This window comes from Podarcis bocagei, assembly GCF_964188305.1.
Source record: "Podarcis bocagei genome assembly, chromosome: 14".
NCBI lineage: Eukaryota > Metazoa > Chordata > Lepidosauria > Squamata > Lacertidae > Podarcis > Podarcis bocagei.
The window spans coordinates 19573519-19645607 of NC_138139.1; the positions used below are offsets into that span (position 1 = coordinate 19573519).

The 72089-nt window shown below is 44.3% G+C and overlaps 1 protein-coding gene across 3 annotated transcripts; it reads right to left on the bottom strand.

Moving 5' to 3' along the window:
* Positions 1–593: 593 nt before the first annotated feature.
* ABHD2 (abhydrolase domain containing 2, acylglycerol lipase) lies at positions 594–38134 on the bottom strand. Of its 3 annotated transcripts, none has more exons than XM_081171231.1 (11): positions 37782–38133; positions 25438–25519; positions 23074–23275; positions 15031–15206; positions 13682–13849; positions 11100–11283; positions 7678–7770; positions 4214–4324; positions 2570–2639; positions 1655–1739; positions 594–801 (listed from the first exon to the last, which is right to left on the bottom strand). In XM_081171231.1, exons 2-11 carry the CDS (start codon positions 25484–25486, stop codon positions 608–610), a joined length of 1332 nt encoding a protein of 443 aa, XP_081027357.1. In that variant the 5' UTR covers positions 25487–25519; positions 37782–38133; the 3' UTR covers positions 594–607. The 3 variants fall into 3 exon arrangements, with proteins under 3 accessions (XP_081027357.1, XP_081027358.1, XP_081027359.1); XM_081171232.1 differs by lacking the exon at positions 37782–38133 and adding an exon at positions 27563–27625; XM_081171233.1 differs by lacking the exon at positions 25438–25519 and having other exon boundaries at positions 37782–38134.
* Positions 38135–72089: the final 33955 nt, after the last annotated feature.

The following is a 72089-nucleotide window of genomic DNA, read 5'->3' on the forward strand; positions in this document are numbered from 1 at the left end:
ACCCCCCTTCTCAAAGGGATGCAATTCCGGAAACTCAAAATTCTTTCAGCTTTCCCCTTGTTTTGTGGACAGCCTTTCCGATGACTTGCAGAGCGAACTACGACTGATTTCCTCTACAGATAGATATAGATGTCTCCCCCCAGGTGGGGAGGGAAAAAATGCAACCACAAACAGACTGTAACTCCTAACGCACATCACTGACTGCTAGACAAGTTTTGCAAAAACCAGAAATGGGTTTTTTTGTTTCAGTTTCTATCAGTGAAAGTGTGAACAGATGGTCAAGAGCATCAAAACTTCTTGCTAATTTCAAAAATGTTCTTTTGTTGCACTTGTTTCAGAACCTTGAAGCAAGCTATAGATGGCAACCCACCAATACAGTGCATCAGTTCTTCCAATACACAACTGTACTGCAAATGATCAAATATACTCCCAACTTGCTCAGTGCCAGTCATTAGCCTCTCTGGCCGTAGCTCTACTTTGGCATGAAACACTATGGTCAATGCCCAAGTTCAACGTGTTCAGAAGTTAGGTCTGGAAAAGCAGAAGAGATTAAGAGTTCCAGAAGATGGGGATTAAAGGTGAAACAACCTGAAGTCTTTGGAACTGTTTATTCTTGGCCAGATGATTGTTCCGTATCGGAGCATTGTGATTTATTCTTCTCCCACTGACAGATGGCATTGGCATATTGGACCACAAGCTTATCCATCCAGGTGAGGGGTTCAGGAAAGAGTACTGCACCCTCAAAAAAACCCAGGTGACCTCCATGCAATGGCAAAACAAACATGACATTCTCCCGCTTTTCTGCAAGAGTGAAAAAACAAAGTTTAGAACTCAACAGGTTCTGCATCTTAACAAAGTACAGTACTCTGCCCAGTAAAACCTCAGGTTTAAGGTATAAAAGGTAAAGGGACCCCTGACCATTAGGTCCAGTCACAGACGACTCTGGGGTTGTTGCGCTCATCTCGCTTTACTGGCCGAGGGAGCCGGCGTACAGCTTCCGGGTCATGTGGCCAGCATAGCCGCTTCTGGTGAACCAGAGCAGCACACGGTAAAGCCGTTTACCTTCCCACCAGAGCGGTACCTATTTATCTACTTGCACTTTGACGTGCTTTCGAACTGCTAGGTTGGCAGGAGCAGGGGCTGGGCAACGGGAGATCACCCCATTGCGGGGATTCAAACCACCGACCTTCTGACTGGCAAGCCCAATGCTCTGTGGTTTAGACCACAGCGCCACCAGCGTCCCTTCTACTCTACTGTATTATTTTGGCTGGAAAATGTATATACAGCCACCTGTGTTCCAGGTAGGCATGATACTCCAGTTATAAGGCAGTTGCATTAGTCAAGATGCAAGCTACATGAAATCAAGTCTGTGCTGGGTATTTCCCACTGATCCTTCTAGAAAGTAAGATATCCCATTACCCTCATCTACGGCTCCTTTAGTGTCAAATTTTAGGTTGCAAACTCCTTGGGGAAGGGGCCTATCCTTTTGGACTCTGTAAAGAATATGCACATTATGGTGCTATATGAGACACATGCATAGGTTACAAGTTTGTATGGAAAAACAAACATGCCTTCTGCCCTCCAAGGCTATCTTTAGGTTATCACAACGCTACACTGCCTTGCAGAAATCTATTTACTGAAGCTTTCAGCTCACCTGAGAGGGCTTTTGGTATTGATAAGAGACTATCGTGCACCAGAGGGTCATCAGCAGCATTAACCAGCAAGAGGGGAACAAAGATCTGCAGATTTAAAAAAAAGAATTCTGTGTTGGAACACAATCTTGTTTGTAGTCTAGTTATGAAGTCACAATTGAGTACATCAAGTGCTGTAGGTGCCCTGAACCTGCAGAAACACCACTGTTCAGATAATACACATTTAAAATTGATGGGGGGGCTCCTTAGCACCAGTGTAAGTGATTTCTGTCACAGAAAGCTTTTATTACTACAAGCAGCAGTCAATAGCATATCTTCTGCAGTGCTGGGTTTGAGGCAAAACCAATTCATTGTTTTGCTATAGGTGGAAAAAAAATTTGAACTAGTATAAAACTCAAGAGTGTAGAATTGGCTACGGTGACTTAAATTTAATATTTCCAGTGACAGACATCTGCTGCTTTCTAAATTTAGGGAAAACGGCAACAGAATTGGGGGGGGGGAGCACTAATGACAGCATATGTAGCCTATTCCATAGAAGTTAATCAGAAATTGCCCTACAGAAAAACAATAGGTAAATAGATTCTATAAGAAATGTTGGTCTCCAAGTACCTGACCATAAGATAGAGGAGCTTTAGTTTCTTCAAAAGATAATAAACTGGTTGTAAAAATTTCACAGATATGCATATTTCCACTTGCTGACCATACCACAAATAAGCATACTTTCCAAGGCAAGAAAAATTATTGCTCATTTATGATGACCCCACATAAAGCCTTTTGATTAGAACTACTATTCAGCAACATGTGCTATAAATTTGGCTAGAAGCACATGGGGACGTTCTCCATCTCACCTCAAATCTCACATACTGACATAAGTGGTGCATGTCAAAAACTAGAATAACAATATCATATCAACTTACTTTCTGCAAGTAATGCAGGCAGCTCTCCTGTTCATAGTATTCCTTTAAGGTGCTGTAGCCATGGAACTTCCTGAGACACAGTAAAAAGAAAGCTTAAGCATTTAGAGATTTTCTTGTTATTGAATCACACATATTTTCTTCTAATTCTTATACAAAGGATTACAATAGTTCTCCAAATAAGACACTTGAAATGATTACTTCTATACAAGTTAAAGCCAACATTCTGCTTCGGCTTTCAAAAGAACTAACTAGTGAAACATCCAAAGAATATGGAACTATTTATATGTTCCTCTTGTTCTTAGATTTAATATCTAAATTCCATTCCCCAAGACTGACTGTCCTGCAGGAAAAAGCATCAAAAGAAGAATGTGGCTACTTGGTAAACAATTAGCTAGGGAACAAAATACCAGGCAAGGAAGCAGTAAGACAAATATGTGGAAAGGAGTGTACACACACCGTAGCCATATAAAATACACTGGAAACATCCTTTCCAATTTAACTGCAGAACCCCTAAGTTAAGGAAGTTAAAACTAATTATATTACTAGCCCCTCTTTAGATGCAACATCAGGCTCCTAAGTTCTTCTAAGAACAAAAGTCAATCCCCTACCTAACTAGTAGAACGTAATGCTGATGTTCATATAACTCCCAGCCACCCTAAATATTATTTGTAGTGGTCATGAGTCATAAACAGGGCATCCTACGAATTATTTGTGTACAATACATTCCAGGACTCCTTGGATGAAGTAACAGAAGCAAGCAAAAACAAGCAAGGAAACACACATAGGAGGTATAGCAACTCCTAGTCCACCTATTTGGGAATGCAAGTTTTACTGAGGAACAAGTGTGCAGCCAAAAAAAGGAGGGTGTCCTCTGAGGACAGGGTTGATTTCTTGCCATATCATTATAGGGTGTAAGGGAAACTAAGGCTAACCAACAAAGGCTTTATCTAGTTTCTACTGGAAAACCTACCCTTGAAACTCCATGACAGAAGTTCAGCTATGTAACACAATATGTAGAAAGTGTTAAGCACTGATCATAAGGAATCACAACTTTTTGTTATGCCAATGGCTACTGGCAAATCAGTATATGAAGAATTTGATACAACTACAAATCTAAAATACACATTTCATTCAGACCGGCTTCATTTTCCATCTATACCATAACTGAAAGTGATTCAGCAGTGGTGCTAGCATTTGGGAGCATTGGTGCTTCTAACAAAATAGCTCTATTCTGATGAACTTTTACCAGCACCCCTCAGGTGTTTCTGTAGCACCACCGAGTAACTCAAATTATTGGAATTTACCAAAGGAATTAGATGACACGGATCACTGTTTTCTAACCATTCAGAAAAGATTTCTAGTACTGGCTGAAGATATGTTTCACAGAAACACTGTAGAACCTCAGCTGCATAGTCTGATTCGTCACCCTGCACCCTAATTTTACTCACTCAACAGCTTTGCTATTTACAGCATGGTAAATTCATTTTTAAAAGTCTAACGAACAAGAGGCAAGACAAACCTGTAAACAATAAGATCTAGAAAGAATTGGGAGTTATATGCACAAAGATGATAACAGCAGCTTGCATTTCAGGAAGGTCTAAATGACAGGGGAGAGTTACCAAATGTGCTTCTTGATGTCCATACCTCATGATACTGTCATCAATCTGCATAAGGGATGTTGCTGTGTGAAGTCTGCTCAAGTCTGACTCTAATAAACTATGAGGCTTTTTAGGGCTCTCAGCAAACAAGGTGTGTCTGAAACGTAGAGAATGAAGTGAGTGACTATGAAACACAGACATACTGTAACTATTAGAGAACCTACTCTATTGGGTTTACTGCTGATCTGAAGGTTACTCCATAAATTGCTTTATGTTGACACAGATCTTAAGATCCATGTTACTGTCATCTCCAATACAATTCTGAATCTGTCCCGTGTGAAGAAAATACAAAAGGCAGTTTTGTTCAGCCCTGAAGACTTGATACTGGCACAGATTTTGAAACTGGTGCAGAAACTGGTGCAGATACAAACAGTATACAGTGGTGCCTCGCAAGACGAAATTAATTCGTTCCGCAAGTTTTTTCTTCTTGCGAGTTTTTCGTCTTGCGATGCACGGTTTCCCATAGGAATGCATTGAAAATCAATTAATGCGTTCCTAGGGAAACCGCCTTCAGACCAGGTCCGGGGACAGTCTGTCCCCCGACCTCTTCTGAAGGCTGGGGGGGGGGGGACAAGGGCTTTTCTTCCCACTGCCATCCTTCAGAAGGCTGTTCTGAAGTCTGGCGGTGGGAAAAAAAGCCCTTCTTCCCATCTCCCGCCCCGCAAGCTCCGGGGACAGGAGGGCTTTGCTGCCGACCGCCAGCATTTTAAAAGCCCCTGCTGTCCGGGGCGATTTTAAAATGCTGGTGGGCGGGAGCGAAGTCTCTGCTGTCCCGGGGAGATTTTAAAATTCTGCCAGCATTTTAAGATCGCCCGGGGCAGCAGAGACTTCTCGCCCAAAGCAAGGGGAGCTCTCCGAAGGGCTCCCCGTGCTTGGGGCGACAGGCTGCCGCCCCAAGCCTCGCGCACCCGGCAGGACCTCCTGCTGGGCGCGCGAGGCTTGCAGACACTCGCCCAAAGCAAGGGGAGCCCTCCAAAGGGCTCCCCGTGCTTCGGGCGATAGGCTGCCGCCCCAAGCCTCGCGCACCCGGCGGGACCTCCTGCCGGGCGCGCGAGGCTTGCAGACACTCGCCCAAAGCAAGGGGAGCTCTCCGAAGGGCTCCCCGTGCTTCGGGCGATAGGCTGCCGCCCCAAGCCTCGCGCACCCGGCGGGACCTCCTGCCGGGCGCGCGAGGCTTGCAGACACTCGCCCAAAGCAAGGGGAGCTCTCTGAAGGGCTCCCTGTGCTTCGGGCGATAGGCTGCCGCCCCAAGCCTCGCGCACCCGGCGGGACCTCCTGCCGGGCGCGCCAGGCTTGCAGACACTTGCCCAAAGCAAGGGGAGCTCTCCGAAGGGCTCCCCGTGCTTCGGGTGACAGGCTGCCGCCCCAAGCCTCGCGCACCCGGCGGGACCTCCTGCCGGGCGCGCGAGGCTTGCAGACACTCGCCCAAAGCAAGGGGAGCTCTCCGAAGGGCTCCCCGTGCTTCGGGTGACAGGCTGCCGCCCCAAGCCTCGCGCACCCGGCGGGACCTCCTGCCGGGCACGCGAGGCTTGCAGACACTTGCCCAAAGCAAGGGGAGCTCTCCGAAGGGCTCCCCGTGCTTCGGGTGACAGGCTGCCGCCCCAAGCCTCGCGCACCCGGCGGGACCTCCTGCCGGGCGCGCGAGGCTTGCAGACACTCGCCCAAAGCAAGGGGAGCTCTCCGAAGGGCTCCCCGTGCTTCGGATGACAGGCTGCCGCCCCAAGCCTCGCGCACCCGGCAGGACCTCCTGCCGGGCGCGCGAGGCTTGCAGACACTCGCCCGGGGGCCGGCTGTGGGCGAAAGTCTTTGCTCCTGACCGCCAGCAATTTAAAACAGGTCCCCGGAGATTTCCCTATGGGCTTTCGTCTTGCGAAGCAAGCCCATAGGGAAATTCGTCTTGCGAAGTGCCTCCAAAACAGAAAACCCTTTCGTCTTGCGGGTTTTCCGTCTTGCGAGGCATTCGTCTTGCGGGGTACCACTGTACCTGAAGGAGCGTCCCCCATCGTTCAGCCCAGACACTGAGGTCCACCTCCGAGGGCCTTCTGGAGGTTCCCTCACTGCGAGAAGTGAGGTTACAGGGAACCAGGCAGAGGGCCTTCTCGGTAGTGGCACCCGCCCTGTGGAACACTCTCCCATCAGATGTCAAGGAAATAAACAACTATCTGGCTTTTAGAAGACATCTGAAGGCAGCCCTGTTTAGGGAAGTTTTTAATGTTTTATCGTGTTTTTAACACTCTGTTGGGAGCTGCCCAGAGTGGCTGGGGAAACCCAGCCAGATGGGCAGGGTATTAATAATAATTAATAAATAATAAATTAATAATAATAATAATAATAATAATAATAATAATAATAATAATAATCGTAGTAGTAGTAGTAGTAAAATTGAGCCAAGGTCAGAAGTGTTTAAGAATCAGTGTACTGCAGTAGTCAGGAAGTTGGCCTTAGAGCAGTAGATCCCAGTTCAAAGTCCTGCTCAGCCATGAAGCTTGCTGGTGTTGACTTAACTTGAGCCAGACATCTCAGTCTCATTTTTCTCACAGTGTTGCTGAAAAATAAAATGGCAGTGTGTGTGCGTGCGCGCAACCACGTATGCCACCTTGGTATCCTTGAAAGAAGGAATCTCTCTGCCCATCCCAATGCTGGAATTTATTTCCACCTTTATGTTGCTGCAAAAAGCAGTGGGGTCTTCAGGGGCTGAAAAATCTGCTTGGGGGACTGAATGAGGCCCCTGGGCCAGAGGTTAGCACTCCCTGCACTAGGTCCTGTGGGCAATTACATTACTAAGCAATAGCCCTGTCAGCATTGGTGAGAACAATGCAAGAGGGTGTGTGCTGTAGACTATGGATCAGATGCATGATCATGTTCTCCGAAAAGCAGAGGTGGAACAGAAAATGTGCAAAAGGAAGTTTGGTTTGAGGGTTGGCCTTAGAGCACAAAAGATCCATTATGGAGAAAAACAAGCCGTCCTTCAAACCTGCTAAAGGTTGCTCATGCTTACAACTAAGAGCTCTTTTAACAGGAAGATTAATATATTTAGTTAAGTTGTCATAATATTTAGTTATCTGGGATGAATTAAGGGGGTTCTATATCCTATACATAATTAGAGTCTCTTAAAGCTGTTTTTCCATACTGGCTTAAACAGGAAGCAATACAGCAACTACAGTTATAAGCTTTGACTACTGCTAACCTAGAACTGTTCAAATAACCAGTTATTGTAATTTCACACCCTTTCCCCAAGCACAGCCAAAGTGTCACAGGCTTTCTTAAGTAAGATATTTCTGAAAGTAAGGTTACTAATGCACATGGTTCTTCAGTAGCTACTGATCCAGAGGAGAATTAATTTTGTTGGTACCCTGCTCAACTTGGTGACACATAAGAACAATTTATGGTACTGCACATTATCAGCTGACACAGAGGCCCATTTAGAATATAAAGAGCATCATTTTGTACCTGTGAGACAATATGATTTTCTTCAAGTTGTCTGCCATGAGGAAGTTGTAAAATCTCCGACACTGATCCCATTGCATGAAGGTTTCCTGTGCCCTAAAGATATGACATGGGGGGAAATCAATTGAAAGCTGGAAAAAGCAAGCTTCCAGGGTCATAGCAACAAAAAGTACTCTGCAAATAGATGGCAGCATTTCCACATAACTAATTTGATTCACTTAAAGGGGCCACCTATAAGCTATTACAACTTAAAAAGTACACAGTAATGCACAGTAAAACGCACAGTAATGCATAAGAGAAATGTGTCATTAAAGGATTCAGCCAGCAGGGGGAACAAAAGCATTAGAAACTGGAGCACAAAACAGCCAACAGCTTGCAAAACAGAACTTTCTAGGAAGAGATGGGTTCAGTTCTAAGTTGTCTCAACAGGTAATTTCAAACATGCGTTACAAAAATTGACAGAGCATGGACAGATGAACTCAAAACTGTATTTGAAACTGCTTATTTTTTAAAAAACAGGGTTAACTAGGTAAGGAAAACACAGACAGAGCAACTAGTACTTATAAGAATGAGAGGTTTTTGCACAATACCCATCTCCCTTTTAATATTGCAGTCTCTGAATGTGTACACATGCCAAAGGTGGCACAGTCTTGTGAAGCAATTTGTAAAAGTCTAAAATCTATCTTGCAGTTACATGCAGTATCTTCACATTTTTCCCAGGTTCAAACAAAGTTTGACAAATATTTTAGAGATGGGGAGGAGAGAAGGCACGGTGTATTAAGCTTATGTTGTTCCAATTTCTAATCCTCTTGCTTAAAAAAATTAATCCTGCCACAAGATTTCTGCAGCTGCACAGTCTTAAATATAAAGGGAGCCTTTGTTGTCCAGTTTGGAACCAGAGCTGAATTGCTATGTGTTCTATTAATATGGAGGTTGCCATTTCCTTAGCTTGCTTGACACTTTCTCCAACCAGAAGGGCCTCCTGTGTAGTATTTACATTCAGATACAACATCCTTTAGTTAAAGTGCAGTTGCAGCTATAGTACTGCAACTAATGGATTTCAATGGCATTTATTTCCTAATAAGCAGAACTTTGCATACTAAATGTCATTCTAGGGAAGGCTTCCAACTCTAAATCCATTTGTGCAAGTGGGTGACGAAATAAATTATTGGTTGTTGTTTTTTTAGAACAGTACCCTCCCCTTGGGTTTTGACCTTAAAATACACCAGAGCTCGTCAAGGTTAGGTCAAACGATTTTTAACCTTTCTTTCAGAGTACACTGCCCTCAGCGCACAGGACTATAAAAAGCATGGTTGCTACATACTCTGCCTGAAATAACATTACTGTAAATGTACAAATATCTAATCAGATCTGAAAGAACACCAAGAAATTCCCTTCCTAAACCTCTACCCATCATTTGGAGACTGGCAAGAATATAAGACTCTATCTTTCAATATTCCAGTGTAATCTGGCTTTATAATACTTTCGATACCATTGACCATGGTGTTCTTCTGAAGCAACTGTCCGAAAAAGGGGTTGGGTGGCACCACTTTGCGGTGGCTCCAGTCCTACTTGGATGGCCATTCCCAGAGGGTGTTGCTTGAGGAATGCTTTTCAGCCCCATGGAACCTTCACATCTACATAAAACCGCTGGGTGGGGTTATCCAGAGGTTTGGAGTACATTGTCAGCAGTATGCTGATGACACTCTGCTTTATTTCTGCTTTACATCTGCAGGTGAGGCAGTGGAAGTGCTGGACCAGTGTCTTGCCTTGGTAATGGACTGGATGAGAGCCAAAAAACTGAAACTCAATCCATATAAGACTGAGGCACTGTTAGTGGGTGGTTCCCTAGACCAGATGGGTGGAGATCGCCTGTTCTTGATGGGGTTACACTTCCTCTGAAGGAGCAGGTTCATTGCTTTGGGGTACTCCTGGATCCTTTGCTGTTGCTCGAGGCTCAGGTGGCCTCAGTGGCCCAGAGTGCTGTCCATCAGCTTCAGCTGGTGGCCCAGCTACACTCCTATCTGGACAGGGATAGCCTAACTACTGTTGTCTATGCTGTGGTAACCTCAAGGTTGAATTACTGCAATGCGTTATACGTAGGGCTACATCTGAAGACGTTTCAGAAACTTCAGCTAGTGTGGAATTCAGCTGCCAGGTTGCTCAACAGAGCAAGATGGCTTGAGCATACTACACCAATCCTGGTCTGACTTCACTGGCTACCAATTGTTTCCGGGCCCAATTCAAAGTGCTGGTTTTGACCTGTAAAGCCTTGAATGGCTCAGGACCGCAATACCTCAAGGACCATCTCTTCCCATATGAACCTACCCGGACCTTGAGATCATCCCCTGACGCCCTTCTTTGTGTGTCTCCTCCTTGAGAGGTCCAGAGGGTGGCAACATGAGAACGGGCCTTCTCTACCGTGGCTCCCCATCTGTAGAATGCGCTCCCCAGGGACGTTCACCTGGTGCCTTCATTATATAACTTTAGGTGCCAGGCAAAAACTTTCCTTTTTAACCAGGCCTTTGGTTCATTTGACTGACATCCTATGTCCTTTTAAAATGTGGGGGTTTGGGGGGGGGAGGGAGGGGGTTATTGGGTTGTTGTTTTCATTTTGATTATGTATTTTGTGGTTTTATATTTTGATTTTGTTCTGTGAACCACCCTGAGACCTCCGGGTATAGGGCAGAATATAATATAATATAATATAATATAATATAATATAATATAATATAATATAATATAATATAATATAATATAATATAATATAATATAATATAATATATAATATATAATATAATATAATATAATATAATATGTGTTGTGCTTCTACGTAGCACAAAGCAAACATCTTTAAGGTCCTTTTTTAAATGTCACTTTTGATCTCTTGGGATATATGTAGCTTCTGTGTGCACACATGGACACTACTATACATCCTGTTTGGAGCCTCAGTTCAACACTGGAAATACACAGAGCCAAAGTAGTTTTGGGAGACTGTGACTCTGAACAAAAGAACAGCAGGAGGGAAGGGTGTGCCTAATATTCTTCCCACTGGCACTAGATCTCAAAAAATTTGGCCATGACAAAGCTTCAAAAGAGACTGCTAATAATGAATAAAAGAGTACAAAATCAATAGGCTGGGTATATGTGGAAATGGTTTGCACCCTTTGCTCTCAACTAAATGCGTACAGCAACTGAATATGCCAACAGCAATTTTAATGATGAAATTTGCTGCAAGTTCCCAGTTCCCTTTTTTGTGCAAAAAGTTCAAAACAGTTTAGTAACAAAACTTCACACAACTAAAGTTTTTATGCCCCTGAACCCCAAAGAAAGCTTTTGGTATCTGTATCATATCTCCATGACCAGCAGATTATTTCCTTAGGCATGTACCATAAGTTTCTCCTGTTCTACAAGACCAAGCTTACCTCAGTGCACTGTACCCTTGACATACGCTGACACAGCACAATACACCCTCTTGGTTAGTCTGGTTCTCCCCCAGATATTTGCACACTATGTTTCCACCAAGGCTGAAGCCCACAACAACCAGCTTGGACTGAGGATAAGTTTTCCTGATGTAGTTCACCATGGCTCCAAATTCCCATGTGCAACCTGTAGAACAGCAAAGAAAATTAAACATGACATATCACAGACGCATCTAAAGTCCCAATCTTCCCCTAGAGCTCACATATGCACTTCACAAGAGACAACATTTCTAACATCATTGTTCATTATTGAATCACAATGGGCATTTTTGCACATATACAGTGATATTCCAGAAGATCATACAGAGGGAGAATACACCCACATTAATAGTGAAACCCACACCTGCTCTTCTAAAGAAACTTTTTATTCCCTTTTTTTACTGCCATATGAACAGAGCCTCTAACTGCCGGCTACAGCAGAAAACTCCCCCCCCCCTTTAAAGGATCATAGCAAGTTTTTCAAAATATTTCATTCTCTGTTCAGCAGTCATCAGGTTCCAGCCAAAAGCTGTAACTAAAAATACTACACACACTGTCATTTCTTCCAACTGTGAACTGGGAGAGAAATCTATAAAGTATCCCCCTCCCTGCAAAAAAAAACCAAATTGCTGCTCACAGTCCAGATTTCCAGCAGCTATTCAGCGATCAAGTCTAATTTGTGCATTTGACTGTGCAGGGATTTGTACAAACTTTTGGGAACTGAAGACTGTATTCATACACATAGCACTCCTGTGCCAACATGGCCTGGCTATTATTTTCTACTGTCAATGGCCACTCCTTCAAAAAACATTTACAGGAACCAAGGAAGCTGCCTTATACTGATCAGTGGGGTCCATCTAGCTCTGTATGGTCTACAATGACTTACAGTGGCTCTCCATGGTTTAAGATGGAGTCTCTCCTAACCCTTCTTGGAGATTATAAGGACTGAATCCCAGACATTCTGCATGCAAAGTAGATGCTCTACCTCTGAGCTACAGCCCTCAGATACATTATAACCCTGCAGGAATTTTTTAGAGTTAGGGACAGCACCAAGAAGCCTTAATACCAATACCACGCTGATCCCCAGGGCTTGCTTGCAGTGACTGAAACAGGACTATGTTGTGTTCCAGCTAAGCAACGTAACATGGGTTTCTGAGACACTCTGTCAGCCCTTAGGTGGGCACAAACAGTTATTGCCAAGCTTCTCACCTCCATATTCTGGAGGGTCACAGAATATGGGGAGATGGGGATCTTGGCAAAACATTTCAGACATTGGTTGGACAGTGAGCTTCATATTGGACCCTTGGCTACAGATGCAGTTTCTCTTTGGCTCCCTCCCCCTTCTCCCAGGAAAGGGTGCTTAGCTTTGCACTAAAGTAGGGCTGCCACATGTCCAGGAATCAGACTGCAATTTTTTAAAAATCGGACTGCAATTTGGGAATATGGCAACCCTATACTAAGGTTTTGGATGCACTTCCATCTCTTTCCTTTCAGAGGATGTCTTCCCAAAAAGAACAAGAGAATAGGATAGCTAGGGTTGGACCAGATGCAGCTCCGTGGCTGGGCATGCTCAGCCTGTTATATACTGAGTTGATTTCCCAGCCCCTGAGAGGATACATGTGTCCCAGCTTGATATTTAATACTTTGGGGAGGAGAGACATTGCACAGCACTTTTTTGGTAGGGAGGATGCATCTTCATTCTTGAAAATGTTTTTCAAGCCTTGTTTATGAACACCATACCTAAGCCTCAAAGAACATAACTCCCATAGGAAGGAGGGGCGGTGCAGAGCTTTACAACAACATTTTGGGTTGCTCAACAACACTCCAGAATTATCTCCTGAGGGCGGAATAGACTATGGTTATTAAAGAGCAGCCATGCAGTAGACCGCACCCTGGAGGCTTGAAATTCTAATCACAAGCACTGAGATACAAGATGTGACAAGAGCCAACAGGCCTACATCAGCTAAAGAGATCCCCACTCTCCTTTAATAGATATCAGCTTTATGCTCACCTGCTCTCTAAAGCTATCTTGAAAAGTTACACATCAATTACTTTTCTGGCAAAGAGAATCTGAGTAAATAGAGAGCTACTTTTCTCCTAGGTGGATGAATGTACTGGACACACAGACACCGGGAAGCTGGTAATGCTATAGTGGTTGCATCTTCAATTGCTATATCATGGTCATCCCATTTTGAAGCATTATATATGGCAAAACATTGGCATTGTCCCTACTACTTTCCCTTTCCAATGCTTCCCAATATAGTCTACTGTAAAGAGAGGGGTTTTCAGGAATCAACCTTTGGAAACAAAATTAATGCAGACTTAGCACAAGTAATGGCTGCTACTTCGAATCCTTCCCCCCCCCTTTTTTTTTGGAAATTGAGCAAATAAGTCATCCTGCTTGGGAATTAGCAAAAAGGAGGAGGTTTTATCACAGACAACACTTTCAAGCTTCAGAAGGCACCATCTAGTTGCTTTGACATTAGAGGACTTTGTCCAGTTGCAAAGTAACTCTGAAAGGTTAAGATGAAAGAGCCAATATTTACCATAAGTGAACATGCGTGGTGAAGTCAACTCAATAGTTGGCAGAGCTCCAAGGTGGTTTAGCACAGCACATCGATAGCCATTCTTCTGGGAATAGTCAACAAAGGTGCGGATGTACTGCTTCTCACTGTGATTGGCTATTCCTGGACAAATTACCATTGTGATATCTTCTGCAAAATGAAAAAGGTCGGGAGAGGTAAGTTTTAAAGCAAAAGCAAAAGAATACATGCTAGTTACACCAGTTTCATATTCCACAAAGACAAAACACATTTATTTCACAACAAAGCTATTTTTGCTCCTCATGCATACAGTTTGTTCAATCTGTAGTGATGTTTTATATGCTATGTTTATAACATCAAGGGAAATACACAATATGCCCTGCACAATTTCAGAGTTTGTTCATCTAAGTTCTTTCATCTAACTGAGAGGAGTTTATTTTAACACGTTACGATGTCACTGAGAGAAAGGATTTCTGTCAGTTTTGGTACATTATTTTGAAACGCTTCATGAAGAACCTTGAGGTAATGTATCTGATTAAAACTGAAGGTCTTTGAGCCTAACTAGAAAGAACTTTTTAAGAGAAGGAATGGTTTGCTTTTGCCACGTCTGTTGACTAAATAAAGGGTCCAGATTTGTACATCTAGCTGAAAAATATCAATTTGGTCAGCAATGCTTCCTTCTTTTGAAGATCAAATCAAAGTTGCCGAGAAAGCAATTGCTGAGAACAGCTCTACAGCTCATTGCATTGCTATCTACATTGGGAAACAATGCTTGGTAGTAAGAATCAACCCTCCAGCATCTGGTACAATTCCACATTTGAGAGTGAAATTCTTGGAATATTTAGCAGCAGCTTCCTATGCACTAGAGCAACATTTCAAAACAAGCAGAATCAACAACCCCTTGTACCTCACCTTCAGAAAGACATGTCATTACTCACTAAATTTTGATATATTGTTTTTAAACACACACGCACGGACACACACACGTTCCAGATGTGATTAAGCCCATATACACAAGAGAAAAGTCCTACAGGCCAAACAGCCTGTTTAGAGACCTTAATCCTAAGCTTTATGTTATTTATGGGTCAGAGGAATAGCATTTCATGCCCATTAACTCAACGGGAAATCTAGGCCATAAACCTTGTATCTTATCACTTGGTTGTAAAAACTGTTTTTTTGGTACATGATTCATAACAGCACTAGCTGCAGAAGCTTACAACCACCTAAACATGTCCCGGAGTTGTGAAAGCAGTGGCTCCCTAGCCTGCCAATGGTAGCCAAAAATAGTAGTGCATTTCCCCCACATTTACTCAAACTTCTAATAAAAAACCCACAACTGTTGGTTATCTCACCTCTAATGCAGTTTTCAGCCAGTGGTTCAAAGAGGTCAAAAGTTGCTGTTGCACCATCTGACATTGTGAGGTACTTGCGAAGTCCATAAGGATGCGGTGATCTTACTCTCCCCATCTTCCCATAGAGGGCAGTCTGAATGTGCCCACTCTTTCCCCAGATCAGAGGTGGAATGTACCTACAAAGAAAACAAATGCATTTATTTGCTTTAGGACAGCAGATCTGCTATTGAAACAAGGGCACTTTCTTCCTAGAGTAGTATTTAGTGAAGTGTAGGGGTAAAAATAAGGAGCAGCTGCTCGGTAAGTGCATTGGCCAACAGATATAGAACTGGAGCCCCCAACCTATTGATCTGGTATCAGGTATGATTTAGTGACCTCTGAAAAACACTAGCAACAGAATGCTTACAAAAGCATTTCCTTTCAAAGGAGAAGAGAACATCTGTACTATGCTTATCAGGAAGGTGGTACTGCCTGGTGCCAAAGCAGATGGCCTTTTATCTCGGATTTATGCTTGCTGGTGTACTGAAGAAGAAACTTGTGGGGGGGAGGGAGATAAAGATATAAAGATGGTAACTTTATCTGCTTTAGGAACACCAATCTAAATGGGAAGGAATCAGTAGGTGAGCAATACAAAGCTGCCAGACAGGAGGGACCTTTTCAATGCATATCAGGAAACCTAGTTAATTACTCAAAAGAAGTATGTCCTTGGTACCAATACAGAGGTCATGAGCATATCAAAGTAGTGGAAAGCAAGCTTTCGACTGTACACAGAACAATCATGCCTGACACTGGTGAGCTCATCAGAACCTGAGTTCCCAACATAAAAGTATAATGAATGTCTAAATTATGTGCTTATACTATCATTGGATTTTACCTGCCACCTGTCAGAGAGTCTCTAGGTGACTCACATCAGAATAAAACTTAATAAAATTTAAAACATAGCAGCTATCACTAATTTGGACCAAAATGCAAAACACAGAAAAGCATCAGTATTAGAATGTCACTACACATTGCTCTGGGATGCAGGTGGCGCTGTGGGTTAAACCACAGAGCCTAGGACTTGCCGATCAGAATGTCGGCGATTCGAATCCCCGCAATGGGGTGAGCTCCCGTTGCTCGGTCTCTGCTCCTGCCAACCTAGAAGTTTGAAAGCACGTCAAAGTGCAAGTAGATAAATAGGTACCGCTCTGGCGGGAAGGTAAACAGCATTTCCGTGCGCTGCTCTGGTTCGCCAGAAGCGGCTCAGTCATGCTGGCCACATGACCCAGAAGCTGTACGCCGGCTCCCTCGGCCAATAAAGCGAGATGAGCGCCGCAACCCCAGTCAGTCACGACTGGACCTAATAGTCAGGGGTCCCTTCACCTTCACCTTTACACATTGTTCTACAGCAACTGTCTGTCTGTCAGCAACTGATTCTCAGTAATTCCCAGTAATACACAAGCAATGGACCAAAACAGCACATTCTATCAAATGCCTGGCAAAAACATGAACTTGGTGCTGAAAAGTTACTAACATAAGCACCAGACAGTCATCATAGGGGACAACATTCTTAACCAGGAGCTCATAAGAGAAACAGCCCTCTTCCCTTCTTATGTGGAGAGGTGCTCCATTGGATGGATTTATTGTGTCCTATTGGATTTATTGTGTCCTAAGCCCTCCAAGGCCTGGGAACCCATTATGAAGAGAGATCAGGTCAACACATGTGCATGCACCTGCTCCAATAAATAAATAAATCAGTAACCTGGCCAGTCAAACAATAGCCAAATATTGAAGCACAGATTTACTAGAAGAGAGGGGAATATGAAGAGAGATACTGTGGCTCTAGAAAACGTCAGAGCCCAATCCCTTCTACATGACCCCAGAGCAAATGAAATGGTCTCAGAGATAGCCCCAAGTCTGGGGCATTTGCAACATGTGCATGCTTGATTTATGCTTTCTCTTGAATCTTACTTCTGATTAGACATGGCTGTACTTATAGCACATTGCCAGTGGGAAAAGTTGGCCACATGGCTTAATTTGGAAGAGGGCAGGTAGGCATACTGAAATTATTGCAGAGCTGCAGCTAGGTCACACTGTACCACATACACACGCTAGTATTGTTGCAAATGCAGGAGCATTAATCAATAACTGATTCCCAATAATGTAAACATTCTTAAGAGGACAGCCAGGCAGTATTGCTTAGGAACATAGAAAAAGTTTGTAGATCAATAAAGGAAAGCATGTTGTCAACCGCCCTGAGATCTACTGATGAAGGGGGGAATACAAATTTAATAAATACAGGAAACACAGAGTTGCAGTGCAGAGGTGCCTGCCCCCTTTTAAAATTAGACAAACGGCTTTACTGAGTCTTGTAGGTAAAGCAAAGGGGCCCTCAATGTATTGCTATCAGAGGACAGCATGATACAACGAAAAAGGGGGCTATCAGTCACACAGACTTTGTGATTTTTTGGAATCTTTGACAGTAATCAAATAACAGATAGTCAATTGACTAGCACTGCAATCCTATCCAATTTGTTCAAACACATTCATACATCTTTCATATCCTGTGCAATGTTTGGTGTTGCTAATAGAATTATTCATGAAAGGTCATCAGCATGGTCTAATTAGACATTAAACACCAGCAGTGGAAATACAGATAGTTGGTGGTTTTTTAGCAGACTGGAAAAAAAGAAATTTCCATTATGCAGTTAGCTGTCCTAAACTGGTGTTCTAAATGCTCTTAGCAGCCTTGTGGTTAATAATTCCAAAATATATAGACCAGTATCGTGGCAGCTCCTACAACGGTAGTGCAAATGATACATAAGTCATGTTGATTATATGCAAGTAGAACATATGTACACAGCCATTTAGCTTCAGTTTCTACACAAAGTTCCTCTTCTTGCTCTAGTAAACAGCACTGCATTCATGCAATTGTGCTGCTTATAGTCATGCTACTCTCAAAAGAATGCCAGAGATGCTCCTAGTTCCCTGTGGACAACAGTAAGAGCATTTCACAAGATCTTCAGATTAATGAGCTGCACTAGCATTTAAATTACTTGTTCCCATTATAGGCATATGACAAGACTTCGAAGTTTGGAAACTTTACTAAGAGAGTGTTGTTAAGATGCTGCTTAAGAATATGCCTGAATCTTTTAAAAAAAATGTTAAGGTAGAATTATCATTAGCCAAATTTGAGCAACCCAAAGTTTTATCCAAATTTAGTCATAATCAAAGTTGACCCAATGACACTAATGGACATGACTGAATTAAAAGATCTGCTATGAGCAAACTTTAGTTGGGGCACAGCGCTCATTTCCCAAATTAAGAAGACCGCCATCAGCTACAAGATGTTGTTGATACTGTGCTACATACTCTACCTTGCTGAAGCTAATTAGGTCTGGGTCAGGTCAGTAATCGCCTTGGAACCATATAGATGCTGCCTTGGGTTCCGCAATGGAAGAAAGGCAGGATTCAGAATAAAAAATAAATAAATAAGCAAACAAATGATGGCGCCTAGAATTGTGCTTTTGTCCTGGCCTTCTAGTGCTACAGGCTCTCACATTAAAGTTATTACTGATCCAGAATTATTGCCAAGCTGAAACAGTTTAAGAGGGGGAAAACATATAAATAAATATTAACTATGCTGCACACTGTAGAAACATAGGTTACAGAAGGACACCCTAGGCTGATGGCAACTTTTAGAAAAAAAATCTTAACTTTAATTGTTACTGGTTCTAAGTGTTTTGATTAAACCACTGATATCAGTGGGACCACTCTAAAAATGACTTAGTTGTCTTACCACCACTGACTTGCTCCACAGCACTGTTCTCACAAAGTAGTTCTTGCAAAAATTTCACAGCGGGAACTACCTTTTCCTGTTTTTCTCACCAACCACAAACACAATACATTTATATGGCTCAAGAGTTTCACCAACTCTACACTTCCTTTATGAAGCAAAGCATTTAGCAGCCTAATAGACAGCTTCTTCTCCTTCATGACTGTTCTCCTAATAAAGGTGTATTTGCAGTGCAGTTACTCACAGTTCAAACATGCATTATGCTGGTGAGAAACACAGAAACGGTGCATAGCTGCACACAATTACATTTGATAACAGATAACACTGTCACTGGGGAGTGGTTTATCAGTGAGCAGTTTCTATTGTACTCCTGACAGACTTTGGATCAGTCCTCTTTTGCCACCATTCCTTGGTATTAATATCTAAGGGCCTTTCAAGAGGCCCCCAACATGCAATTTACAGTGGTACCTCAGGTTAAGTACTTAATTCGTTCCGGAGATCCGTTCTTAACCTGAAACTGTTCTTAACCTGAAGCACCACTTTAGCTAATGGGGCCTCCTGCTGCTGCCGCGCCACCGGAGCACGATTTCTGTTCTCATCCTGAAGCAAAGTTCTTAACCCGAGGTACTATTTCTGGGCTAGCGGAGTTTGTAACCTGAAGCGTATGTAATCTAAAGCGTATGTAACCCGAGGTACCACTGTAATTCACATCCAACTACAAGGAGTCTCATAGGAGCGTTGGGAATAATGATGAGTCTGTGCAATGTTTCCCAAGGCCAAGTGCCCATAACCAAAGCACTAGTGATGCAAATGTATGGAATATTCTTTTTGTTTGAGTGTTAGTATTTTGCTTTCCAAATCACATTCCTTTAGCAGTCAACAAGCCTCTCAAGATCATGTACATGGAAATGTTACAAGTTTAATAAAATCTTGCTTTTCAGTATTACACCATCTCAGCACAGGAAACCAACTGTCTAGCCTGCAACATGTATTCCATATCACCCTGAGAGCTGATCCAAAAGCAAGCAAGCAAAAGCCATTTTTACTTGCTTGTTAAAATTGTGCTTTGCCTTTCTACCCAATTGCACACTTTACCTTAATATAGAATGTAAAAAGCTCAGCTTGGCCCATTATCCATTAAAATATTTTATGCAGGTTGAACACAGAAGTATTGTGCTATGTACTATGGCAAGAGGATTAAAACACTTTATCATGTGCTGCTTGCAGTCCTGCTGACCTTGCCACCCCATGACAAATGTTCACTACTGCTGAATGATTTTGGGGGAAAGAGAACAAAAACTCAAAAATTACTACAAATGCTGGTCAGGTGGAAAGTGAAGTTAAACCTCATCAACTTGTGCTGTGTTGTCATTTTACGCTCCTTTCAGGAGTCCAGTTCCTACACAAGCTAACTTGATTAAAACAGAAATTACAGTTTGACCTGTGTGAGTTTTTACTCACTTGTTCCAGCAGTCCTTTAAAATCAGAGATCAAACTAGAAGAGGCATGCAAAATCCCTTAAGCCTCAGTAAGGTCCTTGGAATATCCCAAGGAACACAGTAATTAAGATTCCATGCATTTTGTACAGGGTTTAACAGCAGTTTTTTACTTGGTTAACTGGAACCCAATCTTGCACGTTTCTCGAGAAGAAAGTTCCTCTGTGTTCAATGCTTACACCCAAGTAGATTAAAAAACCCCCCAAAAAACTAACATGCTCACTAAACTATTAACGAGCCTTCAAATGCAGACATTACCAAGTCTCAGTGATAAAAATAATTGTTTAAATTAAAAAATTAAGATTTTAAAATTTTGAATAGGATTTTAAAAATTCAAATCAGACAGTTTAACAATCTGAATCTATGCTCGCCCTACAGTTTGTAGTCTGACTAAAATAAATGTCTCTCCCAAATATATACAATGCTTCCAACCAATTTGTTCATTCCTCAGATATGAATATTTGCATTCCACCTGATGTAAATAAAACAAACTGCTCAAATTTGTCCAGTAATTATCAAATCTTACTTAGTTATATTAATTGTGGACATTTAATTTTGTTTAATTAACTTTAAACAAAATTTATTAACATTTTGTTTTCTACCTTATTTTTGAGCTGCTTGCCAGCCCCAAACAACCAGTTTGTGGACCAGCTCTGGTCTAGACATTAAAACAAAATCGTACTTCTGCTTTACATCAGAACCAAGTCAGAATGAGAGAAGGGGAGGGGCTTTTCTACACAAGTGTATGACAAGTATTTGGCTATACAGTACAGCAAATTCAGGTGGTTGAAGGTGGTTTTCCTTCAACCCACTCAGATTATAATGGCAACCCCCCCCCAAAAAAAAACACCCAAAACAGTTTAGATCAGGTAGCAATGCAGTATATGAAAAGGCCTCATTTCTGGAAAGCTCTCCTTCCTATGGAGAGGCACCTGACACTTTTCTTCCTGAAATCTGTTTTTACTGCTCTCCTATTTTAATACATATTCATTTTCCAATCCAACATTTAGTTTATATTCACATTTAAACAAGACAGACTTGCAATAGTTTACCTGCATAAAAATCTTTCAGATTTTTGTATCATAATGGTAGGAAACTTTCTATAAAGCTATTGCTTCCCACACATATCAAACATAATTTTACATTAATGATTTAACCAATACTTTATTTAGCTACATAATTATATATGTATAATTATATTCAGCTCTGATAATCCACAGGAAGCCATGAAGTATGAAATTCTATACTACTGGATTCAATAATAAGTTTCTCCGAGAGGTTCTTCCTTTGTATTTGCTGCCTTCTTTCAATGAAACTCAACCAGTAAGGAGATGTAACAGTGGACATATCTCCATAATGGAAAAGGGGTTTGCTGTACATTTGCATCAAAGCAGAGTTGTGGCAGATACAGATGCAGAAATTGCTGCTATTACAGTGGTACAGTGGTGCCTCGCAAGACGAAATTAATTCGTTCCGCGAGTCTTTTCGTCTTGCAATGTTTTTCGTCTTGCGAAGCACGGTCCGTCGCAACTGCGCCTCTTCAAGCGGCTTTAAGAAAAAAGCGAACAAACTCGCAAGACGTTTTCATCTTGCAAAGCAAGCCCATAGGGAAATTTGTCTATCGAAGCAACGCAAAAACCGAAAAACCCTTTCGTCTAGCAAGTTTTTCGTCTTGCGAGGCATTCGTGTTGCGGGGCACCACTGTACCTCTGGTTACAAACTTCATTCGTTCCAGGGGTCTGTTCTTAAACTGAAACCATTCTTATCCTGAGGTGCACTTTCACTAATGGGGCCTCCCGCTGCGCACAATTTCATTTAAAAATAATATATATTCACTTTAACACACCAAAAATAAAAGACAAATATCCATCAACACAAAGCAAAAAGAAAATTAATACATTGAATAGTGATCTCAAAACCTTAAAATAAAAATGGTCTTTTCCTATAGACCAGACTTTCCATCTACTCCTCAAAGATTCTTTGCCTATCATGGAGGAGTCACAGTAGATTAAAATGTGGATTGTTCATTCACCTTTGTGCAGTATCTGCAGGTACAGATAGGTGGCTTAATGCATTACTGCCATGAAATCTCCTGCCTCCCCCAACGAAAGTAGATTTGACGAATTATTTTGGTAGTTTTTGAGGTTTGACAGTAAGTAATATTGTTTTAATACTATTTCTCCAAACCAAAGATCTCACTGCAAATGGGTATTAATCCAACTCAACAAAATTAGTTTATTGCTACAAAACAACTTCAACTAAGGACATAGCAATGACCTGGTCATTTCAGCAAATAACACTTCCTGATGCTAGACTGATAGCTCCAAAAAGTACAGGAGCACTATCATTCCCCATACTAGATCTGAAGACTGAATAGGGGAAAGTCATTACCTTAATTGCCCTGCTTATGATCACCAGAGACATGTGGTTGTCCGTAAAAAATGGAAAACTGGACTAGATGGGCCTTGGAGTTTGATCAAGCAAAATAGGTTCTTTCCACATGTTATATGGCAACAAACCCAGGCTTGTTACCAAGTATGAACTCAACAACAGGATGTAGTCAGCCTCGCTCTCTTAAATCCAACACCTCTATACGATACACAAGTTTCCAAAGATAGAAATGTTTCATTCACATAATAAGCCTTTATGTTCTTAATATTTGCACAAAAATGTTCCATTCTATTCCCAATAAAAGATCTCTTCCCATTTGTAAATATGTATGAATTTTTGCATTTGGACACCTAAACATTCATATATTCATTGGATACTCACTCTTTGGTTAGAAGAGAGCATGACTTGAGTAGAAAGCGGGACAAAGGAGTGTCTTGGTATATGAGATCTGGAGGGGCAGTTGGGCTCTTCAGATTCAAGCAGCGGACAATAATGTAAAGAACAGCAGCAACAGCAGCCAACTTCACCCCATCGAATACTGCCGGCAGCTCAGGGGTTTCCATTAAGGAATTCATCTTGAAATCTATGAAAGAAAAATAAAGCTCAGAAATCTATTTTCAGCAACTGAGACATGCTTACAAAGCGGTGCCATGGAACAGTGTTGTTAGAAATGCTTTCATGTATAAAAAACATTCATAAAAAGCCCAGATCAGGGCAGGCTCACACAGAACAGATTATCCAGTTTAGCTTAAGAGCTATGTGTACATACACAATAAATCTCTAGACTCTACACCAGAACATTTTGACAAAGCAGAGACTTCTGTTCTTGGTTGACAATCCTTATCTTGATTTTTATCTCTATATTACCAATTAAAGATTAGACACTCCAAAGAACAACTGCATGACAGAACTGCTTTGACAGTGTCTAGAATTCTGTAGACAGTGTCTAGAATTAGGATATTTATTCCAACCCCCCATGCTGTCTAAATGTTGTTTGATGACTCTACCAGTATTGATAAAGCTCCTATCCAAGCAAAGGATAAAAACAAAATCAGCTAACTGAAACAAGATACAAGAATTGCAAGAGAAGTTACACAAAGATGCTGAATCATGGAGGAGTAGAAGCAAATGCATCCATGCAGGAGATGACTTGTGCAACTGTCAATGGCAAGGAGTGTCTATTGTCAGCACCAGCTGGCTTGCCAGCTACAGCCATTCCTTGACAAACTTGCCACATAAACATGGTTAGATAACCTTGAATTTCTATCCCATTCTACCTACCTTAAGAGCCCAAGGAAGAGTACAGATAAGCAAAGAATACAAACAAATTGCAACCTTAAAAACGCAATACAGAATATACATAAAGCAATTTAAAAAACACAACACAAAATAATATCAGTAATACAATTTAAGACACAGAACTCACAAGTACAACAGAAAAGGTATTCATTGGCCCCATTCTTTCCTGGATAAACAAGTGGGGACCTTAGGAACAGTGTAATAATTATGATCTAAGGGACAATCACAACCCTACCACGAAGGAGTTCTGCTATGAGGCTGCAGCCACAGAGATGTACCTATCCTATATCACCAGCAAAAAGGCCATGTCCACTGATGGGACCACAAGGGGGGCTACCCTCTAGATCTAAGGCTTATGTAAGTGCTGAGGTTATGTGGCCAATTACACGGCTTGCTGGACTAGTAAAAATTGCATTGTAATTTTTATCCAACAATCTGATGACATGTTATGGTTATGGTAATGGTTAACGTCACTGCAATAGCCCACTCTGTTTTATGTTGCTTTTTATGTTGTATCCCACCCTGGGATCATTATGATGAATGGTGGGCTTGTAAAATGAATATTAGTGAAAAACGCATCCATCTGTTATTACTAAGCTCAATTTGTTACTGCAGTTTCTCTCGTTGAAGCTTTTCAGAGTTTCCCCAGAACTAACAAGCTACAAAAGTCCACGTGAACATGGCAATGAGTAAGGCTGCTTGTCCTTGAGCTCTGTGGGCTGTTTTAATTTGTTATTTTGAATAGTTTTAAAGTCAGTTGGCTCAGTCACTAATGTTAATTGCAATATACAGGCAAGAGCATATCTGTTTTTACTTTTATGTGGGCTTAAAAGCAATATATTTTAATTGGAGGACAGGCACTGGGAGAGTAGCATTTAGCATTCAACTGATAAGGAATGCTTTTTAAAAGCTCACTGCGACGAAGGAGACTCTGCAGTTTTAACACAGTTACCACAAATACACAGACCCGTAGTGCTTTAGATAAATTGTCTGGAACTACTTTGTCAGGTTTAGTCCACAAATCCATGCTTGACTATTATGAATCAAGGGAGGCAGAAGTAATTGCAAAGCAAGATGAAATTAATTTGTCTTATATGGACTACCTGGTTCTTCATATGGCAAGAGTACAAGAAATGGGGCTGAAGATGCCTTATCTCAAGTAAGAGTTTTTGCTACACCTCTATTGAAAGCTTAACTAACTGGTCAGCTGATCTGGACATGTTAGGAGCTGATACATATGCTCCCGGGCAACCTAAGCTTCCTCCATTTAATAAAACCTCAACAACAATTTTGGCACGATAGACTCGGCCACAACTGAGACCAGCAGAAAAAGCATTGCTAGATTACATACCAAAATAGCAGCACTCTGTTTAGCAATAATTTGCAGGATGTTGAGAGTAGTCCTTGACAACTCTCAAATAATGCATTCAATCACATAAAACCCACCTTGTGCTGTGTGCCACTTATTCTTAAATGCAGGAAACTCGGGAATCATCTAAGCAAATATGTTGTTCAGATCAAGGTTAACCTATAAAATAAGAGACAAACTGAATGTTATTTTACTGGCAATAACAACACAGCAAAAGTCACAACAGGCTCAGAGCACAACCCATCTAGAACACAAGAGGATAGCTGTCATAGGTCCACTTCATGCAAGCCAGCTACCCAGGGGCCACCTGAAGTTGAAGAGAGCTAATCATGTGCAGTAGCCCACCATATGAATCTGTGAATATGATTTGCTTCCATGTTTTGGCAAAACCATATTGCAAAGACAACAGCATAGCAGAATATATAATCTATACATAGATTTATATATACATATAATCTATGTAACAGTATGTTACATCTATGTAACAGATTTATATATACATATAATCTATGTAACAGTAGTAGATTCCCATTTTATACAACAAACAGCCGATAAAAGCTGCATAATCAGCAATACTGGTGCCACGAGATATAGTCCTGTATAATATTTATGCTACATAGGAGAACAAGGTTGTACATCTGCCTGAGTCAAAATTAAGCTGACAATAAAAACTTTTGTACCTATAAACTATAAAAAGTTGTTCAACCTGAATTCCTCTAACATTAGCAAAACTTGTATTGTTCAATATCAGCTGCCCCAACACATATCTGACAGCAGCAACGTTTTACCTGAAGAAAACTCAAAGAAAGTCTATATTGAAGTTAAGTCAATGCTAATGCAAAACTGTGCAAAATATCTGCTGGATGAAAGATGGTTGAAGTGATGGCTGTTACAATGGATAAAACCTTTGGTGTGCGTAATCACAGGAACTGAGGCAATACTGTAGAACAGGCTTCCTCAAACTCGGCCCTCCAGATGTTTTTGGCCTACAACTCCCATGATCCCTAGCTAGCAGGACCAGTGATCAGGGGTGATGGGAATTGTAGTCTCAAAACATCTGGAGGGCCGAGTCTGAGGAAGCCTGCCGTAGAAGAGTATAAAAGCAGAAACATATAGATATTATAATGCTTTGTAGAATATCCCTATGAAGGAAAGATTGGAGGGTGGGACTGATGAGATAAGATCAAATGCAACACCTTGTGCTAGCAATTAAATACTCTAGAAGAAACTAAACCAGCCTAAAGCAAAGGAAGTTAGTAATAACTCAAACTCCAATCAAGCTCTTGACATTTAAAGGGAATGTTTGCAGAAGTAGAGCATACACCCTTGCCACACCCAGGGAAAAGGCAGGAAGGAATATGGCTGTAGTGTCATTCACCTCTTTAATCAGCTAAATAATTCAAAATTCAAAACTGGAATATGTTCTATATCCTTCAAAGGTATAAATGGCAGAGCCTGTTATCAAATGTATTGAGAGTACTTCCAATGGGCACTGATACAGGACTAAAAATAAATTGGAGTCTACTTACCTGACAAAGCAGAGAAGTCCACAAGTATCAAATGCATGCCTTTCATTCCCTATGTTTACTAACCAAACAACTAAACTGGCAAAGAAGGCCAAGTGCTAATAAGGACATTAAGTTCAGAATGGGTGCTGCCTCTCCAAGACGAGTTAACAGTGGTGAATTCACAAGTGTGCATTATTTAGGACTGGGAAGGACAAGCTTCTCAACAGCCACTAGCCATGATGGCTATGTGCTACCTTCAATATTAGAGGTTGCGGGTGAGCACAAGTAGGGAGAGTGCTAATTGTGGGTTTTCCATAGCCATCTGGTTGGCCACTATGGGAACAGAATGCTGAACCAGATGAGCTTTTTGTCTGCTCCACCAAGGCTTTTATGCTCTTAGGAGAGCAGACTCCCAGACATGAGAGCTGGGTGAACATTGAGTCTTTAACAAGGAAGCATTCTAGTAATTAGACAGCAGGAATCCAGGAGCTGTAGCTTCAAGTCTGACTGCTCGGTAGAAATTGGGAAGCAAAAGGCAGTGTGTGTTAAACCAGCCCTCCCCAACCTGGTGCCCTCTAACTTGAAACTGATTTGAGCTGTTCTAAACATCAGGAGGGCACCAATTTGGAATAGGCTAATGTCCATGAGCATTAATTATCACCAGTTTAGTTGTCTCTAATGTAGCTTAAGTTACCTTTGACAGATTCCTCTTTAGTCTGCTCCTAGGATGTTTAAAAGGAGAGGTGGCTGGGCATAGTGACATCTCATTCACTCTGGGGGTTTCTGTATTCCCCCATTGTGATGCTTTCCAATAGCAATGCATTTTACATTGAGGAGGGTAAGTGAGAAAGGGCTCTTGTGAGTCCTCAAAGGGGAGAACCTTTGTGAAAGGTTTCAGGTGCCAAAGCACCCAAGATCTTTGAAAAAGATTAGAGCCTTTGAGGCTTCACAAGAGCTCTTTCTCTATTATTCTCCATATGACCAATTCATTACCTAATGTCATAGCCAACGCTACTAGGAAGCACCACAATGGGAAAGTCAGAATCCCCCAGTGAGCTGTTGCTACATCCAGACTCTTCTTTAAACATTCTAGGAACAGACAAAGCCACTTCCGGGCCTGCCCCAGGAGGTGGGGTTGCGGGCATCACGCCCTCCCCCACGTGAGCGGGGGCTGGTCTCAGCCCCCGCGAGAGCAGGGGAATCCCATCCGGCCACGCCTCCCGGCCAGCCAATCGGCTGGCTGGAGGGGGCGTGGCCCTGCCCTATTTAGGGCCGGAGCGGAGATTTAACATTCCTGGAATTCTTTCCGATTGTAGTGGCGGTGCACCTGTGGCCGGAAACCTTTAGTAACCATAGGGTGTGCTTCCACACCGACAATCAGGCCGTGGTGGCAGTACTTTCCAGGCAGGCCGCGCGGTCACCAAGGGTAGGCGTCCTCCTGCGTTCCTTCGTTCTCCGGTGTTTGGAGCTCAACATCCACTTCTCTGCAAAATTTGTGCCTGGTGTAAATAATGACATCGCGGACGCCCTATCTCGCTTTCAGATGGACCGCTTCCGCTCGTTGGCACCGGATGCACAGCTTCTGCCGCAGCCGTTCCCGGAACATCTGTGGAGCCTTGGGGACCTGAGGCATGGGGACCAGAGGCCTGGGAGCCAGAAGTGATTCAGGGAGTAATGGCCTCACTGGCACCTTCCACTTTGAGATCGTATAAGAAGGCGTGGTCAGATTTTTTAAAATTCCGTGACAGTCTCCCGGAGGGGAATGCGCTGGGCCGAGATGCTCCCAGCAGTTATGGCCAGAGCGGCAGTAGAGGGCCCCCCAGACGCTTTACTCATACAATTAGGGGAAAACGACCTAGCCTACAGGAAGGCAATTGATTTGCAGTGGCACATTGTTAGCGACTTCGAGGAGCTGAAGGCAGCTTACCCGAATATCACAATTATTTGGGCCTCGCTGATGGAGAGGCGGGTTTGGAGAGATGGCAGGTGCCCGATAGCTATAAATAGGGCTAGGAAAGCCTTGGATCGGGCGGTGGTGCGTAGAGTGGCGGCCCTGGGGGGGTTGGTCATTGGCCACCCAGGCATTCGTTTCAACATCGAGGCCCTCTACCGGTATGATGGCGTGCATCTTTCGGATGCTGGTAACGATGTTTGGTTGAGGGATATTGCTAAGGGGATAAGGGAGTGGATTCAGGCATGAGAGTATTGGCGGCGAGCGGCTGCTCGGTGGCGGTAGGCATTGGTAAGAAGGGGTTAAGAGGATGTGTGGGGGGGAGGAACGCCATCACCTCCCCCCAGTGAACGAAGGGTGGTCCGTTAAAGGACTCCGGGGGGCGTGGCCCTGTCCGAAGCCTATGGAGGTGTGGGCCAAAGGCACGCCCCAGAGCGGTGACCCGGGGGAGCTCTTAGCCGACGTGCCTCAGCGGGAGACTCCCCCGATCAGTGTTAACCCTTCACCGTGTCTCCAGCAAATGGGCTGGAGCCGGATAGTCGTTAGGACCAATGCCTAAGCCAACGCCTCTCATTCCTGAATTCAATAAAGTTGTGGCCTAATTCGCCCAATTAACCTTAATCATGGTGTCTCGTGTGTTTATTTATCTTGGTGGGGGGCGGGAACTCGCCACGCAAAGCCACTTCCGGGCCTGCCCCAGGAGGTGGGGTTGCGGGCATCACGCCCTCCCCCACGTGAGCGGGGGCTGGTCTCAGCCCCCGCGAGAGCAGGGGAATCCCATCCGGCCACGCCTCCCGGCCAGCCAATCGGCTGGCTGGAGGGGGCGTGGCCCTGCCCTATTTAGGGCCGGAGCGGAGGGGGCTCGCCCTCTCTTCTCCGGCTAGCCCCACGTTTCCCCGCCCTCCCTCCCTTTAGTTGGGCTTTAGGTAGGTCTGACTTTGCTATGGGCTTCGGCCTGTCGCCGCAAGGGGCATGGTAGGAATTTTTCCCAATTGGCAATTTCCAGCCTTTTGGTTTTTCGCCTACCTCGTAGCAACTCGTCACAACTCTTCGGCATTGGCGGTAGGCATTGGTAAGAAGGGGTTAAGAGGATGTGTGGGGGGGAGGAACGCCATCACCTCCCCCCAGTGAACGAAGGGTGGTCCGTTAAAGGACTCCGGGGGGCGTGGCCCTGTCCGAAGCCTATGGAGGTGTGGGCCAAAGGCACGCCCCAGAGCGGTGACCCGGGGGAGCTCTTAGCCGACGTGCCTCAGCGGGAGACTCCCCCGATCAGTGTTAACCCTTCACCGTGTCTCCAGCAAATGGGCTGGAGCCGGATAGTCGTTAGGACCAATGCCTAAGCCAACGCCTCTCATTCCTGAATTCAATAAAGTTGTGGCCTAATTCGCCCAATTAACCTTAATCATGGTGTCTCGTGTGTTTATTTATCTTGGTGGGGGGCGGGAACTCGCCACGCAAAGAGAGGAAGCAGTTACCAGTAACAAAGCTGTGTCAGAAGCATGGGAGGGGGAATTTTAGGGCCAGTCTATAATACAGTATACCCAAATCACAACTGTGCTCATCTAGAGAAAAGGTGGAAGGGGACAGGAGAAAGGAAGGAAGAGGAGTGAAAATCAAATAATCTAAAAAAGACCTTTAGCACTCTCTTCTATTTGTTAATCTAGTTCCTCCAAGAAGACAGCAGTACTTACAACCAGCTCAACATTTTCTCCTTACCCAATGCCCTTTTAAAAAGCTAACAAAAGGAAGGGAAAGACTGTTCAAAGAATTGGAATTTGAGCTCACAGCAGTTCTTTCATCATTTATAAGAGCTACTTCTTACAATTCAGGGTGGAACACTCTTAACTCATATGCCATCCCCACTCGTCTCCGCCAAAGGTACCAGGGTTCAGAAACGCAGTTGCTCGGGGCATAGTCCATGTGTGTTTGCATAAACTGTCAGGTATCAGAAAAGTAAATAATTTTCTCCATCAGGAAAATAGGATATGAAGGGGTTTTTATTCAACATTTTTTCATTATCAAGAGGAAAGAGATTATTAATATATGGACTTTGTATTTTCAAGGATTGTGCAAGTGACCCAGTATGAGGGACAGAGTTTCAGATTTGAAACATCTGAGGTCACTGCTCACTAATATTGCACAAGATCACTATCTAAGTTCAGATCTCCATCTGCATAAATTGGAATTAGCATAGTCTCTACCTGGATTTTTGATAAAGAAGCAATGTGCAAAGTATTTTAATCTCAAGGTGCTATAAAGGTATATCATACAAAGGTATGATAAAGGTCTACTGTTTTGGACTGGATGGATGAAGCATTTAATGTACAGTCAAAAGCAAAAATAGAGATCACCAGTTACTGATGTTAATGAAAGCATTTATATGCCAAAGCACTACAGAAATTCTACAACCTAATATCCAAGGTTTGGAAATCTGCAACCTCTATTTCAAAAAGATGTACATTTCACTTTGAAAGTTACTGAAGATCTGAAAGACATGCAAAGACTAATCCACTACAATTTTGAATTCCACATACATTTCTATCTTTAACTAGTGCTTACATTATTCAGTTCATGATTCTACACCTCAAAGAATACAATGAGGGTCAAATTAAATGCAGTTTGTGGAAGATCTGTTATTAAGATCTCTCACTTCTCATTTTTTTAAACTCCATATAAGCAATCAGAGGCTTCATAGTCAGCATTGGCTCTCAATTTTGGGACTCTTAGGTAATATGTCCTCAGGAAGCCCATCTGCTTGCAGCGTTCACCACTGCCTATTTGCTTGTGCTATGAATGACCCTATCTAGTAAGTAAAGCATCCTGTTTTGCAGGATGCATTTGAGACACCCACAAAGCAGAACACGATGGCAATAGCATTATATTCCCCAGCAACTAGGGACATGCTATCTCTAATCCTGGCTGTGTGCCATAATCACTGATAGCCTTATCCTCCGTAAATTTGTCTAATACCCTTTTAAAGCCATCTAAGTTGATGGCCATCACCACATCTTGCAAAAGCCAACTCCATAGTTTAATTATGCGCAAGTATGAAGCGGGTGGCACTGTGCTCTAAACCACAGAGCCTAGGGCTTGCCGATCAGAAGGTTGGCAGTTTGAATCCCTGTGACAGGGTGAGCTCCCGTTCCTCGGTCCCAGCTCCTGCCCACTAGCAATTTGAAAGCACGTCAAAGTGCAAGTAGATAAATAGGTGCAGTGGTACCTCGCAAGACGAATGCCTCGCAAGACAAAAAACTCGCTAGACGAAAGGGTTTTTTGTTTTTTTGAGCTGCTTCGCAAGATGATTTTCGCTATGGGCTTGCTTCGCAAAACGGAAACATCTTGCAAGTTTGTTTCCTTTTTCTTAACACCGTTAATACAGTTGCGACTTGACTTCAAGGAGCAACTCATAGAACGCGGTGTGGTAGCCTTTTTTGAGGTTTTTAAAGACTTTGGTGATTTTTGAAGCTTTCCCAAAACTTTCCCGACACCGTGCTCCGCAAGGCGAAAAAAATCGCAAGACGCCAAAACTCGCGGAACGAATTACTGTATTTTTCGCTCTATAACACGCACCCGACCATAACACGCACAGACATTTCCCCTTACTTTCTAGGAGGAAAAAAGTGAGTGTTATGGTGCAAAAAATACGGTAATTTCATCTTGCGAGGCACCACTGTACTGCTCCAGCGGGAAGGTAAACGCTGTTTCCGTGTGCTGCTCTGGTTCGCCAGAAGCAGCTTAGTCATGCTGGCCACATGACCTTGAAGCTGTCTGTGGACAAATGCAGGCTCCTTCGGCCTATAGAGCAAGATGAGCGGGCAACCCCCGAGTCATCCGTGACTGGATCTAATGGTCAGGGGTACCTTTACCTATGAAGTACTTCCTATTGACTGTTCTGAATCTCAAATCTTTCAACTTTATTAAAATAATCTCTATCCACTGTCGTCACAAATTTTATAAACCATTATCATGTGCTTCTCACCTGCCTTCCCTCTCCAACTAAAAACCCCAAACACTATGACCTACACATTTTTCCAGTGCTGCACATGGAACTAGTATTAGAAGAGATCTTCTGCTTGCCAGAAGATGGACTTATCTACTTCAGCCCCTTCTTCGTTTTCAATTGCAGTCGCTGGAAACATTTGCTGAACTAAACAAGCTGCTCTACAATTTAACTTCCCCATTGCAGTTCTGAATACTGGTTTGACGATGAGCAATATTTCATTCTATATACATTTTCAGGCCTACAGAATGTTCTCAAAAGAAAGTGAACTTTGGAATATAATCATTCATTGCTGAACTGTTACATAATTCTGACAAGTACGTGATCTGCATTTTTTTAGTGCTAAATGACAGGAAGTTCCAAATGTCCTACTGTATAATTAAACTGTAAATATTATTAGTCACAAGGCCAAACAGGTCACCAACAGTGATGCTAAATAGTTCTCATTTATTTTTTACATGCCAGTTATCAGCATGAGTTTATTTGCAACTAATTTTAAGCCACACAACTATTTTTTTAAAAAAGACAAAAATACCGTGCTTCTCCTATGTAAGAGCTCTGGTAATCTCTACTCCACAACCCAAAGTTTCCACTCCTAGATCTTCAAAATTATTTCTTCTATGAAATGTCATAGTAATTTAAGATTACACAGTATTCAGGATGAGAAGAAAACTTTGAGAGAATGATATAAACCAAGCTGAAAGATAAACATTAATTCATAGCCAGCCAGCACCTTCAAAGTATAATAATAAGCAATATCACATTTAGCGCCTTTCCCAACAAAGGGAAAGCCCTCTCTATTTTAATAATGGAATCTAACTACCAAACAAAGCCTTCATGAATCTATAATTCCACAATAAAAACTTATCTTCCAAAATAGCTCAAAACTTCCTACACAATTACTAGAATGCTTAGATGATTATTTGATTGTTTGTCTCAGCTGCCTTAAGACATGAAAGTATCTGCCCAGGAGAGTGAAGGACTTTATAAAAGCAGACTGATCCAAACTCTGTTATAATGATAATGTTATAATGGCATGACATGACACAGTTTAGAAAGAAAAGAGTAGAACATGAATTTTAAAACAAATGGAGTACTGTAATAGTATAAAATATTAAAATCAGTTAAAGCAATTTGCAATCAGAAGAATTTGGTGGGTCCCTGTAAGGGAGGGACAAAGTGATATTGCGGGCAAAATATTCGCTGTGAAGAAGACACGGATCCAGTAATATGTCAGATACGCTTTTTATTATATGAGCAGTTTTGAGTGTCAGAACTCTAAGAGGAAGAGATAAACACCCATGCCGTTTGCTTAAACAGAAGCAACACTGTTGGACTCTGTGCAAGATAACTCTCAGAAGAGGGTTTCTTTTAAGTCCAAGAAAGGTTGACTGCTTGCAGTTGCTGTCTGTAACTTGAATAGTGAAAAAGCAGGAATTGTCTAAACATAACTTCTGATTTATGGAGTATGATCCTTTGACAATGTTATGGGTATTGAATGATATACTAATACTAAGAGACCAATTAAAAGGCAAGGAGAATCAATAGGTCTACTCTGAGTAAATCTTAGTTGGACCATCACCTAAATCTTTTAGGTGATGATCCAACTAGTAGTACATTTATCAAAGTACTACTACAGATACACAGAACATATTTCAGAACAACTCATACAAACCATTATACAGTGGTGCCCCACAAGACGAATGCCTCGCAAGACGAAAAACTCGCTAGACAAAAGGGTTTTGCGTTTTTTGAGTCGTTCCGCAAGACGAATTTCCCTATGGGCTTGCTTCACAAGACGAAACGTCTTGCGAGTTTGTTTCCTTTTTCCTAAATCCGCTAAGCCGTTAATAGCCGCTAAGCCGCTAATAGCCGTGCTTCGCTAATAGCCGTGCTTCGCAAGACGAAAAAACCGCAAGACGAAGAGACTCGCGGAACGGATTAATTTCGTCTTGCACGGCACCACTGTAGATCTTTCTTGACAGATTTAAATTGACTCAGATACGCAGAAAAAATATGCAGATTTATACCCCATTTTTCTACCAAAGTCCCAAAACAGTTAACATCATTTATAAAATGTAACAGATAAATCAAGCAAATAGCAAAATGGCAAGGCCCACACTGAATATAAGCACAATAAAGCATTATCAAGAATCATAAGACACATATGCAGCAGGAGACATTTGGTCTTTATGGCCGAAGAAGTCTCAGAAGGATCAGAGAAACCAAATTTGTTGCCACTCAAAGCCAGCACCCGCTCTGGCCTTTGTCACTGCATCTCTGCATCTCACTTTTCTGTATGAGACAACTTATGACTGCCTATACAGAACATGTATATACCACTGGGTGACAAGCCCTGCCAGCTATTTGTTTTAACTGCTACATATTACAGAATATGTACAGTTGTATTTAATACCCTTTTAAAGGACACAATACAAGATTTACAGTACTTTTCATTTCTTCATGCAAAGCAGACAAGGTTGTCATTGACAAAAGAGCAATTGGGTGAAATCTAAAGCAGGATACGAAAACAGTCTATGCAGTAATTCCACCACTCACTCCAAACAGAAATAATGGATCTAGAGCATGGTAAATTGGTGAAAGGCTTCAGTATAATTATCAGTTATAATCAGTATAACTGTATAACACAAAAGAGCAAAAGCAAACGGGAGAGGGAAATGCCCCCTTTTAGTCTTCTTGTGCATGGATTATTTTAGAGTCTTATTCTATCAGTGTAATCTCATCTATTCTATGGCTTATAGCAACATCAATTAATCAAAATAATCCCAGGTGATTGGAGCAACTAACTTTATAAACGGTCTTTAAATTAAGTAACCAACCAACCTATAAATCCTAGCTATAAGACAAATGTGGAATAGATAAGATTCAGGAATAGGAAGACATTACCTCACATTCCACCTGCAAGACAGTGCCCTTCCCGGCTTCTTGCTTCAGAATTTCATTGACATTTGTCATTATTCCCTCCGGCAACATATACTTGTAGAGAGGGGATAACAACTAATGTCAATGAAATTCTGAAGCACGCCTGGTGGGGCACCATTTTGCTGGCTCGATACGGGCGAACATGTATGCATTGCACAGAAGATCATAATCACCGGTCAATATATAATAGGAAGTCTGTCTTGGGTACAATTCAGAAACAGCAGGAAGTAGAGAAAGACCCTAGGAGGAACAGTGGGCTAGTTCGGTGAAATCTCCCAAAGCAGAAGCAACACATGGCTCAAAGGATAGAGGTGACTAGCCCACTATGGATAACCATAGTTTGGACCAGAAAGTAATAAACAAAACGACAGGAAGGGAAGCATATTTGAAAGAAAAATTAGGGAGAATAATTTTTACTCCGTGGGGAAAAGATGCTGAACCTAGACAGTAAATGTTGCTGCCCTTGCACACACAAAAATATTGGGGAATAGGAGAAAAGGAGAGAGATGTGAAAACTCACCTCAACCCCCTTACCCTAGTCCATAATGTAAGAAGAGGATAAACCGAGTCTAGTAATACTTCATGTTATGTTAAACCCATGCAGTAACGTGAAACAACAATGGGTATGATAGGTGGGGCGTAGCCCATGAAACCAAACCATAAAACAAACAAGAGCCTTTGTAAGAGGTGAAAGAGGAAACAGTTGGTAAAGGGCAGAACCTCAGCCATCACTATTACAGACCATTTAGGAAGGAAAAAAGGAGACTCGGTTACAATTCTTGAGTTGTAGACCCTATCATTTCTCAAGAGCATTTCCATTGTGACAAAGAAAAACCACATAAAATGCTGTTAAGATGAAACCACCTTCTTTTACAACTTAACCTTGGAGTAATCGTTGTACCTCTTCACTACATTTGCTGGGGCACAGGCAACCCGTTATTCAACAGGGGAGGACCCTTGCCTCCAGGCTTTGCTTACTAAATAGACCTTTATTCTGATGGGGGGGCCTGTTTTTAAAACACAGCCCCGATACTGAAAACTCTCCCTCTTTCCCCAGTTTTGAAGTGACGGACCTGCTGCTTTTAACGTGCAGAGAGAGGAAAGCTATAGGGACATCACTGGAGCCAGTATTTTTTGTTTAGGCTGCTTTCTACACCCCATTATTAAAGTAATACTCAAAGAGATGGAACAGTAACAAAATAATTGTGTGTGGCCGGGGGGGGGGGGTGTGTTGGAGAGGAGAGAACCTAAAAACCACCCTGCTGGATCAGGCTCGTGGCCCATCTAGCCTAGCATGCTATCCTCATAGCGACCAACCAAATGCTTGTGGAAAACCTATGAGAGAAAGAGAGCGATTGAGAGGGAGAAGCCCACATAAGATGCTACGGCTCTCTCTCTCTGTATATGAAACATCTAATTAAAAATGTCTTTAAAATTAAATTAAACGAACAGTTTGAGGAGGGAGGTGGAGGAGAAGAAATAGATGCTGGAAAGGAGAATAGGAGAAATCGACAGCAGGAATTTAGGTGGTTGGGGGGGGGGGAGAAGGGGCCTGCCTTTCCCTGCAGAGGGTGATGATGATGGATGGGCAGCCCGGGCATGGCTGGGAAAGGAGGGAGGCCTCTGGGCCAAGGTCACAAAGCCAACCCCGCCCCCCCCCACGTTGTCGCCGCTTTGGGTGGCAAAATGGGGGGGGGTGCGAGGGGGAAGAATCGACAGAAGCCCACCAGCCGCTCTCCTCCCCACCCATCACCTGCTCCTTTCCGCCACATTAGGCAGGTGCGAAGGTGCCTAGGCCTCCCGCATCTCTCCCCCCCCCGGTCCAAGTGGAAGAAGGGCGAGGGGACTAATAGTGCCACCACATCCTCCCCCTCCCATTTTTTGGGGGGAGGGGGTTGTCTATTGGTCGCCGCCCAATTTGGGAGATTGCCTCAGCCCCCCCCCCACATAACAGACATCCCTTCCCCCTTCTTCGTGCCCGCCCCCCTTCCCCCAGCGCACCTCACGCCGCAGCCTCACCTGCGTAGGCCCGGTCCGGGCTCTCGCGCTCTCTCCTGTCTTGACTGCGACTCCCATGGAGATACACCGCCACACACCCGCGCCTGGTTCGGGCTCCCAGCTTACCCCTCCCCGCTCCCTCTCCTCAGCCGCCGCCTTTGTCACTCCATTGGCGCCCGCGCCTGCCACTCTCCACCTTCAGCCGGCGCCGGATTGGCTGTCGGAAGCCGGCCTTTCGTCCGAGTGGGAACTGGAAAAGAGAAGGGGGTGGGAAGAGGAGGGCCTGGAGGTTGTCAGGGCGGCGGCGCCGGCGGCAGCGGCGGCGGTAGCAGCAACGACGCCGACGCCGCCCTGCCCTCCCCGCAGCAGTCCGGCGAAGAAGAGGAAGAGGAGGAGGATGCCCATTGGTTCCTTATGACGCAGTTGGGCGGAGACACGAGGCGCCATTGGGCCAGGAGGGGTGTCAGTCAGGGCTGGGTGGAGAAGTGACGCGTGCCTGAGCGTTGCGTCGCGCTGAGGGGAAAGAGGGAATGTGCGGGAAAGGGGCGGGATGGGTGTTGGGTTTTTTGTTTTTTTAATTTTTACCTCAGGTGGAAGATGCCGCCTCAGTTCTTTTGCCTCAGGCTGTCTCATTCATTCATAATATTTATTCATTGCCTTCCCTTTCCAAGAGAGTAACATACATACAAAAAATAAAAGAGCCAAAAACTTCAGAAGCTCAAAATATTGTATAGAACAGAAAGGAGCCATAGCTCAACTATGGGAGCAGGTGCTTTGCATGCAAAGGGGTGCCAGGTTTAGTTTTCAGGTGGGGCTGATGCCGATCAATACTGAGCAACATGGGCCAAGGCAGCTTTCTGTGTGATGTTGAAAACAACGGGGCAGTATGAAAAATGGGCAAATAGGAAGGCCTTCGCCTGGCTTGGAAAAGCTTGTAATGTTAGGCAAGCCATGTTTTCCCCTCAGAATGCATATCGGCCTGTGCACAACTTGTTTCCTCACCACAGGGAAAGTGCCAGCTTTCCCCATGATAAATGGATTGGGGCAGCTTTACAGTAAAATCAAACAAAATTCAAAAATGTTCCGTTAGTGAAAATAACATAGGAAATGCATAATATCAGCAATGTTGCTTTGTAAAGATTGTTATATTACACAAAATTGCATACAAAAACGTGCATACTGTATTAAGAGGAATTTGCACTAAAATGCTGATGAATTTTTTTATGATTGCTTTTTAAAGAATCACAAACTGATGCGGAAATGCGTGGAACTAATTCAAGATTGGGAAAAAATGGCAAACTGAGAGGAACTGAACGTGGCATATTTGCTCATCCCTAAATAGCACTCTGCAAAACTCTAGCCATTTATTGACCTTTTCTCAAGTGGTTGCCTACACTGTCTGGAGAGAGGGTGGAGTTCCACAGATCCTTTTGTGATGCCCTATGATTCATCCTGCGGGTCTCTTTAAGTGCAGTCTTAGCCTCTGCACGTGGCAGCTCATGTGTTTATGAACAGGCCCCTTGTCCAATGCCATTCATTCTCCTCCTCTGTGTGCAAAGCCAGCCTATAGGCTGCTCAGAGAGGCTGGTCCAAACAGAGTGAGCAACAGCCCCTTTCATTATTCATCCAAGTGTGCAGGCCCGTGCTGCATGCAGAAGATATGAAAGGAGGAAGGCAGCTGCTGTGCACAGACTGCCAATGAGATCGGAAAGCTGCCTTTGCAGTTCCTGTTTCAGTACAAACATTTGGCTGCGGGCTACCACAAAGAGCTGGCCCTGCCTATCTCCCCCCCCCCCGTGTGTCCCAAGTGACATACTCCATGTGACAAGCCATGTCAAAAAATACAAGTGGGCATTAAAACGAAAAGTATTTTGAGAGAGACAAGGGCATGCCATGATTGTGTCCTTGTCCCTGTCCTGTGATTGCCTTGTCCTGTAATACATCTGCACTTACAATTCACTCACTAGGCATGACTTATTCCCATTGCAGCCATAGTGAACATAGTTAAAAAGGATGACCAGGGATGACTTTTTTCTTTTACAAACCCCTCCAAGGAGAGAAATAAAAGCAGGCATGCAGCTGGTGAGAGATATATTGGTCTGATTCATGCTTCTACGCTTTAACCTCTAAATCTTCCTTTCCATCAGCTATTCTTGGATGAAGAAAGAGCTGGTGCCTTTTAAAGAATGCTACAGTCGCATGCATTAGGAATTTCTATCCTAAATATTTGGGCAGCGACTGAAAATTCTTCATACTCAGCTTACCAGAAATTAGTAGTCTTCTCTTCTTTGCAATTACACACATGCAATCCTTTTTGAGCACTAAAGAAAAGTCATGAATAACAACATTGGGGGGGGGGATGTTCTCCACAACAAATAGGAATTAGCTACAGATCTGAGTGTTTCCTATTATTGCTATCATTAATAAAGAAGGAAAGAACTGGGGGAAGAGGAGAGAAAAAGACAGCAAATAATTTTATAAAAATCCCAACTGCAGCCATTTAGGCTTTATTTATTCCCCACTAAAATGAGGTCTCTTAGATGCTTTAAAGCTGGTTGATGGTGAGCTTGCACAAATGTAGCACCCTGCTTGTGGTTAACACTTAGCTGGAATGAAATATTCAACGCAGCAACAGAGAAATTAAAATAATAATTTATTTGTCAGACAAATAAATGAGAGGCACAGTGGTATATGGTTACCAAGCTCTGGCCTGCCTCCTGCCATTATGGCCAGCCCTTATATTTCCTTAATCCACCCCCCTTTGCTGCTCCCGTGGCTGCCTCTGTTCAATCAGCCTGCTTGAATTTCCTATTGGCTGATTGCTATAACCAATTTTAAGATACACCCATATCCATCCTCCTGTCCTTATATGGCAGACAAAGAGCTATATATTGTTACATCTATAAATGACAAATAAGTAGTAATATATCTTACATGTGTCTCAACAAGGAATCTTAATTACCAGCTCACCTCTTGCCTTCCTTGCCCTCCAAAACAGATGGTTAATAATTTTAAATTTTTATCTTGAACATATGTCAAGGATCTTGAGTTTCACATCAACATTGAAAGATCTCCTTCATTTGAAGGTTTCTAAACAAATGTCTGGCAACTAATATATCTGGATGGCGTCTCTTGTCTGACAAGAGGCTGGGCTCAATGGCCCCTGTAGTCTATTCCAACTCTAGGACTCTATGATTCTATGAAATAAGAATTTAACATTTGTTAAATCCTTTGCATAATTACATTTAAGCCAGCATATTTAAACTTCCTCAAAGTAACAAGGAAGGAACAATTTACAGCCTCAAAATAAAATAGGAAAAAAAAGCCTCTTCCCCTGTTCACACTTCCCCCCTTCTCCAGCCGGTTTGTTTTCCATGTGCTCTTGGCCTTTTGACCTTAGGCTCAAGTTTAAGGCACATGGTTTTATTTTACTGTTTACCTACCACTTTTACAACTTAGTTGTACTCTACAGCATGCAAGGTTAGTGACCTGCTTCTCAGCCTTTTTATGACCGCAATAAACCAATAAACCAAAGATAAACATCTTGCCAAAGTACTTAGGCAGTTGGTCTTCTGCCTGGCATAACATTTGAAAATCTAAGCCCATTTAATTTAGGAACCTGATCAAGATATAAGCCAATATATGCCTTGATTAAAAATGCAGTCTATATTCAGATGCCACATTCCCCCCTTTCAAGCTCAAGGACCAAGCGTCCTTGATAGCTTGATCTGCATCATATTCCTGAGTTAAAGCTGTGTATAGGGCCATGACATGAGGTAGAGTTTCATTCGAAATCATCTTGCTAATTGTACTTCTAAAACATGAAATGATACATGGCATCATACATAAAACCATTACCACTACTGTCAAGAAAAACAAGCAAGACAATAATATCCCTTTGAGTCCTGTGACATTAGGTAACCATCCCATATCCCATCCTTCCCTTGTTTGTACTGGGACATGTGCTATACTCTCCATCTTTGTGGCCAACACACGGATTGCCTCACCATTATCAGAAATGTTAAAGCAACAGGCATTCCCTGTCAAGTTCAAGACTCCACATAGGCCTCTCTGCTTGGCAAGTACATAATCCATTCCCATTTTCAGCTGCAAAATGACGGCTCTACTTTCATCCAACTGTTGTGCAATAAGTCTCAAACTCTGGGCCGTTACATTGGTTACAAGTTCCACTACTGCTTGCAATCAAATTATTCTGTTTAGATTATAAATAGGATCCCGTGCCCCTTGTATGAGCTCACCAGGATTCCAGGAGGCAGGATCATAATAGGCTATAATGCGCTCTGGTGGCCAATCATCAGTATCGCTCCAACTTTGGGTACTTCCTCCTGCTATATGAGAAATATCAGCGTTTCTTCGTGTTCGCTTAGCTGAACTAGTGGGCAAAATCCAAATTGGTGGTAATACCCATCCCAGGAAACAAGTCCCACTCCATTTGGAAGGGAGTTTCTTGTATGCCCATTCTCCACATATCCACCACAACCATGGGTCTGAGGGTTTTGGTATGTGGAGTGCATGAGGCGAAATATCACAAGGGGTATATAGTTCACAGTGCAGTATGTTAGATTGCCTTTCTCTGTCACAGTTATGTTCCATACCACTTTCCATGCATGAATAAAAGGGGTTGCACAGGGCAAGGTATTCCGAGTTCGATAGGTAGTACCGTTTGCCCAGGTATGACTATTCTTAATATAATCCCAAGTATAGTGACAATGAGAAGAGCCTATCATGGTAGAATCAGCTGCATCTGATGATTTATGTACACAGAATTCCCCTTGTACAGGTATAACTCGTAATGTTTAGTTGAGTTCCATCCGGGGAAATTCTGTACTTCTGTTTGGTGTAGCATTTCGCTTACCATACCAATGGCATTTATTGGTATCGGTAATAAGGGCACACCTCCCTCTGAATCATCTGGCCCAAGAGAGCAAACAAGGCAATTGGTCCTATTTGCACATTGGCTACCATCTCAGCTAAACCTACCCACATTTGTGGTCATAGCGGAATCCATATTTAGCAAATTTGGTCAGATTCAAGGACCCTTCCTCTTCCCAAGGGATCAGGATTAATAATAATATCATGTTGATGTCTAGCATATGCATTCCTTCCACAAAAAAATTACCTTATTGTGTTAGCAGAAAACTATTAGTCCCAATATAATTCCCCCAGTGACAGAAATGGGGAACCACCAAGACCAAAACATATATCCCAAGGATCCCCAATGTGTAATATCCCTGATAATTGTTCCACAAGGGGGCAGTCAATCAATTGTATAAGAGAATCTTCCCGCTCACAGTCTCTGGTTCAGACGCTCCTCAAGCTTCAGGCGTGCGCAGGTCAGCCAGCTTCCAGGTTTGTGGCTGCAGCAGGCCGGTCGTCTAATGTTGCCCGAGACCTAGCCCGTTCCCGGTAGGGCTAGATACAGGGGTTTTTGGAGAGAGTCAGTTTAAGAGGATTAGAGGGGTCACCTTTGCATGTCCAACTGCCTTCGGACTTCTTCAAACGGGAGTGATGAATCCAGGGGGGTCACCTCAGCTACCTTCACCGCTGTTGGAGTAGAGAGCAAGACGGTGTAAGGTCCACGCCACTTAGGTGCAAGTGGATCACGTTTCCACTCTTTTACCCATATGCTATGCCAGCCTGAAGCTGATGAATCGGCACGGCAATGCTGCACGGCGTGCGCTCGAGGGCCCACCTGTTAAGATAAAAACAAACAAACAAACAAACACGAGAGAGAGACAAAAACACGGGAGAGAGATTGCACTTGTCCCTGTGTCACATGGTCTCTTATTTGTTTGAGGTCAGTTGGAATATCCTGAACAAAGGAGGGCGGCCTCCCATACAGGAGCTCAAAAGGTGACAACTTAAGTCTTTTGTGGGTGTGCACCGAACACAAAACAGTGTTATGGGTAACACGTCTACCCTCCTGAGACTTTAAACATATTAGTGGGCTTCTGGCATGCCCTGCAGATACCTTGCACAAGCGTCTGGCGGTAGGTGGTAAGCCTGGCCAGGTGAATTGCATTGTTTGGATCCCAATTAGGATCTTCCAAGGGAAAGTTGTCCTGGAGATGACGGTCAATATTATAAATATTTCCCACTCTGGCCTGCTCACGCAAATATATCTGTGCCTTTTCAATTATGTCTCTCCTTTCCTCAGTGGTGAAGAGAGTATTCAGGAGCTGGCGACAATCTGTCCAAGTAGGACTATGAGTATTTATTATTGAAGTCACCAAGTCCATCATAGCCTGAGGTGGCTGTATTGCTTGCTGACCGATCAAGGTCTCCCTGTAACTTCTGTAATAATTCTCTAGAACTTGGATGTACAGGGGTTTGGGGTGGGCAATTAGTTGTTCCACTAAAGGAGACTGTAGATGGAGTTCTACTGGGACTCACAGGTGGAATAACCACTTCTGCTTGGGCTTCATTATAGAACTCCAATGCCTCCTGAAGATATTTATCATAATCTATCAAGGAATCAAGTTCTGTGACTCCACCCCCATTATTCATTCCACTTTCTTGCCTTGGGGTTACAACTGGTGGAGTGTTTGGATTTATTTGGCAAGATTCCTTTCCTAGCTTTGGCTTTTACAGCCAATAATTTGCATCGTTGGACTTTGCATTCCCTTATCCATGGAGGATTTTTATTTAATGTGCTCAGCCAAGAATCTATATATGAAAATTGTTCTGGGCACCCTCCAGTCTCTTTGGCGAAGTTAGACCAAAGTTTGCTTACTAAATTTATATCAAAGGTTCCTTGAGATGGCCATTCAATATTTTGATTCGGCCACTCTAATTCACATAACGTTCTCAGGCGCTCTGGCGTCAGTTTGACTCCATATGCCCCTGAGAAGGCTTTCTTAAAATTATTTAACATACATTCAAAAGGTGTACTTCCCCCCTTTGAACCCCCAACTCCCATTGTATGGCCCTGTGAAGTATCCACTCAGTCACTCACACACACACCTTACTGGTAAACGAAGTAGTACTCACTCCACACTTAGGTCAGCTACACATTGTACTTTCTCACACATGCAATGCGCCAGATACTTCACCACACACTACCTCCCATTCTTCCCTTTTCCCCCACCAGACCACCATCTGATATACCCAGCCACCTAGCGTACTCAGTTCCCCTTTACTGAGACGCAGAAGTTTGATCAGGACTTCTCTTCCTCCCAATTAATTGGAGGGCCAAAACCCCTTAGTGCACTTACCCTTAGCTGGTTCCCTGTTTATTTCTCTGGTCCCCCCCGGTCCGTCGCCGTCAGTGGGCAGGGTATCAGACAGACGAGACTGCTGCGTTCCCCTGGAAAAAAATTTTTCCAGTGCGCGCTTGGGTAGGCAATCAGTTGTCCTCTCTCTTGTACCCCGTCCAGTGAGGCGAAGGAGCTGCGTTCCAGCAGACCACTGATCCGAGTCGCAGGCACCATAAAATGTAGCACCCTGCTTGTGGTTAACACTTAGCTGGAATGAAATATTCAACGCAGCAACAGAGAAATTAAAATAATAATTTATTTGTCAGACAAATAAATGAGAGGCACAGTGGTATATGGTTACCAAGCTCTGGCCTGCCTCCTGCCATTATGGCCAGCCCTTATATTTCCTTAATCCACCCCCCTTTGCTGCTCCCGTGGCTGCCTCTGTTCAATCAGCCTGCTTGAATTTCCTATTGGCTGATTGCTATAACCAATTTTAAGATACACCCATATCCATCCTCCTGTCCTTATATGGCAGACAAAGAGCTATATATTGTTACATCTATAAATGACAAATAAGTAGTAATATATCTTACATGTGTCTCAACAAGGAATCTTAATTACCAGCTCACCTCTTGCCTTCCTTGCCCTCCAAAACAGATGGTTAATAATTTTAAATTTTTATCTTGAACATATGTCAAGGATCTTGAGTTTCACATCAACATTGAAAGATCTCCTTCATTTGAAGGTTTCTAAACAAATGTCTGGCAACTAATATATCTGGATGGCGTCTCTTGTCTGACAAGAGGCTGGGCTCAATGGCCCCTGTAGTCTATTCCAACTCTAGGACTCTATGATTCTATGAAATAAGAATTTAACATTTGTTAAATCCTTTGCATAATTACATTTAAGCCAGCATATTTAAACTTCCTCAAAGTAACAAGGAAGGAACAATTTACAGCCTCAAAATAAAATAGGAAAAAAAAGCCTCTTCCCCTGTTCACACTTCCCCCCTTCTCCAGCCGGTTTGTTTTCCATGTGCTCTTGGCCTTTTGACCTTAGGCTCAAGTTTAAGGCACATGGTTTTATTTTACTGTTTACCTACCACTTTTACAACTTAGTTGTACTCTACAGCATGCAAGGTTAGTGACCTGCTTCTCAGCCTTTTTATGACCGCAATAAACCAATAAACCAAAGATAAACATCTTGCCAAAGTACTTAGGCAGTTGGTCTTCTGCCTGGCATAACATTTGAAAATCTAAGCCCATTTAATTTAGGAACCTGATCAAGATATAAGCCAATATATGCCTTGATTAAAAATGCAGTCTATATTCAGATGCCACACTAATAAAATAATTGTTCATCACATTTGCATCCAGACTTCATTCCAGTGAGCTCTGTGCTAAGCATACTGTGTTCTTTTATTTGATCCTCACAGCAACCCTGCGAGGTACGGGCAGCTGAGAAACTATGATTAGCCAAAGGTCGATGAGCTTCCTCCTAAAGGGCAAAGTACACATTGTGCACAAGTTTTATTTTTAGAAAAGGGGGCAATTTAAAGTGGAAAGGTGGCGAAAGAGAAGGCACTATTTTCAAGTGTTTAAAGCATAACTCAGTTTCAGTGATCCACATATCTTCCTTATAAAAATACCAAATGTTACGTCTTTTAAAAATGTATTATTATAAGTGATACCTTCAATGGAACATTGCATGCTGGAGCGCTCCTGCCGGCTAGTCAATGGCTACTGCATTGCATTTCCCCTTCTAGTTAGACTGTTTCACTCCAACCGTCAGTCAGCATTGTATGGACACTTAGCAAACCTAGTCCTCTGAGCTATTTTGGGGTTTCCCTCCCCATTAGGCGTTCTTTGTTTTTTTTGGGGGGGTTGTATGTGCACATCTGCAAACTTGGGCTTTCCATGAGCCTGCTAATATTTCCCTCTTGTGTGTGGATGGTGACATTTTGGCACAAAAGCACTGACACTCACATTTGGACCCTGAATATAGAAAGAATGGTTTGCTTAACATTTGCCTGGCCTTCAAATTATCATGTGCATGCGATTGCTATACTAGACCTTCATAGCGACTGCCAAAGGTGGCACTTGCTGATTCAACGTGACAGCTCCTTTGTGTGTCTTGGATTCTCATGTGCTTACAGAATAATTGAGTCATATGTTCTCATTGCTGCCTCTTGATAGCAGCGGCTGCAGTCCTCCCACTTATTTCAGAATGGTCCTACTGAATTTAGTGGAAGTGCTCCAAAATGGCTTGAGGACCAAGTGTAAACATTTATTCAGTTTGGTAGATTAGTCCAAACTGCAGCTGGTAGCTGTAATAACAGCCACCAGCAAAAGCAAAAATAGACCAAAAATAATACTTATTCTAGTCTGCATATTCCATGGCTAGGGTAGAAGATATGGGGACCCTGTGCCAAGCCAGACATAGGAGTTCCCAACTCTCCTCTATAAATGACTCTCTTTTCTATTAGAATTCATACCCAGAGACAGCCCCTGCAGAGGATCCATGTGACTATTAAGTACATTATTTGGGCATACAAACTATTGCGGAAGCAATATCTTTGGACCTGAGCTCAGGAAATCCTTTTCTGCCAGTTTGCAGCAGAAACTATAGATGGCACTGATTGACTGGCACCTGTGCTGTAATGCACTGTCACAGAAGGTGTAAAAGGAGACAGCAATTGTTGCTTTATATGTGGGGCTGCCGTTGAAGATGACTTGGAAACTTCAACAGGTCCAAAATGCAGCAGTCAGATTACTGGCTGAGGTCAGGGCTGCCATACATCTGGACATTACCGGGATTTCAAAAGGTGGAATTGATGTCTTGGGGGTAATTTCTGAAAGGCAGCACTTCGTCCTGAATCTTAGACAAGTCAACTAAAAATATGGCAACCCTAGCTAGGGATCCATTTAGAACTCATAAGTTTTAATTGCATTGGTTGCCAGTTTGTTCCTGAGCCCAATTCTGGGTGCTGACATTAGTGTATAAAGCTCTAATCAACTTATGCTCCAAATGTCTTAAAACCTGCCTTCTTGCCTACAGACTCTCTTGGGTGTTAAGATCAGCAGAGGGGACCCTCTTGGTAGTTTCACCATCCTCAGGAGAGGGCATTCTGTGTTGCAGCCCTTAAGTTGTATAATTCCTTCCCCACAGAGGTGTGTCTGGCACCACTTTGTGCAGAGAATCCTCACAACTTTCAGCACCCTTAACCCTGATACTTTAAACTAGAAATGCCAAGGATTGAATCTAAACCACATGTTCTACCACCCTGAGCTACAATCTTTCCCCATAGTCAATGTCTGAGGCAGCCCTGTTGTCCAAGTTTAAAATGGTGACTTGGTCCTAAATTATGTAAGTCTCAACAGTACTATTCTACATTAATTCTGACTATATTAGTATCCTGGGTGTTTGACATAGTTCTGTAAAAATATCCTTCCTTCACTACTGTGTTGGGTTTTTTTGTGTGCATTTGCTGAAAGCGTAATTTATAAAAACAAGTTTGTAATAATGTAGTCACATTTTCCAAAGGCTAGTACGTCTATCAAGGTGACTAAGTCCCAAAGATTCTGAGTCACCATGGAGGAATGGAACAAAGCCATAAGGAAGAAATGGCTAAATTTAAAACATGTAGCCTGGTCCCATGGTAATTTGGAACATGTAAGCCTGCTTAATGAAGTAATTGAGCATAGATATGCCTGACTCTGCCTAGAGTACTGTCATGGACTGGTTGGACAGAAAGGAATGGTGGGAGGCACCAGCTGGGGAACCATCAAGGAAAGAAGGCTCAGAGCCCAGGGAGTGGTGGTGGGACAATGATGAGTGGTCCAAGGGAGAAGATAAGGTGTTGAAAGCTGAAGAAGTAACAGGCTTTATTGAGCTGGGAAAGCCTGTGACAGAGGGAAGTCCAGAATCAAAAGCAGAATCTGAAGTAGGCAAGTGGGAGGAGGGACGTCAAGAGGCAGAGATGAGTTAGGCTGGTGAAGAGTCATGGGTGCATTCCACTCCTGCTGCAATAAGCTCTCTTCCCCACTGGCCTCCCAGAATGAAGAGAGGCATGAAAAGAGTGAAGGAGAGGTTTGTTTCACGTAGGCGCAGTCTCTGATTGGGAAAAACCCTGGAGAGGAGAGGACTTAGATGGCTGTGGGGAGGCAGGGCCTTTTAGTCTCAGCAACTGATCCATGGGGCAAGAACTATCAGGGGGCAAGACCTACCAGGGAAGAGCTGCTGTGTTCAGTTGGCCCGACACTCCTCCAAGTCTGTGCAGGTCATGTTCATGCTAATAAAGAGTTAACTCCAAATTGCACAGTGTGATTTACTGTCGGCTCACTCCTGACACAGGTACCTTTGCCAACCTAGTGCCCTCATGATGTTTTGGACTATACCTCCCATCCGCCCCAGCAAGCATAGAGGGAGTTATAGTCCAAAACCTCTGGAGACGGGTATCAGCTTGGCAAACATAAGAAGAGCCTGCTGGATCTGGTCCAAAACTGTCAACTTACAGATTTGAAAATAAGGGACCAGCAGCCTCGAAAATAAGGGATTTTAGTCAACCAGCAGCCAAAGGAAGCCTCAAGTGGTGGTTCCCATAGCACAGCAACCTGGCAAAGGGGATGCAGCAAGGAAAACCACCGTTACCTCTCCGCTGGGAAGCGCTGAGCAAAGGCGAGTGTCAGGGAACTGACATCAGAGGCACGGGAGAAGGAGAGGGTGTCTGATTCTGCAGGAGAAGGTCCCAGCGCTAGGGGGAGACTCAGCTGGGAAGAAGGGGAAGGGAATAAGTGTAACACCAGGGATCCAGGAGAGCAACGGGACAGGGAGGTGCAGGGGCTCCAGGACTCTTCGTTGGAAGTTAGTGAGGAGAGCCCAGGCACCCCACTGCCCACGCCCACCCTGCGCAGGAGACTCCCGCGCAGTGAGAGGCGGAGACGCTTGGGCGTCAAACAGCTCTTATGTTGGCAGCGCTTTAAGAAACGCCCACAGACAGATTCTACGAGTGACTAAGGGCAGCCATGCTGAGATGGGCTGTGCAGTCCGGAGGATTTAACCAGGCAATCCAATGCTCAAACGGGGCAGGATTACGCACGAGTAACTCCCAACCACTACAGCAAGTCCCCAGGCAACGCGGCTTATTTGATCGGCACAAGGCATGCAAGCTTCATCCCCCAGTCGTTCTTAGACTCCTTATTGGGTGAGCAAGACAGCCACGTAACACAATTGGAGCCTCCCTCCTCCCTGGCCGGCAGGGAGGGAGGGAGGGAGAGGAGCTGCTTCCTTTGAAACCCGGGAAATTTAAGGGACATCATCAATAAGGGACAGCAGCCGGACACAGCGCTGGGATAAGGGACTTTCCCGCCAAATAAGGGACGCTTGACAGCTATGATCTAGTCAATGGCCCATCTAGTCCAGCATCCTGTTCTCATAGTGAACAGTGGCTAATCAGATGCCTGTGGGAAACCAGCAAGCAGGACCCAAACACAAGAGTCCTCTCTCCTCCAGCAACTGGTATTCAGAAGCATTGCCTCCAACTGTGGAGGCAGAGCATTGCCATCATGGGCAGTAGTCATCAATAGCCTTGTCCTCCATACATTTCTCTAATCCCCTTTTACAGCCATCCAAGGTGGCACTCCCTGTTCTATGTACACAAGGTAACTGAACTCGTGGCTGAATTTTACTTCAACAGTGGTGACTGGACTAAGGTTACCAGACGTCCCCGTTTCCCGGGGACAGTCCCCGGATTTGCAAATCAGTCCCCTGACAAAATTCATCTATTTAGCAGGAAGTTGAAAAGTGGCCCCAGATTCATTGAAAAAATCTGGTAACCTTAGACTAGACAGCATACCCTCCAACACTCCTCAGATGAAAATAGGGACATTCTAGTCTACATCCATATCACTGACAGAGCAGCATGAGGCTCCCTCCCCAATCCATTGAGCACACTTCCATTTCATTTAAAAAGAAAATACCTCAATTTGTGTTTTCTTTACAGTTTTAATTCGGTGCTTAATTAAACCCAACAGAGAGGGAGGAAATAGAACAACAACCTTTACATTTTGCTCCAGGCATTCTTTCACTTTTCTCGAAAGAAAATAGGCCCCTTTCCTAAATATATATTTAGATTATGATGACTGTACTGCATGCTCCTTTTCCTTAGGCAAAGCTTCTTCTCTCTCTACCATGTTCATGCCCTGTACAAACTCAATTCTTCACTGGTGCCACAAGTCATACAGTGGAGACACGGCCAGCCCCTTTATTTGTTCAGCTACAGAGACTGGACATACAACCTCCAAACCAAAACACCAACCACTGCAGTGGTGCTACAGAAGCTTGAATGATACAGGGGGTTCTGTAAAAGGGGGGAGGGACATTTTCAGGTTCTGAAAAAACGGAAATGCCTTGCTATGTTATGCTGAACCACAGCTCAGGTCCAAACCACACATGACAGCAACAAATTCCTGGGTGGGATTCAACTAATAGGTCCCATCAGCAGATGGGCTTCCACTCGGGCAAAGGAACTTTTCCTTCTATCCTTTCTCAGCACCCCAGAAAACTGGATCTGCTGAGCCAGGAGAAACCCCAGATCGGTGCACGGGGCAAAGGGGGATGTGGTCATTCCATGTAGCAAGCTGAAATGCTTGCCCTCATGGAACAATGTTGAATTCCTCCCCCTATCTTTGGGCGCGCATTGGCACCATCATTCATCCCAGACACTGAGGTCCAGCTCCGAGGGCCTTCTGGCGGTTCCCGCACTGTGAGAAGTGAGGTTACAGGGAACCAGGCAGAGGGCCGTCTTGGTAGTGGCACCTGCCCTGTAGAACGCCCTCCAACCAGATGTCAAGGAAATAAAGAACTACCGGACTTTTAGAAAACTTCTGAAGGCAGCCCTGTTTAGGGAAGCTTTTAATGTTTGATTTACTTATCGTGTTTTTAATATTCTGTTGGGAGCCGCCCAGAGTGGCTGGGGAAATCCAGCCAGATACATACATACAGTGGACACTAGGGTTGCGAACGTGATCTGTGTGGGATGCACGTTTGCAACCAGCAGCGGCACAGGTTGTGATTTGGCGCTTCTGTGCATGCGCAAAGTGCGATTTAGCGCTTCTGCCTATGCGCGACCGCCGAAACCCGGAAGTAACCCGTTCCTGTACTTCTGGGTTTTGGCGGTCCATAACCTGAAACAACACAATCTGAAGCGTCTGTAATCTGAGGTATGACTGTAAATAATATATTATTATTACACTGGTACCTCGGGTTAAGAACTTAATTCATTCTGGAGGTTTGTTCTTTAACCTGAAACTGTTCTTAACCTGAAGCACCACTTTAGCTAATGGGGCCTCCTGCTGCCGCTGCGCTGCCACTGCACGATTTCTGTTCTCATCCTGAAGCAAAGTTCTTAACCTGAGGTAATATTTCTGGGTTAGCGGAGTCTGTAACCTGAAGCGTATGTAACCTGAGGCACCACTGTATTTTTATTACAAAGTGGTGGGGGAAGTGGATTAAAACTTAAAGTGCCACAAGGAGTAAGAACAAATGGAGTCATGAACCGCTCCCCTACCTCAACATACCCACAAAGGCACCCACCTCACCCACACAAAGATTCCCCCCATGACACCCAGGTTTGTTTTTTTAAAAAAGGGGCTGCTTGTGGCGAAGGCAAAGGAGCAGCCACATGGGGAGGAGGACCTGATTGCTCCCACCAGACCCACTGCTCCCTCTCTCCCTTGCCCACCTACCTGCTGCCTCAGCCCCTCTCAGGGCAGCCAAGGCCACAGGTGCTCTGCTCAGGTGTGGCTGCTGCTCCCTCATCCACTATCAGGAGCAAGTGCCAGGAGTGGGCCAGCGATAAATCACACAGCATCAGTGAAATTAACTCTTTATTCAACGAAACAAGGTCAACTCCTGATGCTAGGCCTAGTGGGTACAGCAACACATCCCGGCAGTTGTGAGGACTGACGGTTCCCACCTTCCCACAGTTGTCTCCTCCTGGTTACCATTGTTTGCTTGCTTTGCAGTCGTATTTGCAATACAAAGAAATATTGTTTGCTTTCAGCCCAACCCTGAGAGGAACACCCAGAACCACTGTTAATTTAACATGTGTTCTGCAAACATGCATTCACAAAGAGCTCAGCCACTGAGAAATGAGGGGTGTGGGGGGGAAATCCATGGAAATCAAGATAAATTTTAAAACCCTCTTTATGTACGCAACCATAGCGGCTAGGATTTTAATAGCAAAGAATTGGAAAGGCGACAGTATCCCCACCAAAACGGACTGGGAAGTGAAAATGATAGAGTATTTACAACTCACAAAAATGACCGGGAGAATGAGAGGAAATTCAAATCAGAAAGTTAGAAAAGACTGGATAATATTTGAAGAATACAGTGGTACCTCGGGTTACATACGCTTCAGGTTACAGACTCCGCTAACCCAGAAATAGTACCTCGGGTTAAGAACTTTGTTTCAGGATGAGAACAGAAATCGTGCTCTGGTGGCGCAGCGGCGGCAGCAGAGGCCCCATTAGCTAAAGTGGTGCTTCAGATTAAGAACAGTTTCAGGTTAAGAACGGACCTCCAGAACAAATTAAGTACTTAACCCGAGGTACAACTGTACCTTTAAAATTATTGTGATAATGCAAATCTCCTGACAGACCTAGATTGAATTTTGAAAGATAGAGAAAGCATGTAATAAAAATTTCTTGACAAATAATGGGAAAGCTAAATAATAACGAAATGCATATAGATTAACAAAATGTAAAAAGTACGATGAGGTGAATTGGAAGTTAAAAAGGGTGTTTTGTTTGATGAGAAATTGTGCGTTAGTGTCTATGGTGTGTCTATGTTGTTGTATGTATTGTATGTACTGTCTAAGTAATATGTAAATTGTTGTATAATAAAGGTTATTTTAAAATTAAGAAGAGAGAGAGAGAAATGAGGGCTGTGATTGACTTGATATCCACAAATCAAATAAACAAAGCCACCTTCTTTAGAGCTGTTGTGTGGCCTAATCAATAAGGCAGCTTTGAAGCAGAAGGCTGAGGGTAGGATGGATTTGAAAGAGGATTAGACAAATTCGTGGTGGATAAGACTTTCAGGGGCTACGAACTCTGACAGCCACGTTCTTTCCCTGCTGTCAGGTGCAGTATGCATCTGGATACCGGGTTCTTTTATGCTTTAATTTTAACTCAGAAGCAAACTTCTTCCAGCTCTCAGGAAACACCAACATAAATTTACTATAAGTTCCTCAAGCTCTATGATCGTGTTTTTAATGTACATAGCCTTGAGATGATTGTGTAGATAGAAGGTGATTAGATTAACAATAGTAATAATAATAATAATTATGCTGCAAAACCAACTACATCCTGTATTCCTTTAAGTAGCGATTCCATGCAAGCAAGGTGTGTGGTTCATGCATGCATTTGTGGGTGTAACACACAGCATAATGACACACTGCGAGTTCTATTAAAAAAATGCAGAGGCTTGCTTTTAAAGATGGGTAATGTGTGTGAGCATGATTAATGGTTTGGGTAGTAGGCATGCATGGAGGAGGTGGTGTCAATGCTTCAAAGTAAGGAAAAATAGATTTAGCAAACAGGAGCTGGCTCTAGAGTCTGAATGCTCTGTGGATATCTCCTAGTCTTAAGCATTGTGCCAAATAAGAAGGTGTCTATAGCAATACGGGGCTAACATAGCAGTTTCGTTCTGCCCTTTCCTGGAACTAACCTGTGCGCAGATCCCAAATTAATTCTCTTCTGCTTCCTCAATTTGTGTGTGCCATTTTTTCTCTTAACACGAAGAATATTGGGCAAAGGAGTGTCAGTGTCTGGCAGGGGTTAGGCTCTATATACCGTATTTCTTGCTCCATAAGACGCACCTGACCATAAAATGCACCTAGTTTTTAGAGGGGGAATGCAAGAAAAAAAATATTCTTTAAAGGGAGCGCTGATCAAAGCATGTATGCATCCCAGGCTCTGCTCAGCGCTCCCTTTCACGAGCCGTGTGGAGCATGTGTGCGGTGCTTGCGGGCTTTTCCTCGAGGAGGGAGAAGGGCAGCCCATCACTGACGGGTTGCCCTTCTCCCTCCTTGGGGAAAAGCCCCCAAGTGCCGCACACATGCTCTGCGTGGCTCTTTAAAGGGAGTGCGGCTCTTGGGGGCTTTTCCAGGAGGTGGGGGAAGGGACAGAGCACGGCTAAGCCAGAAGCTAGAACAGCAAGAGGGAGCGCAGCGATCCCTCTTGCTGTTCTGGCTTCTGGGATAGCTGTGCAGCCTGCATTCGCTCCATAAGACGCACACACATTTCCCCTTACTTTTTAGGAGGGAAAAAGTGTGTCTTATAGAGCGAAAAATGCGGTATTTAAGGACCCTGCGAAGACAGCTGCAGCACTGGCTCCAGACGACACCCACAACATTAATTTCCTTAAAAAAGTAAAATCAAATTCTTTTGTCTGATCCAGCAGGGCTCTTAAATTCTAAAGAGCCCCTGTTCAACCTGTTACCGGGGTGGCAGGTAGGTGGGTATTCCCAGATCACAGTGAAAGTATGATGTTGAAGGGAGGGGAAATTAAGATTCTCAGGAGCTCAAATGAAATCAGTGATGAATTGTAATTCTTGCTTACTTGAGCATGTGCACAAAAACTTATGCTTTATAAATGAGGCTGTACGTCATTTTCTTTACTAGCTCAGGCTACTGCTTACAGTATGTTTGTGAAATAGAATAAGCCAAATGAGGATGACACTTCATGCGTCTGCGAACTATAATCCATGAAAGCTTGCACCATAATTGGTAGTTCCACCAACCTCAGAAGCTCAGGGTGGCAGCAGCCCAGGAGAGGGCATTATCTGTGGCACCCCCTAAGTTGTGGAATTCCCTCCCTACAGAGTCACCTTCACTATACAGTTTTTAGCAAATGCTGAAGATTCGCCTCTTTGCCCTGTCCGTTTGACACCCAAGGTGTGTGATTTCAGGACCTGCCCTATTTCTGCGGCTGTAATTTGTTTATAAACTCTTTTTAATACTGTGTTTTAAATTATAAGGCTGCCTATGGCGAAGGGTGGGCAACAAACATAATAATGATATAATAATGAGGATGATCATTGCTAGTATTTAAAAGTATCACAAGACTCTCTTTTGGCAAATTAGTGCTTTCCTTGAAATTAGTCCACCGTTAGCACTCCTTGTTGGTGTCAGATATCCTAGAACCGCCACTGGGTAACATTTGGCAAATATTTGGAGAGGAAACTGGAAGTCAGGCATGAATACCAAGTCCTACAACCCACGCTCAAAGAACTGCGAGCATCTATAATTAAAATTGGTAAGCCCAGTTAATAATGTACAAAATACCATGCACAAGTGCTAGGGGGCACTGTGGCACAGGAAATGCTGGTGACTCAGTGATTTCCCTTCTATGCAAGACTTCGCTGGTCTTGTTTTTTTTTTTATTTGTAGTGAGATATCAATACGCTGTTTGCATTCTTTGTACTTTGCCACTAGGTCTGGACAGATTCTAGAACAGCCTGCACATTTGAAGCCCAATACGCTACTGAAAATTTGTACAATCCTGCATTTCTACCAGCTCTCTCGATACTAAACTGGCTGCCGGGAGAAATAATTGAAATTAAAATTTCCATCATTCTCACCATCACCATCAATTCATTATTACAGTGGTACCTTGGTAGTTGAACGGCTTGGCTCCCGAACAAATCAGATCCCAAATGCTGCAAACCTGGAAGTGAGTGTTCCGGTTTGCGAACGTTTTTCAGAAGCCGAAACGTCCAACGCGGCTTTCGCAGATTCCAATTGAGTGTAGGAAGCTCCTGCAGCCAAACAGAAGCAGTGCCTTGGTTTTCCAACAGTTTCAGGAGTCGAACGGACTCCTGGAACAGATTAAGTTCGAGGACCAAGGTACCACTGTACTTCAAATGACAAAACATAAATATAAATAAATATATTATCTTGTGGCAATTTTTCATCCCAATAAGCAATTATGAGTATTATTATTTATTTTTTTAAAAAAAAACCTTTGGAAACTACTGCCTTAAAAACTAACAAAGTTGGTGAGAGAACAGAGATCCATAATTCATACTCTTGTCACTTTCATTTTAAGGGAGCGGTGATGGGTATATTTTCTTTTAACAGGGCAGAAAACCCCTGCCAGTTTTGTGGGGCAATTTTCATAGGAAAAACTGCTTTGGAGAAATGGGTTAAACTCTCTCTCTCCCAGGCCAAAGTCCCAATCCATATCCCTCCTCTTGCATTTCACAACTGCTTTTTATCAAAATTTGGATGAGGTGGGAGATTCAATCATTGATCCCTTTTCTAGTCTAGACTTGAGATACCAGCCCAGCAGTGGGAGATATGATACTTCCTGTTCTATTGTTAGGCAACCAAGATAGAATCATAAAATTGCAGGAAAGGATCCTGAGGATCATCTAGTCCAGCCCCCGAGACATGTTCACTGCCAATGAATCTCCACTCAGCCACGAAGCTCACCAGGTGACCCGCCCCTCAGCCCAACCTACCTCACAGGGTTGTTGTGAGCATAAAAGGGGGAGGAGGAGACCTCCGTACACCACCTTGAGCTCCTTGAGGAAAGGCAAGATATAAATGCAGTGCTTTTTTCGGGGGGGGTGCATACCCCTAAATATTTTGTGAACCTTTGTACTTTTGTCCATTTACTGTATTTATTTTCCCCGATGTGAACTATAAAATGGTGATTTTATTGAGTCAAAATGAGAGTACCCCTAAACATTTTTTTAAAGAAAAAGGCACTGTGTAAATGTAATAAATAAATAAAACAAATACATATTTCTAACTTAAAGGTAAAGTGACCCCTGACCGTTAGGTCCAGTCGTGACCGACTCTGGGGTTGAGGCGCTCATCTCGCTTTATTGGCCGAAGGAGCCGGCGTACAGCTTCCGGGTCATGTGGCCAGCATGACTAAGCCGCTTCTGGCGAACCAGAGCAGCGCATGGAAACACCGTTTACCTTCCCGCCGGAGCGGTACCTATTTATCTACTTGCACTACTTACAGTGGTACCTCGGGTTAAGAACTTAATTCGTTCTGGAGGTCCGTTCTTAACCTGAAACTGTTCTTAACCTGAGGTACCACTTTAGCTAATGCGGCTTCCCGCTGCTGCTGCGCCGCCCGAGCACGATTTCTGTTCTCATCCTGAAGCAAAGTTCTTAACCCGAGGTACTATTTCTGGGTTAGCAGAAGTCTGTAACCAGAGTCTGTAACCTGAATTGTCTGTAACCTGAAGCGTCTGTAACCCGAGGTACCACTGTATCTACTTATCTACTTGCACTTTGACATGCTTTCGAACTGCTAGGTTGGCAGGAGCAGGGACCGAGCAATGGGAGTTCACCCTGTCGCGGGGATTTGGGGATTGTGCTGTGCAACCTTTGGAACCACTGTTGCTCCATACATTTCAATAATAATAATAATAATAATAATAATAATAATAATAATAATAATAATAATAAATTTATTTATACCCCACCCATCTGGCTGGGTTTTCCCAGCCACTCTGGGCAGCTCCCAACAGAATATTAAAAACACGATGAAACATCAAACATTAAAAATTTCCCTAAAGATGAGCGGCAGACTGAGGTTGATATTCGGGACACGGCTTCTTGTTTCATCCATCGGATGTGTATCAGCCGCTCACAAGTTTAAAGGAGAAGGATGTACTGGAGGGCCTGGGAAGGAGCAACCAGGGATGAAAGCAGGAAGCAGGAAAACGAGAAGTAAAAGAAACAAAATGCAAGCAGTAGCAGAGGGGGAAAGAAAAGCAAACAGAAGAAAAAGAGGCGGAGAGGAAGACAAGCAACGATACAGGAAATATGAGAGATGAAAGAAGAGAAAAGAGCGTAGGAAAACAGGGTGAGCATTACGCCCGTGTTTCTTCTAACTAAATGCTCTGCCTTTTCTAAATGCTCTGCCTTTCAGGATTCCTGTCTCGATTCGCACCATCTGGGAAAATACTAAGGATTGATCCCAGCCGACTTGCCTTTGCTGTTGAACTGTAATTGATAGCTCAGTTGGTTAGAGCGTGATACTATTAATGCCAAGGTTGCAAGTTCGATCCCTGTAAGGGACAGCTGCATATTCCTCAGTGGTGTGCGATCAGTGGACTAAGCTAGCCCCCTAAATGTTCCCAGTAAATTAAAGTATTAAAGTGTTAAAGCCTGGCACCTCCTCCCCAAAGCCCAGAAAGCTTCTGCCCGGCTTAGGGAGGGCAAAATGTCAGGATGTCATCCTGTCCAATCACCCTCGCATGCTGCCACCTCTGGCCCTGTTCCCCTACGAAAAATTCCACCACACGCCACTGATAGTGCCACACTGCAGGGGTCTGGACTAGATGATCCTAAGGGTCCCTCTATGATTCTATGAATTCTAGCGCTCCCAATTGTTCCTTTTGCAGCTGCGGCTTTATCTGCCCCATACCAGAGATCTATCCCAGTGACCTGTTTGCAGGTGAAGCCCCTGTCTGGAAGCACCCAAAGAAGCAGGGCGTGGGAGGCAGATGCTTTGCACATTGCCTGGTCCTTCATCCTTTCACAACACCTTGCGCTGCAGAAATAACCCGACAATACTTTTCACAGCACAGAGATGCAATGTCTGCGAATTAAAGGCACAGAAAGAGGACCCGGGGCAGGTGAGGGTGGGGAGTCGCCAACCCTGCTATGCCATCTTTACCCTTCTTCGGCTGTGCGCACATTGCAACTTTACTTTGGCTCCAGTGCGCTCCCACCTCTGATGTTTGAAGCCGTGTATACATACGGTGTAGCCACAGTCCATATGTATCCTGCAGCTTTTAAAGAAATGCTGCTGTTTTTCTGCATTTACCCTTAAACCAGCTTCCATCTGATTTGAAAAGGTAAGCTGTGTTTAAGATGTGGCACGTGCTTTTGAGACACCTCTTGCTCATGCGCAGACAGGGCCGGATTTAGGTTTGATGAGGCCCTAAGCTACGGAAGATAATGGGGCCCTTTATATGTCCAGCTGTCCTTTGCCAACAACAAATTGTTGCTGTTTTTTGTGTTGAATATATGCTATAAATGGGACGCGGGTGGTGCTGTGGGTTAAACCACAGAGCCTAGGACTCGCTGATCAGAAGGTTGGCGGTTCAAATCCCGGCAACAGGGTGAGCTCTCGTTGCTCGGTCCCTGCTCCTGCCAACCTAGCAGTTCAAAAGCATACCAGTGCAAGTAGATAAATAGGTACCGCTCTGGTGGGAAGGTAAACGGAGTTTCCGTGCGCTGCTCTGGTTTGCCAGAAGCGGCTTAGTCATACTGGCCACATGACCCGGAAGCTGTACGCCAGCTCCCTCGGTCAGTAAAGCGAGATGAGCGCCGCACCCCCAGAGTCAGTCACGAGTGGACCTAATCATCACGGGTCCCTTTACCTTTTGTATGCTATAAATGGTAATTTATGGACCCATTACGTGCATCATAGGAGCCTACACAACACAAAACACTGTTGCTGTATGTAGGTTTTTGTTTTTGTTTTACCTTATATTTTGGAAATCCATTTTTTCTCCTTCGATTTTTTGGGGGGCCTCCAAGAGAGTGGGGCCCTAAGCCAGGGGTCAGCGAGGTTTACCTTGCCTGGGCCGGTTCACTCCAGCGGAGATCCAGCTAGATTGTGCGCGCATGTAAGCGCCCGTGATTTCTGGCGTCTGCGCAGATGCAGTTTTTGGCATCGGCGTTTGCGCAGAGGTGATTTCCAGCGCCGCGGAAGTGAGTCCCTGTGCTGCACTGGTTTAGCGCAGCGCGCGGGGACTCACCGAGTGGGTAGCTCGGTTTGGGGACGGCTCGTGGCCCAGTTAAACGACCCCCGTGGGCTGCTTGTGGCCCATGGGCCTTAGGTTGCCTATCCCTGCCCTAAGCTATAGCTTCTTTAGCTTATACGTAAATCTGGCACTGTGCGCAACTGGCAATTTCATTGAATAGGAAGGACTTCTGTGCAGGGAAACTGGCAATGTGCATTAGACGAAGACACCACTGTCTTCTCTCTGGGCAAGGTAAAAAGTAAAATAAAAAATGACTTGAAATGCAGCTGGGAAGACAACTGCACTGCATTTTATGTTGCTAATGTGCACATAGCCATATTTCCACAATGGCCCACAATCTCATAGGGAATCTTAATTCCCAGAATTGCTGTTGGTTTTTCTATGATTCACGCTAATCTTTTCCCATATGACTATATAGGTACTTGGCTGAGAAGGAATCATCACTGATTTGGAGATGCTACTTTTGTTAGTTGTCATACTATCACACCAGGAACTTCAGATAAGTCAATCTTTGTGCTTAATTATCTAGAACAAATAGTGAGAAAAAGGAAGCCCTGATTTGAGATACAGTGCTGAAGACATTTATTTATTTTAGAACAAGTTTCCAAACTTCTGACATTTGAGAGATGCTCTTTATATGCGAATTTTATTTAGTTATTTATTTTTGTTGTTGTTGTTGCTGCTGCTGCTGCTTCTACTACAATTGGGACTTGTAAAATGTTGCACTGTGGGGGAGTGCTTGTGTTCAGGGTTCCAGTCAGCTGTCTTCCTGCAGGATACTCCATTTCATTTCCTGGTTCCTACCTGGTTCCCACCTGGGAGCCGGTGTGGTGTAGTGGTTAAGAGCGGTAGTCTCATAATCTGGTGAACCGGGTTCGCTTCCCCACTCCTCCACATGGAACTGCTGGGTGACATTGGGCTAGTCACACTTCTCTGAGGTTTCTCAGCCCCACTCACCTCATGGAGTGTTTGTTGTGGGGAAGGAAGGGAAAGGAGAATGTGAGCCGCTTTGAGACTCCTTAGGGTAGTGATAAAGCGGGATATCAAATCCAAACTCTTCTTCTTCTTCTTTTCCCCAAAGGTCAGTCAGCATTTCATGACCTCGGATGCCAGCAATACTGTATGGGTGCTGGGAGGGGGAAATCCTTGCATCCATGAAGAGCAACAATAAACACCTGTCCTGAAACACCATCCTTGAAAGGACTATCCGTCAAGTAATATGCATGCCCAAACTGAGAGTGAATACACAGGGGGGGGGGGAGGCTGTGCAATAAGTAGCCCTAGCAACTCAGGTAAGTAAGTCAAGCCTGCACACTCAGGGTACATACACATAGAGAGAAAGGAAAGGGCATGTAGTTTTTGTAACTACTGCCTTTGCATTTCAGATTTAACCATCGTCATTTGGAAGTAAGTTGGAAATAAAAAGGTTTAGGCTGACAGCTTTGGTTTGGTGCTTGTGGGTATGCCTTTGCGGGGGCCCAGCTGTGTAGGCTGTCATTACAAGCCCCTGTGTTTCAAAATTTGCCACTACACCACTGCTAGGGGGCAATTATGATAAGAAATGGCCAGGATTACTGGGTTGAAAGGTGGGGGACAAACTGAGCCATACAGGAGTATGGAGTTATAAACATCCCTTCTGAACTTGAAGTGTAGAAGGGGATTTCTGTTAATTGCTTACATGGCACACTATAGTTTTCCTACCTATGGAAAACATCCTGTACATTTCCTTACACACTGAGATGCACACATACCATCTTCTGAAATGTGTCATAAGCTTTGTCTCTCTCAATTTCTCATTTTCCCCATCTTTAATTCAGTTCTCCACATTCCCTCCTCAGTTTGCGATTCTTTATTTTTTAAAATTCATTTCCCTTTTAGCAGAAATGTCTTCCAATATCCACATTTTGATATGCAATTTTGCCTATTCCACACATTTTGGGAACCACTGCTTTCCCCGACGCAATGCATCTTGTATATTATTTTCACTAATACATGAATTCATATATAGACACTGAGTCCTGGCATTTTTATACACATTACATGGTTGGAGAACTGCACTGCAAAATTTAGGGTGTACAGTATTTCAGAGGATGACTGCCTTGTAGTTTGCATAAGTGTGGAGCTGGTAGATTCTCCCTTAAATGAAATCTGAACAGAATTCCTCCCCTCTTCTTCCATGCAAACTTTGTGTAAGCAAATCAGAATGAGTACACAATAAATAGGTTATCTGCAGCAGGATCCCCTCTCTTGGCTTTCTGCAGGCACTGCTCAAACAGCTGCAGCAGCAAGGAAGGCTCGCAGCCCCTGCGTCATGTAGACCACAAACCAATGCAGGTGCACGAACCGTTTAGACAGGTAAATAAAAAAACCACGAGCATTTTAGTGCAAAATTCTCCTCATGGGCACATTTTCATGTCATTTTCTCTGATATACACATTTTTGCAAAGCAGTGTTGCCCAATTGTCATGCTATGTTTGTGTGCTATTTCCACGAATATGTGCATTTTTGTGCACATGCTACCGTCATGGACTGGCTGGATGCAGAGGAGTGGTTTGAGGCAGCAGACGGGGAAGGTAAAGGTAAAGATAAAGGACCCCTGAACGCTTAAGTCCAGTAAAAGGCGACTATGGGGTTGCGGTGCTCATCTCGCTTTCAGGCCGAGGGAGCTGGCATTTGTCCACAGACAGCTTTCCGGGTCATGTGGCCAGCATGACTTCTGGAGCAACGAACAGCGTGACGGAAGCCAGAGCACACGGAAATGCCATTTACCTTCCTGCCACAATGGGACCTATTTATCTACTTGCATTGGCATGCTTTCAAACTGCTAGGTTGGCAGGAGCCTAGGACAGAGCAACGGGAGCTCGCTCTGTTGCAGGCATTCGAACCGCCAACCTTCTGATCGGCAAGCCCAGGAGGCTCAGTGGTTTAGACCACAGAGCCACCACCTGGGGAATCCCCAAGGGAACCCCTGGGGGAAGAAGGCTCAGATCCAGGAGATTGGTGGTGGGATGGCGATGAGTCGTCAGAGGGAGAAAAGGAGGCAGATTGGGAGGAGGTTCGGAAGCTGAAGAGGTGGCCAGGTTTAGTGAGCGGGAAGAGGCTGTGGCAGAGAGCACTCCAGAACCAGAGGCGGCAGCAGAGGTGGGTCAAGAGGCAGCGTGGAGGCAGGCTGCTGAAGAAGCCAGCCTCCTGATGTGACCAGTTCCCCTCCCCCCTGGTCTCCCAGAACACACCGATAAATGAAGAGGGCAGACTGAGCAATGAGATGCAAAGCGACAGAGCCTTAGACTGCTGGTGAAGGAACCAGGGAAAGAGCCTTTGAGAGCGGTGGGAAGGCAGAGACCTTCAATCCTCTCAGCTGCCTCATTGGGGCAAGACCTACCAGGATGGGTTGCTGTCATCACGAAGCCTGTGCTGTTTTAGTTTATTTGAATAAATAGTTAACTTTAAAGACACTGGGTGTTTTATTGCTGTCTGCTCCTGGCAGCTTCCCCTAGAATATTAATTTTTGGCTGCAAAAGTCCGGGGGGGGGGGGAATGCAAGTTTTTAAGCAAAGCTGTTTTCAGCTTATACACTGTTTTGAAAATTAGGTAAATTAGGTAGGCTTGCCTGTAAACACAAACTGAATCAAATTTCTCCCCCACCCTTAACCTCAGCATAACAAGCGTCAGAGCCTCAGGGGCTTGAGCCCCACTGGGAGACGTCTGCTGGTGACAGTCCACACATGGCTTTCATTTGGGACACATGGCTGGCTCGAGAGGGCTTGATTATTTGAGGGGATTTTCCTTTCCGTTCAAGGAAAGGAGTAGTCATAAAGAAGGAAGAATGAGCCACTGGCAAAGCCTTTCCTGAATATGGGGCTCCGGCAAGCCAGAATCAATTGCGGTTTCAGTGCCCTGCAAAATATGTGATTTTATGAAGCTGCAGATGGGAATCTACGGGGGGGGGGGAGGATTTAGCTTGAAACCAGCTGGGGAATGGCTATTTCAGAGTTTCCACTCGGTCCCAATTGCCTTCTGGGCACAATCTGAGTTGCTGGCTTTGTCATATCCCACTCAATTGCAGGAGGGTTGGGCTGCATACGATTCCAGCTCCCTGTTTGGTTGTGACCTCGAAGAGCCACACCGGATGAGAGATGCTGGTAAACTATGATCAGATCTCTTGTGGGCATTTTTGAAATTTGAAACAGTTGTGGTGCATGAGTTTGGAAGGGCAAGGCGGATAGGACTGGGGGAGTGGTGCTGGGGAAGGAGATGCTTAGCCCCTTTCTTCTCCTATCTACGGCTACCAACTCAAGTTGCTTTATGCTCCATGGTGGGACAAGGGGATGGGGACATACAAGTATCTATATGATTCACACACCGACGTGGGTTGGTAGTCTTCTGCTTGCTGCTGCTCCTATTTGAAGAGTGCCTGTGGAAATCCAAGGGAGGGGGCCTGCAGATGACCTATTTATTGAGTATTCATCCTAATTTGCTTACACAAAGCTTACATGGAAGGGCATGTGGGGGGAGAAATTCAGTTCAGAGCTCATTCACAGTGCCGTTTTAAGCATATGCGGCGCCAGGGTGCGAAGATCTACCCGGCGCCCCTAGGTTGCCCAGAGTTGTCGACCTTTTTTTAGGGTGGGGGACTCCAAAGTTGTTGGCTTTTTAAAAGGAGATAGTTGTTTACCTTTAGAACCTGTAGAAAGGTTGTTGGACACAGGGACTCACAGCACCAACCAAAAGGAGTGCCAGCACTCCACGCACAGGGGCGTACAAAGGGGTGTGTGGGTTCCATGCTGGGGGGGAGGAAATGTCGGGCAGCATGTACAGTCGCCACACTGTCTGCCCGCTGCCTTCCCCCCGCATGGAGGTTAACTGTTTCGGCTGCGTGTGCAACACCTGGAGCGCCATGTAATGTTGTGGGCATTGTGCGACGCATCCTGTTGCATGCGCCAAGCTGAGGGTTCCTTTGCTGGCTTTTCCGCTGTCGGCGTATGCTCCCAGCGCCATCCAACATGGGGTGCCGGTGCAGAACGATGGGGGACACAAGCGGCATTGGAGGCAACATCTCCGGACAGGATCCGTGTGCTCCTATTCGTCGGGTTTTGTTGCTGCCTTCGGTGCTGTCGGCGCACGGCAGATCCCACCACAATGCGGCGCCAAAACAGTTAGCTGCCATGCAGCTGGGGCAAGAGCCAACAGCCGAGCGGAGCTGAGCCTGTTGGAGCGCCGCAGGATCTTCTTCTGCTGCGGCTCGGCGCAAGTTCACGGGAGAGCGTTGGAATCCAGGGAAGAGCCGCCTGCAGCAGAAGAGCTGGCGGCGCTCCGATAGGCTCTGCTCCGCTTGACTGTTGTCGGCTCTTCCCCGGACTCCAAGGCTCAGCCCCGGACTCTCGGCCTGGTGTCCCTGAGAAGCCTGGCACCCTGGTGCCGTGCGCCCCTAGTGCCAATGGTTAAGACGGCCCTGCTCCTGTATAGGATATAGCCAGTGCCAGATTTATGTATAGGCTAAGTAGGCTGAATCCTAGGGCCTCTAAATCTAGGGGGCCTCGCCAGCCTGCCCTCTCCCCAGTGGCACAGTCTCCCCTCTTCCAAAATTCGAAACCCAAGACTTCATGCAAGGGCAGGGAAACTCAGGCCCAGCAACTATGAGACTCAGGGCTAGCCAGTGGGGGCCCAGTTAGAAGAAGTGGGGCCCAACTTTAGTTTTTTGTTGTTGTTTTTGTAGGGCCCCAGTTCACAGCCAAAGTCTGCCAAATCTCATAGATATAAATAAAATCTATCTAGATTGCCCTAGTGTGGGGGCCTCTTTAGGAGCGGCCCGCAGGGCCCAATTTGGCCCAATTGCTCCAATTGCCTTAAGGTCAGTCCTGATGAGTCTGTGCAGGGGTTGGACTGACAAGCCCTGCACCTTCTAGGTCCCTGGTGTCACTATTCAGAGTACAGACTCAAGGACTTGTAATGGAAATAAGGGGGGGGGGCAGTTATTGGAAATCAGATTTGTCACCTCCCCCCGCAAACCCTGGGATGATGAGCCCAGCCACCTTTTATTCACAGTCGCATAAGCACTACACTACAAAAATCATACATCCACTGTTTCATTCAGATTTTTTTTTCCTTGTTTTTCCTCCTCTTAAAAGTAGGTGCGTCTTATGGTCAGGTGCGTTTTATCTAGCGAAAAATATGGCACTTCTGCCCCTTGATGATCCCAGGATGACAGATTTGCTTTTGTATAATGCAGGAGGAGTTTATGATATATGAAATATGCTCTCCATTACAAGGGATGATTTGCAAACAGCCTTAAGACACCACATGGCTGAGTCCCAAAATAAACACTGAGTTAAAAGTCTACTTATGCCTGACATCTACGACCACTGATATCAGTTGTAACTTGAAAAACTTGCAGAAGAGCTTGCTTTCCGCTCCTCCGTCCCATTCCTTTTTCCTCATGTGTCGTAATGTTTTAGACTGTGAGCCCAAGGGTGGGGGAACATCTTAGAACTGATTTTTGTAAGCTGCTTTGTGGCCAAAAGTGGGACATGAATGCAGTATGGGGAGGGGAAGCAAATCTATTCTCTTAGTCATGCAAAGAAACACAGTACAGAGATAAATAGATAAATAACACACTGTACTAGAAGGGCTTCCAGAAGAGCAGTGGTGTAGCATGGTTTTCTGCTGCCCGGGGCATGCATGTGCACACACTGGGGACGTGGAGGGTGAATGGAGCCTGCTGTGCCAGCCGAGCCCTCAACGCCAACACTGGTGGATCGATGCCAGCCCTAAGTCAGTTTGTGAGTCTGATCCCAGAGTAGACCGGTGGCGTGTGGTCAATGGACTATGGGGACTAGGCTATTCCCCATAATGTTTCCCTAGAGTAAGCACACCGGGTACTTCTGCCACTGGGCTGCATTGATCCGTCCCGCTTCCGGGAGAGCGGGACATGTGAGGGCGGTCTTTTGCGGTTTCCCAAGAGAAGCTTTAAAAAGTTTCATGGTGGTTTCCTGTTCCCCGGGTACAGGGAGTGAACAGGGCTTCAGTCCCCCCAATATTTTGGGACAGTGAGCTCTGCCGCTGGGTCCCATCAGGTCCTCCCTGCTACTGGGAGAGTGGGGACACATGGCTTGGCAGTTTCCTGTTCCCCTACGAAAATTTTCACCGCAAGTCACTGGAGGTAAGGTAAAGGTAAAGGGACCCCTGACCATTAGGTCCAGTCGTGACCGACTCTGGGGTTGCACGCTCATCTCGCTCTATAGGCCAAGGGAGCTGGCGTACAGCTTCCGTGTCATATGGCCAGCATGACTAAGCCGCTTCTGGTAAACCAGAGCAGCGCATGGAAACGCCATTTACCTTCCCGTTGGAGCTGTACCTATTTATCTACTTGCACTTTGACGAGCTTTCAAACTGCTAGGTTGGCAGGAGCAGGGCCCGAGCAACGGGAGCTCACCCCGTCACGGGGAATCGAACTGCTGACCTTCTGATCGGCAAGTCCTAGGCTCTCTGGTTTAACCCACAGCGCCACCCGCGTCCCTTTTGTCACTGGAGGAGACCCACTGAAATAGAGGATCACAACTAACTTGTGTAACTTAATTTCAGTGGGCCTCCTCTGAAATTAAGTTAGCTACAACCCACTGCAGCTAAGGACATACAGGATTTATCTCATTTTATCCTTACAGCAACCTTGTGAGGTAGGCTGAGCTGAGCAAGATGGACTCACCTACCTTTAACCAGTTCGTTTGGGACTGGAACCATGGCCTCCTCAGTCTAAGTCCAACACTCTATTTGCTGCATACCAATTAAAAATCTAGGATGCAACAAAGCTGTGAAACATGCTCCATGACCATTGCATGAAGTGGTGTGTGTGTGTGTGTGTGTGTGTGTGTGTGTGTGTGTAATATGCGACCCCACCCCCAATCCTCCTATTATGAGATGATTTGACTCATAGCGGTTTTGAAATCTGAAAAACTCTATGTTTGCCCCATCCCGTTTCTGGGCGGATGATAGAATAACACGATAAGAGAGAACCTAATGAAAATTATATACCGTTGGTATTTAACTCCCCCCAAATTGGCAAAAATTTATAAGCAAAATTCCAAAACGTGCTGGAGGTGCAATACAGAGATAGGATCGATGTATCACATATGGTGGGGGTGCAAAGAGATAAGACCTTTTTGGAATGAGGTACATGAAGAAATAAAAAAGATTTATAAAAAGTCATTTAGCAAAAAGTCAGAAGCGTACCTTCTGGGACTAATTACGAAAGGAGACCCCCACAAATAAGAGAGTGATATTCCTATATGCATCTGCTGCGGCAAGAGTACTCATAGCGAGGAATTGAAAAGGGAATAAAACACCGACAATAAATGAGTGGCAAAATAAGTTTATTGAATACATGGAAATAGAAAAGTTGACAGCAAAATTGACAGTCAAAGCAAAGTTTGATAAAGAACTGGGAATGTGTGAAGGAATCTAAATAAGGTCAAGCATTGATGGAAGGAAGTCTTATTTTAGTTTAAAATTTGTTATAAGTTAAGGTGGTGGGTGGGAAAGGGTCTGTCTTTGGTCTGGTCTGTGGAATTTCTTGATATTTCTGTATTTTTCTTCCCTCCCTCTTTTTTATTCTTTCCTGTATTTTTTGTATTTGGAAAATTAATAAAAATTATTTATTTTTTAAAAAAAAGAATAACAGGAATTCGAATCAGATTATTGAGCCGTATCGTTTCCAATGCATTAAATCTGCTCAGAATGTCAAATGAAAGCTTATGACCCAAGTGTTCTTGCCTTTCTTCTTGGAAATATTTCCCCAGTACAGCTGTGCTTGGGTGACTACTTTCTCTAAAGTGCACAGAATACGCCATGTGTTGCGGAGGAAGGAATGTGTGTGGAACTATTGGGGAGCTTCCCATCTCCATCTGGCTTTTCAAACGTTTGCTCGCATTTTCTTCTCCAGTTTTGAGGTTAAGACTGGAGAGAAGGAGAAAGAGGTGCTCTTCCCAGATTACCCTACCCTCTTTTTTAAACGAAAAGGCTGTGACCGCTGTTTTATGGCATTGTAAAGAAGTCCAGTGCTGGAGTCAAGCTGGGTATCTTCTTAGTTTTGGTCAAGTCACATCAGTGGTGGAACAGTAGCTGGGAGTCAGTGGAACCTGGTAGGGTGGAAGACAGGGAGGCCAAACAGTAGATGGCGCTAGAGCCAATCACAGGCAGAGCCAAAAGGAACACAGGAAGCTGCCTCATCTGCACCATCAATTTAAAGCAGGCTCCCTCAGCCTCAGCCCTCCAGATGTTTTTGGCCTACAACTCCCATGATCCCTAGCTAGCCGGACCAGTGGTCAGGGATGATGGGAATTGTAGTTTCAAAACATCTGGAGGGCCAAGGTTGAGGAAGCCTGCTTTAAATTGAAGGTGCAGATGGTACAATTCACCGTGGTACAATTCCCATAATCCCCTGTGACAAGTGATTGTTAAACCACTCTGAGAAATGTAACTTTGTGAGGGGAATGGGGGATCTCCTAACAATTCTCAGCACCCATAACAAACTACACTCACCAACATTGTTGGGGGGAAGCTGTGACTGTTTAAAGTGGTATGATACTGCAACACATGGAGATCTGCATTGATCATTGCAGTGCATCCCTAATTATTGTTGTTGTTTAGTCGTGTCCGACTCTTCGTGACCCCATGGACCAGAGCACGCCAGGCACTCCTGTCTTCCACTGCCTCCCGCAGTTTGGTCAAACTCATGCTGGTAGCTTCGAGAACACTGTCTAACCATCTCGTCCTCTGTCGTCCCCTTCTGCTTGTGCCCTCCATCTTTCCCAACATCAGGGTCTTTTCCAGGGAGTCTTCTCTTCTCATGAGGTGGCCAAAGTATTGGAGCCTCCCTAATTATTATTGTTGCATAATTATAAGATTATTGTACAGTGGTACCTCGGGTTACATATGCTTCAGGTTACATACGCTTCAGGTTACATACTCCGCTAACCCAGAAATAGTACCTCGGGTTAAGAACTTTGCTTCAGGATGAGAACAGAAATTGTGCTCTGGCGGCACGGCAGCAGCAGGAAGTCCCATTAGCTAAAGTGGTGCTTCAGATTAAGAGCAGTTTCAGGTTAAGAACGAACCTCCGGAACGAATTAAGTACTTAACCCGAGGTACAGTGGTGCCTCGCAAGACGAAATTAATCCGTTCCACGAGTCTCTTCGTCTAGCGGTTTTTTCGTCTTGCGAAGCAAAGCTATTAGCGGATTAGCGCTATTAGCAGTTTAGCGGCTATTAAAGGCTTAGCGGCTATTAAAGGCTTAGCGGATTAGCGGCTAAAAGGCTATTAGCGGCTTAGAAAAAGGAGGGGGAAAGCGGAAAAAAATCGGAACACTCGCAAGACGTTTTCATCTTGCAAAGCAAGCCCATAGGGAAAATCGTCTTGCGAAGCAGCTCAAAAACGGAAAACCCTTTCGTCTAGCGGGTTTTCCGTCTTGCGAGGCATTCGTCTTGCGGGGCACCACTGTACCACTGTATAATCTTAGGAGGACTCATGGCTGTGAGGGGCATGGTGTGACTATCTTGAAGCAGGAGTGCCACATTGGCCCCGCGACTGTAGGTGCCCAGGGCCATGGATGCCATGCAGTGTGCATTGCCCTGGCACCCAAATTTGTGGGTGCCCGGCCCCTTCATGGGGAATTTTGTGGGTGCTCAGGAACACAAGGCCTCCAGGGAGTTGGCACCTATGTCCGGAACAGACCCTGGACTTCTGAATTTGCCACTACAGTGGTACCTCGGGTTGCAGACGCTTCAGGTTAAATACACTTCAGGTTACAGACTCCGCTAACCCAGAAATATTACCTCGGGTTAAGAACTTTGCTTCAGGATGAGAACAGAAATTGGGCTCTGGCGGCCCGGAGGCAGCAGGAGGCCCCATTAGCTAAAGTGGTGCTTCAGGTTAAGAACAGTTTCAGGTTAAGAACGGAGCTCCAGAACGAATTAAGTACTTAACCTGAGGTACCACTGTATGCTACTGGCTCCACATCCCATACAATGCCATTGTTAAACTTTTATCCTCCTGGCACTTGTTGCTTGGTGGTACCTGGTTATTTTTAGCACTGGCTAGGATGTGTGCTGGTCCCTCGAAAGAGATACCAGCCATTGAGTGCAGGCTTTGATTGTCCCGGCCGAAGGATTAGTAGCAGGCCTAGGACTTAATCTTTTTTGAGACTGTTGGGAAATTGCAGCTTCTCCTCCCCCACCATGTCACAAGCACATACATAGCTGCTGGAGGCTTAATTTGAAGGCCTTGGCAAATCTCCTTGTAGCTCAGATAAATGAG

Excerpts from the sequence above, each read along its gene's own strand:
- ABHD2 (XM_081171231.1), bottom strand. The coding sequence starts at position 25,486 with ATGATTCCCGAGTTTCCTGCATTTAAGAATAAGTGGCACACAGCACAA. Across the intron at positions 7,771-11,099 it reads CAAGGGTACAGTGCACTGAG|GGCACAGGAAACCTTCATGC; the intron begins GTAAGCTTGGTC and ends TCATATCTTTAG. Across the intron at positions 4,325-7,677 it reads AAAATCATATTGTCTCACAG|ACACACCTTGTTTGCTGAGA; the intron begins GTACAAAATGAT and ends TCTACGTTTCAG.